At 38.9% G+C, this 56,711-nt stretch overlaps 2 protein-coding genes across 3 annotated transcripts; one reads left to right on the top strand and one right to left on the bottom strand.

The window, feature by feature from the left end:
* Positions 1-218: 218 nt before the first annotated feature.
* Positions 219-39,707, top strand: LOC127435811 (cytoskeleton-associated protein 5-like). 2 transcript variants are annotated; one of them, XM_051689531.1, is made up of 45 exons: positions 219-300; positions 2,311-2,397; positions 3,924-4,117; positions 8,252-8,458; positions 9,435-9,606; positions 9,842-9,974; positions 10,103-10,203; positions 10,300-10,413; positions 10,499-10,603; positions 11,259-11,348; positions 11,443-11,607; positions 11,712-11,840; positions 11,924-12,079; positions 12,267-12,365; positions 15,108-15,218; positions 15,327-15,419; positions 15,509-15,694; positions 15,926-16,020; positions 16,119-16,176; positions 16,425-16,550; positions 17,051-17,190; positions 17,356-17,530; positions 17,932-18,045; positions 18,217-18,345; positions 18,712-18,906; positions 19,292-19,424; positions 20,004-20,101; positions 21,093-21,218; positions 21,395-21,544; positions 21,652-21,855; positions 24,169-24,304; positions 24,435-24,628; positions 24,900-25,066; positions 25,375-25,398; positions 25,732-25,905; positions 26,362-26,482; positions 26,628-26,807; positions 27,634-27,821; positions 27,963-28,038; positions 28,470-28,658; positions 28,966-29,103; positions 29,747-29,830; positions 29,992-30,151; positions 30,411-30,553; positions 38,221-39,707. In XM_051689531.1, exons 2-45 carry the CDS (start codon positions 2,341-2,343, stop codon positions 38,434-38,436), a joined length of 6,045 nt encoding a protein of 2,014 aa, XP_051545491.1. In that variant the 5' UTR covers positions 219-300; positions 2,311-2,340; the 3' UTR covers positions 38,437-39,707. The 2 variants fall into 2 exon arrangements, with proteins under 2 accessions (XP_051545491.1, XP_051545492.1); XM_051689532.1 differs by lacking the exon at positions 25,375-25,398 and having other exon boundaries at positions 38,221-39,706.
* A 310-nt stretch (positions 39,708-40,017) lies between these two features.
* Positions 40,018-55,476, bottom strand: LOC127435812 (dynein regulatory complex subunit 7-like). Its single transcript, XM_051689533.1, has 18 exons — positions 55,332-55,476; positions 54,808-54,965; positions 53,541-53,715; positions 53,280-53,405; positions 52,919-53,113; positions 52,445-52,603; positions 51,216-51,434; positions 50,992-51,114; positions 49,956-50,028; positions 49,707-49,835; positions 49,408-49,536; positions 48,973-49,187; positions 48,548-48,763; positions 47,434-47,544; positions 47,237-47,347; positions 46,848-47,042; positions 46,395-46,534; positions 40,018-41,463 (listed from the first exon to the last, which is right to left on the bottom strand). Exons 2-18 carry the CDS (start codon positions 54,963-54,965, stop codon positions 41,379-41,381), a joined length of 2,559 nt encoding a protein of 852 aa, XP_051545493.1. The 5' UTR covers positions 55,332-55,476; the 3' UTR covers positions 40,018-41,378.
* Positions 55,477-56,711: the final 1,235 nt, after the last annotated feature.

Raw genomic sequence — 56,711 nt, 5'->3', positions numbered from 1 at the left:
ATAAGTTAATGTTGTGCCATTCCAGTAATGCCAAACATGTTTATTGATAAGCACTCAGTAAGATAAGTGGATTATGTACCATTCCATTAAAGACAAACATTCCGTAAAAAAAAAAAAAAAAACATCAGTAGAAAACTGAAATATATAAAGCCTATAATAAATGCATCAGTCATTTGAATGAGTGCTAGGCGTCTCCTCCCTCTGGCCCCGCCCTCGGAGGCGTTTCAAAGTCTGGAGAGTAATGACTAAATATCTGTCCCAGCTGATGAAGATCGCACTGGCTTCCCTCTCTAAAAGCAGGTAACTGATGAACCTTTTAAAGTTTGCGATCGTTAGAGATCGGCGATTATTGCGTGAAAACCGTTGTATCCGTTTTTTGATTCATTAGAGGTTGCTGCGTTTTATTTGAGGGCCTCCGTTTTAGTGACGGACTGAATAATATCAGGCTGCTTTTATATCTGTGACAACAATAGTGTGAGTCCGTTTCAGATTTTATCATCCCCTTCTAGTCAGATAAGATTATGATAATACAATGTGTGCTTGTGAACGATGTATTAGACGAAGGAGGCTTTTAAAATGGCGATATTTGTTTGAATCTTGTGATGGTTTAAGCTGTTGCAGGATTATTAGGCAGACAGTCAGGCCCGCTCGTGTACTAACAGCTAACCGGTATATTTAAAATTAATCATATTTACAGCCCGAAACTAAGCAAACCATATACGGATATAATTTAAGAAAACAATAACGAGTGCGTTTGTGATGTCGTGTTTGAAATGAGACCTTATTTGAACGTTTTATCCTGATAAAACCGACGGCCTCCGCAACGGAGCTGCAGGTCACTAACGGCTCTGCTGCACCCCGAAAATATTTCCACATGTGATGCATTGCTGACCACTTTGATCCCTTAAACGGTCTTTATTCACTATTAATTGTGTTTACATAACATAAGACGCATTAATATTGCATATATCTCTTTTTGTTAGCTTTATTGTGTTTGTTTCGGGCGGGCTGAATTGGCGGCACTTTCTTGCATGCATCATCTTTCGGCATGTTTTTTCTCTGCGTGTTGTTTTTCTCACTTAAAGGCCAGAGCCTTTGATGTTTTGAAGATTTACTTTGCTGTTTGGATAGATATGTAATCTGAAACCGAGCTCTTTAGGGAGATGCATTAGTGGATGTTGCTCTGCTTTGGCTTCAGATCTGGATAATGTGTGTGCCAATTGCTGTGAAGTGAATTTAGACGTATTGCATCCTCCTGTTTGGTTCCTAAGGATTTTGTTGTTGAAATGCATGTGGGTGATAAGTTCCCAGCACTTTGTTTACTATTTGACAAGCTTGTCTAGTTTGACATGCCTTGTCCATTGACAACTGATTTTTTAGCTAATACATTTGAGTAGTTAGTTGATGTTTTTATTTTTGCATGCATCAGAAGTAATTAAACTTCCAGTTAAAGGACTATTCCGGGTTCAAGTTAATCTCAATCGACAGCATTTGTGGCATAATGTTGATAACCACAATTTATTTCAGCTTCTACCTCCTTTTCTTTAAAATATAAATAAATACAAAATTTTGGTTACATCAAGGCACTTACAATGGATGTGAATGGGGCCAAGTTTTTGGAGAGTTTAAAGGCTGAAATGTGAAGCTTAAAATGTTATAAAAGCACTTGTATTAATTCTTCTGTTAAAACTTGTGTATGTTTTGAGCTGTAAAGTTTTGAATTGTAATTTTTACAATCATTTTAGGGTTTGTTGACATTACATCGACATGGCATTAAGTTGTAAAACTGGCTAAAACTTTGCACAGAAAATGTTAGTAAGCGATTTTATCACGCTAAAATCATGTTAACGTATAACGAATATTGTTTGTCTTGTGGCTGTACTTTTTAAAAAGTGAGTATTTTAACATTTTACAGATTGGCCCCATTCACTTCCATTCTAAGTGCCTCACTGTAACCCAGGGGTGGGGGAAGTCAATATAAATTTAGGTGGTAATCAGTATTATGCCACATGCTGTTGAGTGAGCATAACTTGTATTGAACCTGGAATATTCCTTGAAGCTTTGTTCCTCAAACCACTTCATATTTTACATCCAATCTTGAACGGCAATCCAGCACCTTAAATTTGGATTCACCTGAAGATCATGTCTCTTGCTTTGTAAACTTGTAATCTTTTGTTTTGAGTTTAAAAGTTGGGCTGTTCGCATATTCTTTTTGCAAGCTTTGATTCATGTGTGAAGTTAACCATTCAAGTGCCTTTTTTCTGCTTTGTATGGCATGCCAACAACCAAAGTTTCCCCTTTCATGTTCAGTTGAATAGGTAAGACAGTCCGAAAACAGCCATGGGGGATGACAGTGAATGGATGAAGTTACCCACCGACCAGAAATGTGAACACAAGGTGAGTGATCCAGGCTGCTTTTATGAATTTTGGCCCTTCTGAAATCTACTTGTGGTTGAAGAACCAAACAGTCTTTAGGTCAGCAGATTGCTCACCCTAATTATTGCCTTTAGTCTTCAAAAACACATTCAAAATGCTGTATTGTTAATTGCCTTTATTCTCTAAGGCCTTCTTTATGAAATGATGGAAACAGGAAATGAGGATCATTATTTCAAATCTACTTTGAAATTTACTGAACACCCAAACCATACTACATTATCCAGTTACAGTGGCAAGACAAAGTATGGGAACCCTTTGGAATTACCTGCATTTATGTATACATTTCTTAAAATCTGGTTTGATCTTCATCTAAGTTACAGTAATGAACAAACACAATCTGTTTTAACTAATAACACACATTGTATTTTTCTTGTACATTTTGGATACATCATTCAAACATTCATCGTGTAGGTTGGAAAAAGTATGTGAACTGTAAGCTAATAACATCAACAAAAGCTAATTAGAGTCAGGAGTTGGCAAACCTGGCATCCAGTTTATGAAATGAGATTGGAGGTGTGGGTTAGAGCTACTTTGTCTTTTAAAAACATTGAGTTTGCTATTCACAAGAAGCATCTGCTGACATGGACCATGCCTCGCAAAAAAAAAAAAAAAAAAAATCTCAGGATCTCAGAAGACCTATGATCAAGAATTATTGCTTTTCATAAAGCTGGAATGGGTTACAAAGTTATCTGGAAGAGCTTGGATATTCATCTGTCTGCAGTCAGACAAATTGTCTATAAATGGAGACGATTTAATACTGTGGCTACTCTCCCTAGAAGTGGTCGTTCAGCCAAGATGACTCAAAGGGCACACCGCAGAATGATCAATAAGGTAAAAAAGAACCCTTGAGCCGAGCGACAGCTAAAGACTTGGAGGCATTGGAACTAGTTATCATCTCTGTTCATGAGTCTACTATATGGAAAACATTAAATAGGCATGGTGTTCATGACAGGACATTATGAAGGAAGCCGCTGCTTTCCAACAAAAACAAAATCCTCCTTAACGTTGTGCAGGTCTAATCCGCAGCTATGCTTGAGTGAGGTTATTGCTGCCAAAGGAGGATCAACAGTTATTAAATCCAAGGGTTCACTTTTTACAAAGCACTGTGAATGTTGGGATGTGTTCAATTGACATGAAAGATTATAATTGTTTGTGTGTTAGCTGAAGCACGTTGTTTGTCTATACTTGTGACTTTGAAGATGAGATCACATTTTACGACCAATTAATGCAGAAAACCAGCTAATTCCAAAGGGTTCACATACTTTTTCTTGCCACTGTAGCTAAATGGTTGTTAATGTCCAGAGGTGAGAGAGAACAAAAAAAAAAAAAAAAAGAGGAAAAAAGTATGAAGGGTTCTTGTGCCCTGAAAAAACAGTGGCTTTTAAATATGGGTAGGTCTCTAAGGAAAGTGGGTCAGTTAGGCTACATGTCAGGATGTCATTTATTTTTATGTTTGCTTTAATCATCTATGTTCTGCTTTGCTTAAGATTTGGAAAGCCAGGTTAAATGGATATGAGGAAGCACTGAAGCTTTTCCAGAGGATACAGGACGAGAAGAGCCCAGAGTGGGGAAAATATCTTGGACTTATCAAGAGATTTGTAACTGATTCCAATGCCGTAGCCCAACTTAAAGGCTTGGAGGCAGCATTTGTATATGTTGAGAATGCACATGTGGCTGGCAAGTGAGTAACTTTTTTATTTATTAATTAGAGTATTAAATTAAAGCATGTCATTTCTGCCCCACTAGCGCCACCAAACAGAATAGCAAAATAAACATTGTTTTCAAAACAGCTTTCTGAATACGCCCCCCTTCTACCATTGATCAAACACATAGTCCCGCCACCAACTCACGCCATTGGTCGTGCAAACAGTTTTAAGATGAATGAAACCGAGAAGAGTAAACTCTTTACATGCGCTTGTTCCATGACACAGGCTTGCGCTGGACGCCTCTGAACAAATAGCGAATCAGATACGAGCAATGACTGTAATAAAGTGTTTCTTCAAGCACGTGTCTTTGTGACTAACAGTATTTCTTGTCATGTGTCACTCCGAGACATCTTGCAAAATTACCCACGCATGAAATACATTTGGACGTGGAGCAAACTGGATTCAGCCTCGTCGCGGGTGCTAGTTTCACACCCTGGGCTACTGTTTAATATATTTGGTGACTTTCCAGATCTATGGTTTTACCATTTCCTGATATTGTTGATCGTCGTCTGTCAATGAGCGGTGCAATCGGCATCGATATCCGATAACATCGTCCTATCGCCCAGCCCTAGAACACAGATGTTAGGCAGGATGTGTGCTTTCTTCCATGCAAAGAAAGTCAATGGGGCTGTTGAGCCCCAAAAATCATGAAGCACTACAGGTAGTTCTTACAACTCAACTGTGGTACTCCAATCTCCTTGCCATTTGTATACAGTACATTTAAATGTGATGCATAGCCAGGTTTGACGTTGGTGATGCCAAATGCCATTGGGGTTTTTTTTGGGAGGGGGGTTTATGGATTACTTTTCTGGTGCTTTTGTCATTTTTGAAGCTTTACCATACCTGTTCACTTTATTAAACTTGTTCCTAAATTAAAAGGATTTTCTTAAACAACTGAGGCTTGACTGCAACTTTTAATCACAGAAGAGCAGTCTGTTATTTGTAACCCGTTTATATGGCAGAAACTTTGAAGCTTTTTGTTCACCAGCATTTACAACTGAGTTTTGGAACAAGGCAGAAGTGTGATACCTGATGAAAGTCTGTTTTTGGATTGAGGTGGAGTCATCAGGCAAATTACGCGTTTTGTTTAACAGATAGGAATGCTGTAGCTAAAAGACTTCAAACCATATAGAAAAACATAACTTTTTATTTTATTTTTTTAGTTGAGAAATTCATACTGTAACTTATTGTAGGTGTAGCTCAGCAATTCCCAATTAATAAAGTTGAACAAGCATCTCAATAAAAGGTCTATTTCTATAAGTCTTTTTGCCTACATTTCTGATGCTCCCTTTACTGCGCTTCATTATTGAGTGGTGTCTCTGTGATTGTCTAAATATAGCATGATGTAATCTGGTTTGTCATTGTTAATGGTACAAATCCTTTGTAGAGTACTGATTGTTTTAATTTAGCTTGGATAATGCAGAATGACTTGAAAGCAAGTCTGTTTCCACGATGTTTCAATATTAGGAGTTAATGGAGTCTGATTTAAAATCTGAAACACGGTTGTACCACTTTGCTTTTAGGATATCATCTGTAACTGGCAACACATGATTATTGTCATTCTTGCAGTATGATTGAATTGAGCCATTTTATCCAACAGTGCAGATGTTCTTAAAGTTGGTGCACTAAACGGGAAGATATTGAAGAAAATTTGCATTCATGTTCTCCAACTGAATAGGCAATTCATATAGGAAGGATTGTCTGAAATAGGAATGGGTAAAAATATAGATTTTCCAGGGCCTGGGTAGCTCAGCAATTATTGATGCTGACTACCACCCCTGGAGTTGCGAGTTCGAATCCAGGGTGTGCTGAGTGACTCCAGCCAGATCTCCTAAGCAACCAAAGTAGCCCGGTTGCTAGGGAGGGTAGAGTCACATGGGGTAACCTCGTGGTCGCGATTAGTGGTTCTCGCTCTCAATGTGGATCGCGGAGGGTAGCATGAGTCTCCACTGTGTCATGCACAACGAGCCACGTGATAAGATGCGCAGATTGACTGTCTCAGAAGCAGAGGCAACTGAGCCTTATCCTCCGCCACCCAGATTGAGGTGAGTAACCGCGCCACCATGAGGACCTACTACGTAGTGGGAATTGGGCATTCCAAATTGGGAGAAAAGGGGATTTATAAAAAAAAAAAAAAAAAAAAAAAAAAAAAAGAGAAATGTAAAAGCTTAATTTGGTTTCTAACCAGAGGTAGTTTTGTTGGTGTTTCTCCCAAAGACAAACTCCACTGTGATCGGCGCTAGGGCTGAGCGATACATCGAATACCCACGATATCATTGCGATGATTTTGCTGAAGATATAAAATTCAACAATATTGTGTATATCGCGATGATTTTAATGAGCCTTTTATTTGCCCGTTAAGTTTCATAGTGCATCAGTAGACTAATTTCACGATTCTTCAGGGCTGTATAATTAATCAAAATAACATCAATGGGGATATGATCATTTGTGATTATTTAACTACCAAAGGCTGCGATTAAAGATAGATATACATGGTCTGTGTGCGCTTCAGAATGAACCGGTGACGCACTGATCCGTGTGCACGCGCGGGGGCTCATGTTTGTAGCGCCGTTCACCTGCATTGTGAAGTGCTGCATGTTCAAGCATTTGCGCAGTTCCAAACATTAGTAACCACTATAAAGTTCTTGTACAAATGCAGAACAGTAAGGAGAGTTTGACAGCGGTTCACAAGATGCGAAACTTATAACTGTCAAACAAACATTGCCCTTCCTGTTTCATAAGAGCTCCTGGTGAAGGTGAAATAAACACGACTGCACTTGCAATGTCAAAATTAAAACCCCAGTTTAGGGTGAATTAAATGGGACAGAAATATATAAATGTATTTAACAAATCTTAACCTGAATATAATAATGATTTAGTATTATAATAATAAACTTGACTGGGTTCCAAGTAATAATTTGGTATGATGCAATATTCATCTGGTTTCCAAAAAATAAGTGAAGTAGTTTTTGCACACCTTGTTCATTCACAAAGAAAATTGTTTTGGTAAAAATATATGAAGGTAAATAAGATTTTTATTAAGCTTCCATGTATGATTTTTTTGTTAAATATAAGTATAAACATGCAAATCAATGAAAATGATAAAATGTATACTCTCCCTTGTGTTAATTTAGTGAAAAACTGTGGGGAAACATGCCTTCATCGTTTTTAAATAGATTTTGTATTTAATACCTTTTGAAATATTAATTCTACTTGGCTACAATGGCTGTTAAGATGAAATGATTGTTCCTCTGATTGAAAAAACTAAACTCTTCTGCTATTTCAGAGCAAAAACATACATAGAGATATGTATCGAATATCGTCAATTGCTGAAAAAAATCGAGAGAAGTTCTGATGCCACATCGCCCAGCCCTAATCGGCGGCATGTTGTTTTGTCACCTGATACTATACGTCAAAGTTTATCCCTTTACTGACAGCACAGAGTCTCCTGAACTGAGATCAGTCAGTTTAAATGAATTTAAGTAATGTGTTTCATATAGCGCAGCCAAAATACAACGTCCACGCATGGGTCGCACAAGGTTAATCAAATCAAAAACAACAAAAAACATATTAATTTTAAGCACACATAGCATAGATGAGTTAATGCCATTCGAGTCCTCTATCGTTAATATGCACTCGTTTACAGACGATCTTTACAGAAATGTACTGGTTTTTAGCACGTGTTCAACAAATGAATGTAAATACTTTTAAATATTTACAAGTACAAATTATGCAATTAAACGTGTAACAAAATGTAATATGCAATATCATATTTGCTGATGGAACACGTTTTTTTAAAAAGCTAAAATGTGGTAAATGATGAAAAACTTTATAAAATATAATTGGTGAAATTTTTTTCATAATGTACCCATTTAGAAGGTCCCCTGTATAATAAACAGAATTAGCTGGGAGAGAATTTCATATGTAATCAAAATGGACATAACTGATATACCCATATGAATCGATATCGAATCAAATGGCGAGCTTGTGAATGGGAATCTAATCGGAAATCCGTATCAGTACCCAGCCCTAGTCTGAAACATCATTTTGTTGGCCCAGTATCTGTAGTCTCTTAATGGATTCTAATGGCAGAGAGACTTATCTTTCAGAACAACAGGCGAAGTGGTTTCTGGAGTGGTTGGGAAAGTCTTCAACCAGCCCAAAGCTCGAGCCAAGGAGCTGGGAACAGATATCTGCCTTATGTACATAGAGATCGAGAAAGCAGAGGCGGTCCAAGATGAGCTGATCAAAGGACTGGATAACAAAAACCCAAAGATTGTTGTTGCTTGCATTGAAGCGCTAAGGAAAGCACTTTGGTGAGTTGGTGATCTTTGTTTGTGTTCTGTATGTTTACATTCTTGTGTTAAGGAATTGCTGTAGTGCAATTGATGCTTAATGACAAAACATGCTTCATGGTCGTGTTATATTGATGTCTTTGCAAAACATGGTCTTGGTTAGGGATGTTAATGATTAAACAAATCGATTAATTGTCATTTAATAATTTGATCGATTAAGCATATCGATCGTCGATTAATTAATTTCAGGACAAGTGTATTCAGTAATCATGACAGCAGACATTGATAAGGCTGTTTAAACAGTCACCAGCCGCTAGAGGGAGCTTGGTGCTGCATGTCATGTCTTCGGTTCACGGAAGAAGAGCCGCACAGACACACAGATCAGAGATGAAACGGGCTCAATGTAAACAGCGTTGGAGCGTTTCTTTATAAATGAACATTTGTTTTCTGCACACTGTGATAATGTTAACGTACAACATGACGACAAGCACGGTTGATCTCCTTTCAGCCCAACTTACAATTACGTCAACGATCGCCATGAAAGCACATTCAGCTGACATCTCACCATCACTGGAGCAGTATGTTATGTACTGTTTACATGGCTTGTAGTTATTTCACTTAATTTCCATAAAAAAATAAATAAATAAATCCAAAGGTCCGAAATATTCCACGATCCACAATGTGAAAACTCAAACATGTATACAAGTTATATATCTTAAGTTATTTTTAACAGTAAATAAACTATTCACAAATTTGTACTAAACATAGCCTAAATTTATTAAAATAAACTGAACTAAGAATATTTTAAGAGGAAAATGCCGGTATTAATTTAAATGATATATAAACAGTCCTCCATGTGCGGTTTGCAATATTAATGTTAACGATGAAGTGATCGTTCATTTCCACGATGATCAATTATGAAAATGTCTGAAAATTGGTATATTTGCTACATAGAGCACTTTGAAGCAGTTTTTTTTTTTGTCTTTCTCATTTCCAGTGAATTTGGATCCAAGATCATAACCCTGAAACCTGTAGTGAAAGTGTTGCCAAAACTGTTTGAATCTAGAGAAAAGGCAGTTCGAGACGAGGCCAAATTACTAGCTGTGGAGATCTACAGGTGGATACGTGATGCACTGCGACCTCCCCTTCAGAACATCAACTCTGTACAGGTGAGACTCAACAGTATCCATATCAGAGTGAAAACACTCCTTTATCTCTCTAAAATGTGCAGGCATTATAGTAGGTGTGGTAGGGCCCATTTTATTAAAATATATGTAATACCACCCCCTTTGAGAGTTCTGGTTCTCTAGAACTTGAAAGATGCACACCACAGATCCCCAAAGATCCAATCTGAAGAATTTATAAAGGTAATGACTTTTTTTTTTTTTTTTTTTTTCTCGTTAGTTGAAAGAGTTGGAGGAAGAATGGGTGAAACTGCCAACCGCAGCTCCTAAGCAGACCAGGTTCCTGCGTTCCCAGCAGGACCTGAAGACCAAGTTCGAGCAGCAACAGGCTGCAGGAGGAGATAATGCAGACTGTAAGAATTAAAAAAAAATTTCTTCTTGCATTCCTGAATATTGACTTTCTATGTGTTTTTCATAGTCGCAATGCAAATATATGGTAGCTGGCAATACAATTTTATTTTCCTAACTTCTGTCCATATAGGTGACAATGAGGAGGAGACTGAAGTTCGGGTGGATCCTTATGAGCTCTTGGAAGCCGTTGAGATACTTTCAAAACTTCCAAAAGACTTCTATGAAAAAATCGTAAGTCAAAACAAAAAGTAGATCAACATTTTGAAATGTATTTGAAATCTGTTTTCCCTTAATTTCATTGCTGCATTCTTTTTTTGACTATAACAGGAAGCAAAGAAATGGCAGGAGAGGAAAGAAGCATTGGAGGCGGTAGAAGCCTTGACTAAGAATCCAAAACTAGAGAATGGAGACTATGGGGACCTGGTCCGAGCACTAAAAAAAGTAAGCCTATTAACAGTGGCACTCTTGAGTAATGGAATTTCCTTTGTGAAAAGGGCCATTCGAAACGTCTCTCTTATTGTTATAGGTTATTGGTAAAGATGCCAATGTGATGCTGGTGTCCATGGCTGCCAAATGCCTAGCTGCACTGGCAGCAGGACTGAGGAAGAAGTTTGGAACATATGCAGTTCATGTAAGTGCTCTCCATGTTAGGAATTTGCCACAGTGGTTGACTAGTCGTCTAAAAAACCGACTAGTCAATTAGTGGGGTAGACTACTAATGTTCATATTTTTAGTGGTGATTGTTTTAATGGGAGACGCAATTCTCAAATTAATTGAGAAATGCAACTTTTTGGAGAGCGTTTTTGTGTAATAATAGCTTGTTGTGCTTAACAATTAACAACAGTCAGCACAGTAAAACCCTCAGCAAGAAGTTTCATCTCCTTAATGCTTTTGGTTTAGTCCATTTATGTGCTGTATCAACAAATTTCAAACAATCTCTGTCGGACATGAAATCCTCTGCTGTGAGTAACGTTCCTGTTTTTGTGAGGTGCTGCTTTGGAGAGATTAAAGTCTTGCTGATTCTGTCTGACAGCTGCTTATATAGTTGCAGTAAAAAGGTTTACTAGATGTATACCTGCAGTATTATCTTACAGCTTTGCACTTTTGTATGCACAGTGATGATCACCCTGAAGCAGTCCAGTTCATTGAAGCATGTCATTCTGCGTTCAGGATACGCATATAAGCGGTTTAAAAAGGCATTTGATTGTAGTTGTGGACGGAGCCTAATTATACATTATTTGATGTTTGCTTCACTTGGTCTTAATTCTTTTATGAATCTTTTGAAGGTGGTGCCAACTATACTGGAGAAGTTTAAGGAGAAGAAACCTCAGGTGGTTCAGGCCTTGCAGGAGGCCATTGATGCAGTCTTCCTTACTGTGAGTTTTCAAAATACATTTGAATTATCTTTTAAAATTAATCTGTTGGCAATTTCACTGAAATGTGGCAATGTATTATCCAATTATACCACAGACAACTTTGCAGAACATCAGTGAGGATGTTCTGGCAGTTATGGACAACAAGAACCCCTCCATCAAGCAACAGGCTTCGCTTTTCCTTGCCAGAAGTTTCCGTCACTGTACCCCAAGCACTTTGCCAAAAAGCGTTCTGAAGCCCTTCTGTGCAGCGTTCCTCAAGGTATAGGTTCCTATCCAATCAGCACAGTCAAACACCAATAATGAAATTGTTTCAGAAAACATCTTGACGTTTTGAGATTAAGATGTTGTCCTTTTTTTGTATAGCAAGTGAACGATTCTGCTCCAGAAGTCAGAGATGCTGCTTTTGAGGCTTTGGGGACTGCCATGAAGGTGGTAGGGGAGAAAGCGGTTAACCCGTTCCTGGCTGATGTTGAAAAGCTCAAGTTGGACAAGGTAAAAACATGTTTTGCTCTGCATTGACACATGGTTGTTCTTGCAACAGTACATGACTGTTCCTTTGTTTCATGCATAAATAGATAAAAGAATGCGCCGATAAAGTGGAGCTTGTTGGAGGAAAGAAAGTTGGTGGTGGAGGAGGGGAGAAGAAAGAGAAACAAGCTGCAAAAGCACCTCCACCGGTTGAAGCTTCTGCCAAACCCTCCGGCCCTCCCAAGAAAGCTCCGCCAGCAAAGGTAAACATATTTTTGTTAAATCCTGCAGTGTGAGTGGTGAAATTGCATTGCAATCCATTTGGACAGACTCTAAACATTGTTTACCATAAAGGTCAGTTACCGTTATCTGTTGTGTATTTGAGAGAGACCAAGTAATAGAAGCTCCACCTTGACTGATTTGTTTCATGTTCTTCATGAACTTTACCAGGCTGCTGGACCTCCCAAGAAGGGCAAGCCTGCCTCTGCTCCCAGTGGAAAGTCCAAGAAAGCTCCAGATACTAAGGAAATAGTGGAGACCGAGTTATCTGTAAGTGTACAATTTTACCTCTTTGTACTGGCATACTTAATATATTTGGAAACTGTCTGTTTTTTATTTAGGTTTAAAAAGTATTTCACTGAGATATTAACAATTGTTTGACTTAATCAGTGTGACCATTCCAGTTCCCTGTCCTTTAACGGGTTGTTCACACACAACATGTTTTTACATCCCTCTTGCATTCTTTCCATTATTTTTCTATTTAAACGTGCTAGGCAGACATTTTTGACCGTTATGCCACAGCTTGCAATTTATTTATTTTTTTTCATTGTGTGTCTGTGTGTGTGTGTTTTAGATCCTGTGTCAAGTTATAAAGGCTGTCAACTTTTAAAAAGCATGTATTGAGACACCTATGTCCTGTTATTAGGGATGACTCCATACCATTTTGAGTACAAGTACCGCTAAATACTTTTAGGTACTCGCCGATACGGATACCCTTTTATAAGCACGTTATGGCTTGGTGTGATTAAATAAACAGCAAAAACTACTACTATTTAAAGGGATAGTTCATCCAAAAATGAAAAATCTCATTTCTCACCCTTAAGCCATCCCAGATGTATATGACTTCCTTTCTTCAACAGAACACATTTGAAGAAAAATATCTCAGCTCAGTAGGTCCTTAAAATTGATGTGGATGGTAACACGATTTTTGATGCTCCAAAAAGCATAGACAATCTGCATCAACATTCATACGACTCCAGTGGTTAAATGAATGTCTTATAAAGCGATACGATCGCTTTTGGTGTGGAAAAAAAAATCTTTATGTACCTCATAACTATAAATCATCGTGTCTGGTTGGCTGCAGTGTGCACGTTCACTAGAGGGCTGAGTTCGTGAGGTCTTTCCAGCGATGGCATGGCAGTGTTCCGTTAGTTGCAGCAGAAGCTCTCTACCTCTGTTGGCATTGCCTACATGTTCACCATGTCTCCTTAGCTCTCTATCTCAAGTGCGGCTTGTTGGTCCAGCCTCCTCCATCTGCTCAGGAGCACAGGGAGAGTACTCGGATTTAAATAAATATGACATGCAAAAACTTCACTTCTCAAATCAAAATCTTCTGACATCTTTTTTTTTTTTTTTTTTTATATATATATATATTTGCTTCAATTTGTTTACAGCATTCGGCCTGTACAGCGTTCCTCCTCATTTGAAAAACAGCGCTGCTCTTCCGGGTTTGTCGCGTATCCATGATTTCTCGTGTGAACATGCCAACGCCAATAGGTCAATATGCTCTCGTGAACGTGCATGCCTGCTGCCTAACGGAAGTGATTATTTATAGTTAAAAAGTACTTAAATATTTATCTGTTTCGCACCAAAAGCGATCGTATCGCTTTAAGACATTCATTTAACCACTGGAGTCATATGGATGATATTAAAGCTGATTGTCTTTGCTTTTTGAGGCATCAAAAATAGTGTTACCATCCACATCCATTATAAGGACCTAATGAGCCATGATATTTTTCTATTTTTCTTCAAATGTCATATACATCTGGGATGGAGTGAGGTTGAGTAAATTTATAAGAATTTTCATTTGTGGGTGAAATGTCCCTTTAATTAAATGTGTAGTCTGAATGTGCCTTTTGCAACAAAGTGAATTAGCATTTTTCTGCTACAAACAAGGCATGATGCCCATGATGTTTTTGGTGTATGAGCCAAGAAGATCTAAAAGGTATGAACACTTTGTGTCTTTTATGCCAATTTAATTTGTGAGCTGAATGTTTACAGAATGACATTTCATACATCAAATGGTATCAGTTTTTAATATCGAGCATTTTTGCAAGCACAAGTACATGACCGCGGTATCAGACCTGATTCTGAAACTAGTATCGAGACATCCCTATCTGCACTACGTCTAGCTTTTTATCGCAAGATCATGTTGGCACTGTCAATTGGGCTGAGAAACTAAATTTGAATTTGAAAGTCACCAGATTTTTAAATTGACTTTTTTTTTTTTTTTTTTTTTAAGTCCACGAGAGGGTGCAATGAATACATATCAGCCAAACAGCACTGTTATATTGCAAAGAACATTCCTGGCTGTTTAAAAAAATAAGTGTTCTATTTTAAACTAAAGTGTAAAAAAAAACAAAAACTTTTAGCCAGTTCATATTCTCATGTGGGGGGGGAAAAAAAAAAAAAAGCTTTGGACCGTTAAGTTAAGATTGTGTTGCACTAGTGCCATAGTACAACCCCAGACTCAAGCTTCATAATAACTGTGATACCACAGTGTTTTTCATTCATTAGTTGTATGTACATAGTAGGATTCCCAGATAGTAGTGGAATTTCACTTAACTTGGAGGTGAAGCTGCTCAGACCATGAGCCCAGGGGCTGTTCAAACATACAGTGCACAACAGAATGGAACAGAACGTGAGGATCTCGAGATGCACATTTCCAAATTGAACTACTTTCCTGTGCAATACGCAACATTATCTTTGACCATTCGCTGGGTTTTATAGTTTATTCAGTACCTCGTGCCCAAGCACTGTTTTTCAGATGGCGTATCAAGAACTTCAAACTTTTAAAAACGCATCTCAACACGTGTTCTGTCCAACTGTGTATTGCGCTGAATCTAGCCTTTTTAGCACAAGAAAGTGATAGCACACATCCAAAATTTGAATGCAGTTTTAGTATTCAAATGTGCATTTTTACCTTATATTTTAATTTGACAGCCTTGGAACATGTTTGGTGTGACTGGCCCCTAACGTTTTTTGTTTGTTTTGTTTTTATTATCATATCAGCTGGAAGTGTGCGAGGAGAAAGCGGCTGCCGTGCTCCCAGCCTCCTGTATGCAGCTGCTGGACAGCACCAACTGGAAGGAGAGACTCGCTAGCATGGAGGAGTTTCAGAGAGTGAGTCCTGGCTTGTATCTCTCTCTCTCTCTCTCTTTCTTTGTTTCAGTTCTTTGTAATGTGATTTCAACTTGGTAGATAACCTTGTGCTCAACTTAATCATCTCAGGCTGTGGAACAGATGGACAAATCTGAAATGCCGTGCCAGTCTCTTGTCAAGATGCTGGCTAAGAAACCAGGATGGAAAGAGACCAACTTTCAGGTAGTTATCTCTAAAACATTTAACCGTTCATAATTATAAGCATTTGCCATTCCTTCAGAGATTGGTAACCAATATCTCTCCCTTTCTAGGTCATGCAAATGAAGCTGCACATTGTGGGCCTAATCGCACAAAAAGGATCTTTCTCAAAGACATCAGCACTGGTGGTTCTGGATGGTCTCGTCGATAAGATTGGAGATGTGAAATGTGGAAGTAATGCTAAAGAAGGTCTGACTGCGATCGGGGAGGCCTGTTCTCTACCATGGACTGCAGAACAGGTTGGTGATTTGCAATGTTCCTTAAAGTTTCTCCAGGTTGGAAGGTGCCATTTTCATGACAATCTTAATCTAAATGTGAATCTGACATGTTCTTGGCAAACTACATGAGATTCAGTCTCATACTATGGTATTTACAATGATTCAAGAAACTTCAAAGAGTACCATGCTACTGCTGTGGTTCATTTCTAAATAAAGCATTGTAAAACATGGTAGTTATTTTTCATTTGTCAGGTAGTCTCAATGGCTTTCGCTCAGAAGAATCCTAAAAACCAAGCAGAGACCTTGAACTGGTTGGCCAATGCAATGAAGGAGTTTGGATTTGCAGGGTAAGTACTGCACACATGGACCTCCATTTTTCTTTTTCCACACACAATTTGTCTTGATCACTTCTAACTCTGAATTATTTTCCCCATACATAATTCAGAATAAATGTGAAGGCATTCATCAACAATGTCAAAACCGCTCTGGGTGCCACAAATCCAGTAAGTAATTCTGTTAGTCATGGACATCAAAACCAAACTTCCATTTTCCTTTTTGTCTGTTTATTTCCACAAACATTATTTGTGAAATGCAACATCTTTAATGGTTCACTTATATACGGCACTAATTACAGTGATTTAGTGAACATTCTTGCCTGAAATAAAGATGTCCTGACCTTTTTATTCAAACTGTAATTCAAATCAATGTCTGTAATTGAAATGTCGCGTAATTAGCTACATGTTAATTTCAGGCTGTGAGGACATCAGCGATTGCTCTGCTGGGAGTCATGTACCTGTATATGGGAGCTCCCCTGCGCATGTTCTTTGAAGATGAAAAACCTGCCCTGCTTTTGCAAATAGATGCTGAGTTTGAAAAGGTAAACATCCCCCTTTGAATTTTAGAAATACAATAGCAGTTGAGAAAGTGATCCTTTCAAATAGTGGGCGATCGATGGGCGATTGTGCTCTCATTAAAACCTGTTTTGTAGGTAATTAATGATCAGCTCAACCACACCTATTTGTTCATGCATTTTTTTTAATTTTTTTTTATATTGTCGCCTGCCCCTCCTTCTATAACTTATGTCAAGTAGTTTAAAGATCAGTGTGTATTTTGACTTTCACTGGTTGTAAAAAGTACTTTAATCAAGGTAAATATACTGATAGATTAAAAGTAGACACTGTGAATTGATATAAAAAAATAAACTTTTGGTTCAAGTCGACATGAAACTGTAATTTGCAAACCATTGACTTTAAAGCAGTGCTGATGCTAATTTAAAACTAATTCAGTGGCAACCAGTCTGTTTTAATAAATTCATATATACAAGTAAATGTGTTATCTTTTGATGTTTGACCTTATGCCTTTTCATCCTCCTTTTAGATGCAGGGCCAGTCTCCTCCTGCACCCATCCGTGGCACCAAGAAAACTGGAGGCATGGAAGAGAGAGAAGAGGCTGAGGAAGAGGAAGTGGATTGTGGAGCTGGAGACATCATGGACCTGCTACCCAGAACTGACATCAGGTCTGTTAGTGTACCAGTACAACGATGAATTATTTTTCATTTTAAATAATGGATCCATCAGACAACTTTTGAATACCAGTGAAAATGTTGCATAATTTCCATAGTATTTTGTCTACAATAAAGGGCCGAGTTCTAATATGTGACTCACTGTTTTCTCATTGACAGTGATAAAATCACATCAGACATGGTGTCAAAGATTGGAGATAAGAACTGGAAGATCAGAAAGGAAGGGCTTGATGAGGTGACCGCTGTCATTTCTGAGGCTAAATTCATCCAGGCTAACATCGGCGAGCTGCCCATGGCCCTGAAGGGCCGTCTCAATGACTCCAACAAAATACTGGTAACGCAGACTCTGTTTACAACACATGCAGAGTTTTCCTGCGTGGAAAATGTTTCGGAACAATAATATTTATCTCGCACTTTCCAATCTATACACTCTAAATATGCTTCTCATCTGAGACATTAAAGAAATAAGGTGTTCATTAAATTTAAATTTAGTTTTTATTTTACACAGCTCCTTAAAGTAAAAAAAAATCTGGATTGAATTCACCACCAAAGACCATTTTATTTATTTATTTATTTATTTATTTTACCCAGGAAAAACCCCTGATATGTTGTCATTAAAACGGTCTTACTAGTTTTGGCCACATTGTTTTTAGAAGTCCACACTGTCACCCAGATTTGTGTTTGTTGTAATGTCTTAAAGGAGTGTTGTAATCATAATATAAAATGTGTCCATAGGTTCAGCAGACACTTGGTATTCTGCAGCAGATAGCCACTGCCATGGGTCCAGCTCTCAAACAGCATGTCAAGAACCTGGGAATCCCCATTATTACTGTTCTTGGAGACAGCAAGGTATGAAACGCACAGTGTTGAACTTATTTTTCATTCATTTTAGGGTCTGATTATAGTCATGTTTGTTACACCTCAAGCTTCTGCTATTTGTCTGATCCAGCACTGGCTATTCATATAACCCCAAACTAGAGCAGTGAATTGTTTCTCATTTGTATAAAATTTGACTCTTAGTCCAATGTCCGTGCTGCTGCCATGACTACACTGAATGCCTGGGTGGAGCAGACAGGAATGAAGGAGTGGCTTGAAGGAGAGGACCTGTCAGAAGAGCTCAAGAAGGAGAACCCCTTCCTCAGACAGGAGGTACAGCAACACTGATGGGCATGCAGTAACTACATTTCACTTGCTGTTAAGATGGTTATGTTTTAAAGAGGGCACTACCACATCTGTTAATTGGCCAATGCCATAATCTCCAAAAATTGGCCAAAAATCAGCCCATTGATTGGCTTAGCCAGTATATTGGTCTACCATTAATGATGTTGCATTCTTAAAGGCAACTTTAAATCATAAATGGTCCTATTTACTTGATAAATGTTCAGCAGTGCTTGTTACTTTGAAGAGAAAGTTTGTTTTAATCTTTCAACAACATTGACTTTCTCTAGCTCAAATGACAATTGGTGGAGATAAAAATATTATTCAAGTTCCAGTTGGTGTGTCTGTCCCCTGTAGGTGCTTGGCTGGCTGGCTGAGAAGCTGCCCACTATGCACACGGTGCCCGCAGACCTGATGCAGTGTGTGCCTCCCCTGTATGCCTGTCTAGAGGACCGCAGTGGCGATGTGCGCAAGAAAGCTCAGGATGCCCTCCCCACCTTCATGATGCACCTGAGCTATGAGAAGATGAACAAAGCTACTGGCAAACTGAAGGCAAGTGGTTTGGCCTAGTGGCTAATGTCTGGAGAAAAAAACAAAAAAAAAAACAGACTTGCGTTGGGGGAGGAATCCAAGGAATATCTAGAGACCAGAATATCAGACTTAGGACCATAAACAACCTACCTAGAAAAGATCCCAACACCTACAAGTCAGTGAGCCAACAACCACTCAGAACACCCTAGCTAGATGCAGAAGCATATCATTGTCATTATCTGCCACAGAAACAACTTTCAGTATGAGGCTTCTTTCTCTTTTGATACTGTTGCTTTTCTTTAGCTTCCTTGTTCCAAAGAACAGATAATTGTTCAGAAGTTGATCCATGTTTTCCTTTCTAGAGAAAAGTGGCCGTCTAATATTACGCATCCTTGTTTTTCTACAGCCGGCCTCAAAGGACCAGGTGATTGGCATGCTGGAGAAGGCCAGGGCCGTGATGCCAGCCAAGCCTGCAGCTCCTGCCAAAGCTGCAGGTTCCAAACCCGCCTCCAGCGCCCCTGCCTCCAAACCAGCCTCAGGTTTACTCTCTTTCCTTTAAACAAAGCTAACATGACACCACTGCTGCATACTAGACCGGTACACACAGATACCTTCAAGGCTGGTTCATTGAACTCTGAATCCTGTTTGTGGAAATAAAATCAGATGTTCAGTGCCTGTTTTACCTAATCCGAGTCTAGTTTTGTCTTATCTGAAAAGTAAGGTGCTGTAAGTGGAGTAAAATGCATGTCTTTTCTACCTGACAGATATTATTGAAGTGGGTGTCCTGTGAAATCACACCAGTCTCTTTAACACCCATATGCTTTGTAAACAAAAAAGTAAGCCATCTTGGCCATTTAGAAAACTAGCCAATCAGAAACAGTCTCTGCCTGTCAAACATTGTGTGCATTCTGGATTGCTGGCATTGGGTTGACTGACATGGATTTGGAGAAACGGCGTGTGGTTGAATTGACCAAAATGCCAGAAGTTGGCTGAACTCTTTACAGCACCTTTTAAAAAAATGATTAGTGAAACTCCGATGGGAAGTGTCTGTAGACACACATTCTTGTAAGATTACTAAATTCGTAAAGGTGATCAGCTCGAACATATTCATTTTACAGCTCCAGCCAGGAACCAGACTCCCAGTGAAGATTTTGGTGAACCAGAACCCAAACCAGACACCAAGAAAACTAAACCAGCAGGGCCTATGGCTAAAAAGGTGACATTTCAAAGCATGTTTACGCGTTTTATTTTTTTATCTATTATACACCACAACTTAGGGTTTTTTTTTTTTTTTTACGGGAAGACAGTGGCAATGTTTTTTTGCCATTTTAAATAAGTTGAAACATTTATAGCAAAGGACTGTGGTCCTGTAATTGACACTTTTTTTCTGGCAAAGGTTGAATGCCTGAGGGGGAAAAAACAGGGTTCTGCATTTTTTTTGTGTGAAATGTATTTGTCTCTGTAGCACTCATTTTTGCATTGACTAGAGCAGTGGTTCCTAACCCTGTTCCTGGAGGCCCCCCAACACTGCACGTTTTGTATATCTACCTTTTCTGACACACCCAATTCAGGTCTTGGAGTCTCCACTAACGAGCTGATGAGTTGAATTGGGTGTGTTTGATTGGGAAGATATCCACAATGTGTATTGTTGGGGGGCCTCCAGAAACAGGGTTGGGAACCACTGGACTAGAGAGATGGCATGGAGCTCAAGGTGAAGGGAGATAAAGAAACAAAACAGGCTCTTGAGAGGGCTGCCTAGCAACCAGCAAGTACAATAGCCTTTTTCACATAAAGCACCAATGGGACTGGAGTGAGGTGGCACAGTTTGGTGTCAGCACTGCATGGGACTTAATTATTCACTTTTCTTTCTTTCTTTCTTTCTTTCTTTTTTTTTACTCCATTCCTTAACATTAGGTCTTGGTACCAAAACTCTGTAGCATGAAATCTATTGTAAACCCACTTTGGTACTGCTGCAAAAGCTGAAATGGCATTAAACACACTTCCATAGTAAAATTAATTTAAATTACATGTAGTCTGCAACCCAATTAAACTGATGTTTTTGCTAATATTAATTAGATTGTGTGATTGGACACTCTTAGAAGGGTACAAAGAAACATTTATCAAACGTGATTATTCATGAGAACTCTTCGACATGGCAGAAAAAAATGGTATTGTCTTGGTATATTTTTTTTTTCTCTCTGATGCAGGGTGTCGTTGGAAAGAAACTTCCAGTCAAGGCTGGAGCAAAGGATGAGGAAGACAGGTCTGGGCCCATCTTCATCCTCGTACCCAACGGCAAAGAGCAAAGGATCAAGGAAGAAAAGGCATTGAAGGTGAGATGTAATGCAACTTCCAACAGTGTTTTCTAACCTTTTGAACTCTGATCCCCATTAGCTGTTACAAATGACACTGTTACTATTTCTGTTTGGCAGTACTTTTGGCCAGTTAGTTAATGTCAGCGCTTTTCAGCAGCATTCAATTTTTTGACCAATTCTGAACTCCCCTCCAGATTCTGAAGTGGAACTTCATGACTCCTCGTGACGAGTATGTGGAACAGCTGAAGACTCAAATGTCAACATGTCTGGCCAAGTGGCTCCAAGATGAACTCTTCCACTTTGACTTTCAGCGGCATGTTAAAGCTATCGGAGTCATGATTGAGGTTAGAGTCTCATCAGACTCATATGCCGTAGCAATGTTAATCAAAATATGACTGTTTCCAAAAATGTTGATTTATGAATGTATAATCAATACCTATACCTTTCTCAGCGCTTGGAGGTTGAGTCTGAGGCTGTGATTGGCTCTCTGGATCTGGTGTTGAAGTGGTTCACCCTGCGGTTCTTTGACACCAACACCAGTGTTTTGATGAAAGTCCTGGAGTTCTTGAAGCTGCTCTTCACCATGCTGAGCAGGAAGAACTACCAGCTCAACGACTATGAGGCCTCTTCTTTCATCCCCTACCTGATCCTTAAGGTGCGTCTTTAGTTAGTCTATCCAAGTAGAAGTGTTACACCTGATTCTCACATTCTCCGTGAGATGGGTGTGTGCAGAGCGGGGTGTGAGCAGCATGGTGTCACTGGGTTTTCACATTGTTTGCATCCCTGCAAGACAGTGCTGCGGCTCTGTGCAGAAAATATTTCTCAGGCTTCCTACACCAAATATTTTCTTTAATAAAGCCATAACATAGAATTTTTTGGAGAGTGGTTAATTGATAAATATAACAAATTTTGTCTTTTATTAAATCATGTGTACTTGAGTAGGACCACATTTGTATCACAATGGTAAATAATTTACTTAAATGCCCATCTCACACAGTATTGAGTGCTTCAATCATCTGCAATCAGTCAGAGAACAGAAATTGTTGCATGTCCCTGCATCAAGAGTTTGCATCAAGCCTGACAGCCCATAAATTATGAAATAAGAAAAAATCTGTTAGGTAGACTATAGGGATGTAAACAGTTAACCTGTTAACCGATTGATCAGCATTAACAATTAGTTTGACTAATACTATGTTAAAAATGAAAGAAACAACAGAGTTAATTTGATGGGATAATCACGTAGGGCATGTTATGTACACACGAGTCAGTGAAGACGAAATGTTCCAATGCAAATAGGAGTTTAATAGTAGCACAAGTGCAATGCGGTACCATTGAGGGGAAAAAAAAAAAAAAAACATCTGCAAGTCTCGACATCTAAGAGCATATGTTTACAGCTCTAGTTGCAGGGGAGATGGGAGTGCGATGCGCAGCGGGACGTCCGTGCTTTTGAAGCGGGTTTCAGTCACCGCGCTTGCCGTCAACCAGCTGCGTACCATTCTGACCCTTGCCCATGTAAATATGTTGCTTTTTCTAAAGAACTATTAAGATTGCCTAGCAGCATAATTTGTGAGCAGGCTAAGACTGTTTTTATTCCATTTATACTGTTGAAGTTATCACCTCGTAGGTTATTTTGGCATGCAAATGATCCATTTATAAAAATTTGTATGTTACGAAATATAAGAAGGAAATATAAGGTTGTTCATTCAAATGTTGATGTAATAACTATTGCTAAATATGCACATCTGTCATGTGAGCCTGTTTTGTTTCAGGCAGTATAGAGCTTTGTCATGTCTATTTGGTCACTTTGGTTTGATTCATGGCTTATCGGCTAACCGGTTAACCCGTTAAAACTCTCGGTTAGTCTGTTAAAAGAATTTGCCAAAATGTGTATCCCTAGTAGACAATTATTACGACATGACACACATAACAGTACATTGAAACATTAACTTGTTGCACAAAACTGCTGAATCTACTGCATCCCACACCTTTTCCTTTGCTAATAAATCCTTGTACATCTCTCAGCAGTTAATATTCAACCTCCGCAATCAGTCGGGTATTTTATTTATTTATTTATTTTGGCCTTGCAAATCCAAATTAGGTAAATTGTTGCTTCAACAACAATGGTGGGCAGTCACTTGCACTTGTTTGTTATCCGCATATTTGGTTGTGATTGGTTAATGTTGTAACGCCTATACTATATCCGTAAATAAACGGGTCCTTCAGTTGGTTATTTTGTCTTTTGTGTTCAGACCTATAAATTGTAGTGGTTTGTAGGTTCGGTTTAAATATTTTTCATGTGCTTTGGCGTCTTTTCTATAATATCCTGATTATTGTACACCCAATGCTGCTGAATTCAGCGTGAGCCTTGTGGCAAAAATAGGCCCGACACTATCTGCTCACTGCCTCGCGGCTCCTGCTCGCAATGTGAAAGCTGTAATCTGTTAATATGGGCGCCAAAACTAAAACGCGCTGCTCACGGAATGTGTGAATATGGCCCAATTAATGAAACCATTTAAAGGGGACGTCATGAGGAATAAGATTCTTTATCTTTTGACATGCAGTATAAAAGTTTATTGTACTATAAAAACCAAAATTTAAGTTTCAGAACTCAGACTTTCTCTCTAGTCCAAAAAGAGCATTTATTGACACACTGTACTTCCTCGACTTCCTACGTCACTTGGGGGCCTTCATTAATACATGTCCACCTCCGCAGCAAGAGATCAAGGCCTCCTTTTACATCACCTCTTTGGTCTGGTGCGCAGTCAGAGTGAATGATGAGAGCTGCAAAAATCTTTACTAACTAAAATATAAGTGACCTCAAGGAAAATGAAGTAAAAGGGGGGAAAAACATGACCCCTTTGAAGAGTTTGTGAGACAAAGGTCGTCCTTTCAGTTTCTATTTAATTTGTATAAACAGAGTTGAAGTACAGCCTAACGTGGTCCTTTTCTGTTTGCTCTGCCTGGGCAGGTTGGAGAGTCAAAAGATGTGGTGCGCAAGGATGTTCGTGCTATTCTGACGATACTATGTAAAGTTTATGCTGCCAGTAAAGTCTTTCCTTTGCTTATGGATGGGACCAAATCGAAGAACTCCAAGCAGAGATCTGGTAAATTAAAATAAAATTTGCTATATTTTGCAATAATCACAATTTTTTTTTTATTACAACAGCCTCCTAACAGGTTTGAGGCAATTTGGTAAAGTTGAGTTGCATTATCTGTTGCTTATTCATTCTTCAGAATGTCTTGAGGAGCTTGGGTGCCTGATCGAGAACTTTGGTATGAATGTGTGTCAGCCGACTCCAGCCAAGGCTCTTAAAGAAATCGCTGTTCACATTGGAGACCGTGACACTACGGTCCGCAACGCTGCACTCAATACCGTTGTGGCTGCCTACAACACTTGTGGAGAACAAGTCTTCAAACTGATCGGCAATGTAAGGCATTAAGATGCCCTCAAACACTGGAGCCTTTCGCTTTTTATATTACCGTGAACCTTATTCTTGCTTGTGTATACGTGGAATTTATAAATATAATATTCTCAGATTAATTTAGTTTAGACATTTTAAAATTTTGTAATTTCCTGCTTTGAGTCATTCTTGTCTTTTGATAGGCTAATAGTTTAAAGCATTTTACCAAGCTAAATATTTTTTGATTCTTATATCCTAAAGTTTAAACTTTTATAATGAATGCTTTGTTTTTGCAAAGCTGTCAGAAAAGGAGATGAGCATGCTCGAGGAGCGAATCAAACGCTCTGCTAAGAAGACGCCTGCGCCCGCAGCCAAACAGGAGCGAACGCAGAAGGAACCTCCCACCAATCCCAACGCTACCTTCCTCCGCAAGCCTGCTCAGGAGGAGGTGCCCAATAAACTCAAGTATGTACCACTAAAATGTCCATCTTTTGATGTAAAGTCACACCCCATCTACTTATTACACTTAATACACTCTTAATGATCCTTTGAAATCCAAGGGTAAATTGTAAAGTTGATAGGTGTTGCATGAACTGAATGTCTGGCCCATGTCTTAATATGTCTTTCTATAATCGCTGTAAAGCTCATGATCTCATTCTCGCTCATTCTTTCCTCTTGTGACATTGCATTCTCTTGTCATTGCATGTTGTTTCTTAATCCTGAGCATTTCTCTTTACGATTCCTTTCTTTTCTTCGCTGCCCTCCTTGGACAGAATAATGTATCGCACTTACAGGATGTAAGTACTGCCATACCACTGTAGGCACTGCTCACATGGCACCTGACATCCTGAAGATCTAGAGACTATTGTCAAAAAAAGACTTTGGAATTAAATGTTAGGGAGATGACAGGCTTAATAGTATGGAAAATTTTATTTTTGGTCTCTTGTGTTGACACGGGGTCAGGGAAAAAAAAAACTGGAACAAAACTGAAATGGTGAAATTAAATTGGAAAAACAGAATTCAAGTGTAAGGATTCGCAAATGTGAGATTATAGTTTTTTTTTTGTTTTGTTTTTTTTTTAAACAATGTTCTCAAAGCAGCCGGTGACATTGATCTCCATTTTCTAACAGTCAAGCTCGGGCACAGAATGCTCACTTAGAGCAGTCTGCTCCATCCATCCCAAAAGAGTTTCAGCTGGATCTTGACGTGTTTGAGAACAACCACACATGTGCCAGCGACATACCCGACTTGGTGCAGCACAAACTGGATGAAGTTCTGGAGCCAGTCATGATACCTGAGCGCAAGTAAGAACTTATCACATACGCAAGTGTATCCATTTATTTCTCATTCAGATCAGCATACATTTTGTAATATGAACCAGAAATGTACCTATGTTACATCTGCCAAACCTTAAATAGCAGCAGTTTGTCAAATTGTCAAGTCCAGTTTCCAAGCTTTTAAATGACACCTATTTTTCAAACGATTAGCTTTTAATTTGGTAGCAGTTCCAGGGTAAAAGATTATAAATGAAATTTTTCTTAATTTTTAATTCAGTATTGGCCATAATGAGCTGTGAATTATCTGTATCAGCCCAGAAATTCTGTATCTGTCCATCCCTTGTACACTCTCTTGCAATCCAGAAGTCTAGGCTGAATACAATTTTATTAGATGCTTACATATTTTGACTTCTGAAAGGCTAGACGGCAACAATGTTGTGAGATGCAACATTTTAAATGTATTCATTTGGGTGTGTTTTTCAGGATGCGTGCGGTTTCCCCTCATTTTGATGACATTCACAATAGCACTGCCTCTACCATCAACTTCGTCATTTCACAGGTGGCCAGTGGAGACATGAACACCAGTATCCAGGCCTTAGCACAGGTGGGTGCCTTGGCACAAAGGGTTTTTCTTACATAACCTAACCAGACTTGATTGTTCTCTATGGGTGGCTGGGCTTTCCATTCCAAACCTTTACATCACTTTGCACATACCAAAAGACTGAATTTCCCATGATGTCCTCCTGCAGATTGATGAGGTTTTGAGGCAGGCCGACAAGGCAGAAGCCATGTCTGGACACATCGACCAGTTCCTCATTGCCACTTTCATGCAGCTGCGGCTCATTTACAACACGCACATGGCTGATGATCGCCTGGACAAGAAGGACATCTTCAAACTCTACAGCTGCATCATAGGCAACATGCTCTCGGTGAGTGCTGCTCGGAGGCTACGTCCACATTTAATTTTGGATAAATTTGAAAACGTTGTTTTTGAAAAATGCTCTCCGTTCACTGTTGATTTCAAGCAGTTGAAGTGTGCTTGTCAGCACTAAACTTATGGAAATCCCCTTAAAGTGCATGCAAAAAATCGTCGTTCCATGTACGGTCTGAAACGCAATTGTCCTCGTGTTCTGTCACCGGACAGGAATTCCAAGTAAACTTCTCGTTGCCTTTTATGGAATGCAATGTGAAAGTTGTACAAAGTAACATTTAACAGTGCTATTAAAGTGACAGCAGGCACAGCAACGCAGCTACAACATGGGCTGCCAATGCCATCTTTTGAGTTAAACGGATCACATGAATGCATCCAGGCCTACAATTTTTTTATTTATTTATTTGGAGCCATTTACACATTTAAGAATAATGGAATAATAATTTACCTTTATTGTGCCAAGGATGGGTCATACAAATACAAATGTGCCCCAATTTTTTAAAATCCTTTTTCAGTAATCATGAATGGCTGGAGAAGTTTCAGCAGTCAAAAAGTGTGGGAACCCTGAAGTTTCTTCATAATAACAGTTTTAGAAGTTCTCAGAGTTTGGGAAGGTAATTTTTTACTACTACATAGACAATTGCTGGATGTTTTGGCCCAATCGATTTCTGAATCAAACACATCTGGTATTGTAGCTCTGGAAAAAAAGGCTTTTGTAATGCTCTGACAGAAAATAGTTTACAAATTAAAATGCGTTGAGTGTCTGCAGTTAAAACAAAGGTCATCAGTGTTCAGTATACACAGTCATTGTCATCCCTTTCTAGCTGTTCTCAATGGAGAATCTGGCACGGGAGGCTTCCATGGGCGTCCTGAAAGACCTGATGCATGGTCTGATCACGCTGATGTTGGACTCTAGAGTGGAGGACATTGAGGATGGACAGCAGCTCATTCGTTCCGTCAACTTGCTTGTGGTTCGTGTGCTGGAGAAGTCTGACCAGACCAACATCCTGAGGTTAGTAAGGCATCTCTGATGGGATAAATCTCTCCAGATACCTTCAAGGGTACCATAATGTAGACATTTGGCCCACTGTGGTTCTGTAGACTTGTGTAATTGATGCCCACAGCTAAAAGATCATTCTGGTTTCTTTTCAAGTGCTTTGCTGGTGCTACTGCAGGACAGTCTTACCAGCACTGCTGGCTCGCCCATGTTCTCTGAACTTGTCATGAAGGTACGGTTGGCTCACTTTGTTTGAACGTCAATGTACTGTATGTGTGCACGCTCATATCAGTAGCTAAGAGTTGCATCTTTTAGCTGACCTTGAGGGTTATGAGCTCAAGTTTCATTCAGTTAAAAAAGACAATTGAAATGCCATTCACAATGGAATAAGGTTTGGTAGTCATTTCAGAGTCGAACAGAATTTTCAACCGGAAATGTAGAGTGGGACTTATTTTATCCAATGAGATTTGATTAGATTGTGAATAGTGGTTGTGTCAGCACAAGTCATTTCAGGTGTGGAGAAATTTTAATGAGTAAAAAAAAAAAAAACACCTAAGACAAAAGAGCACTGAATTTTGCAAAAGCAGGCCAGAGCCATTTATTAAAGTAAGGACGGCTTTGATTTCATGTTATTTTTAAACTATACTCATCTATCCCGTATAGTGTCTATGGAGAATGATCCGTTTCCTGCCTCAGACCATCAACAGTATTAATTTGGACCGCATCCTGCTGGACGTGCACAACTTCATGAAGGTTTTCCCTAAAGATAAGCTCAAACAGCTCAAGAGTGACGTTCCCCATCGGACTCTGAAGACACTGCTACATACGCTTTGCAGGCTTACTGGTGCCAAGGTACACTTGAGACCTTATAGGGCTGATTACCTAAAAGTGAAAACTGTCATTTACTCCCTTTGTAAACAAGTACTATTTTTTTTTTGTTTTTTTGTTTTTTTTTGTGGAACACAAAAGGAGATATTAGGCAGTATGTTGGTCTCGGTTACCACTTTAATCTCTTTTCCATACGTTGGAAGTGAATGGTGACTGAGTCTGTCATTCTGCCTAACGCTGCCTCTTTGTGTTCCATGGAAGTTAGTTATGCACAGTTCTAAATGCCAGTGTCTTTTTGAAAGTGATTTTTGTTAGTGTTTGTGTCTCACAGATATTAGATCACATGTCCATGATTGAGAACCGCAACGAGTCCGAACTGGAGGCCCACCTCAGGCGGGTGGTTAAACATTCAGTAAACCTCTCTGGACTCAAGTCTGACAAGATCACAGAGAAGGGTGCCCTCCGATCGGTACGTACGAGTAACTACTTGAAGTTGAAGTCAACTTTGAATTCACCAAGATGTGGGTGTATGATGACAGGCAAACATGCCAATAACTGTGCCCACTTTCAATTTTAAAGCAAATAATACATGATCCTACATTATATGATAACATGTTTAGCAAAGTTACGTTTGTAAAGGAAGCTGTGTAAAGCAGTTAATCCTCTTCATGATAGCACACCTGTAGAATAGATGCTAGCATTGCAGATCATTGTTTGTCCTCTGCAATTTGCAAAGCATAGGTAGCATTGCCGCCTTCTCCCCGGTCATCTTCTAAGCCAGTGGTTCCCAACCATGTTCCTGGAGGCCCCCCAACACTTCACATTTTGGATATCTCCCTAATCAAACACGCCTGATTCAGCTCCTCAGCTAGTTAGTGGAGACTCCAAGACCTGAACTGGGTGTGTCAGAAAAGGGAGATGTGCAGTGTTTGAGGACCTCAAGGAAAAGGGTTGGAACCACTGTTCTAAGCTCTAAGCGTTGGAATGCCCGTATGGTTGGAGATGATATCAAGTGCTAACATTATGGTTATTTTTTGGGGGGGTTTGCCTGTGCATCGGTTTTCATTTTATAGCACGGTTTAATTTTTCAATATGTATTTAAATTTTGATAGGATGACAAAGTGATCAAGGCCAAAGTGAGTGACATCCTGTCTGAGATCTTTAAAAAGATCGGCTCCAAGGAGAACACTAAAGAGGTAACATTACAGCAGAGAATACAGAGAATTTTGTGAAATTTACAAGGTCTATATTTGTCAAATTATTTGGTCTAATATATTTTGTCCTTGTGCACCTGTAGTTGGGTTTTATTTGCCAAATATATTTTAAATTAGTCAACTGAAATACATTCTTTCTCTAGGGCTTGACAGAGCTGTACGAGTACAAGCAGAAGTATTCTGATGCAGATCTTGAGCCCTTCTTGAGGAACACCTCCCAGTTCTTCCAGAGCTACGTGGAGCGAGGACTTCGTATGATCGAGTCCGAGCGTGAAGGAAAAGGCAGAATCCAGACCTCCACAGGTGAATCACCTAACTCATTGTGATTGACCACAAATCATACCTTGCCCTGCAAGAATCAGTATGATTGAGTGTGAATCAGTTTAGTTTAAACCTTGGTTCTTTTATGGTATATAAAGAAACCTTTAGGAATGTTTTACAGCCTGACCAAATTTCAAAATCTTTTTATACAGTCTTAAGGCTTGTTTTAAGGTGGAGTCTTGAAAATGTATGCCTTTGTTTTATGCTTGGGCACTGAAGTTTATTGATTTTTATCTTTCAGTAATCCCTCAGCACAGCACAGATTCCTATTTGCCAAGCTCCAGCTCTGTGTCCATCAGCAGTAATGGAGAAGATCTGAATGCTGCAGCCTACTACGAGAGACTCAAGATCTTACGGCAGCGGCGCGGCCTTGAGAACTCTGTGGTTAGTTTTACTAAAACATCTACCAAGTTTTCTAAAGTCAGCTCCCAACTAGTTTACTACAGACATTGATTGATCTTGCATCCTGTTCATCTTGCTACATGTTTGGTTTCTATGCTATTCCTGACATGGTATTAAAGTGTTTGTTGTTTAGCTGTGGTACCTGGAGACACTTTCATTTCTATTTTGAATTAACAAATTAGATATTTTTGTAAGTTCTTTTGCTAAATACCTCTACATATTTCAAAAATTCAAATGTTCTTAAGTCACGTGACACCATGCGAGGTTCGAACGTGTGAACAGCGAGCTCTGTTTGAATACTTTTCATGTCATAAACCGGTGAGATTCGATACACCCTGATCCTTAACTGTTTTAGGAAGACAAAATGTCAAAGAATTCAAAATCCTCGGGCTCTGGAGACATTAAAAGACACTTACGTGCTCAAGCTGACGCCCCCCCAGAGGCCGCGGACCAGGGAGTCAGTTTGGCTGGAGAAGTGAAGGAGATTCGGCATGAATTACTGAACGTGTTGGCAATGATGACGAAGGTCATTGACTTTTTTTTTGTTTTTTTTTTTTTTTTTATTATATTTATCACACATTATGTTTGCACATATACAGTGAAAAATTCTTTTTTTTTTTTTTTTTTTTTTTTTTTCACATATCCCAGCTAAGCTGGGGTCAGAGTGCAGGGTCAGCCATGATACGGCGCCCCTGGAGCAGTTAGGGTCAAGGGCCTTGCTCAAGGGCCCAACAGTGGCATCTTGGCAGTGCTGGGGCTTGAACCCCCGAACTTCTGATCAGTAACCCAGAGCCTTAACCGCTGAGCCACCCAATCCCTTAGAGGATCTTGCTGTAATACGTCGAACGATCACTGCCATGGAGACTAAGTTCACTGATATGGTTACAAGAGTGGGGGATGTCGAGAAACGGATAGATTATCTGGAGTCATCGGAGAGGGAATTGGCTGCTAATCCACTAGCGCCCAAATTGGATTTGGAGCGTCTCTGGGAAGAATTGGAGAATCGTAACCGGTGAAATAAGTCCGAATTATTGGAATTCCTGAAGACGAAGAAGGTCGAGATATGGTGAAATTTCTGGATGGGCTCTTTCCGAGTCTGCTCAACATAACAGGCCATAAGCTGGAAATTGAGTGAGCTCACAGGGTTCCGGCGCGGAGATCTGCGTAGGGAGACAGGCCCCGATCAATTCTGGCCAAATTTCTGAGATCATCAGATAAAGATCTTGGTACGTGAGGCAAGGAGTAAAGGAAGGCTTTCTTGGAAGAACCACAGCATTTTCTTGTTCCCAGACTTTGCGAATTTGATGAGAGAAACGGGATCGATTCAAGGAATCCAAAAAAAACTCTTACATCAATGGAAGTTCGCATTTGCTCTGTTCCCAACCAAATTGAGAATAGATGCTAAGGATGGCCGCAAAACATTTACATGCCCACAGCAAGCATTGTCCTTCATAAGTCATTTGGTGACTCTCGCGTTGCAGCCAAGTGAGCCTGACTCCCTGAACATTCACTTGTCCGAGGAAACTGAGCACCTTTTTTTTGTTTCACTTTGAACTGGTTCCGCCTAGCGGCTGGAGTTTGTTTTGTGTAGCATTACTCCTTCGGGACAGTGTTGTGGATGAATCTGCATGTTCCTTGTGCTTATGCCTCCTATTGGTTGGAGTTTGTTTTGTGGAGTTTCTTGCAGGACACTGGAGTGATTGGGTCATTTGTTGAATGTGCCGGCTTACTGAACATTTGTTTGACTGTCTGAGGAAACTGAACGGCCTTATTTTTGAGTGCGTGTGTGTGTGTGTGTGTGTGGGTGTTCTGTGCGTGTGTGTGTGGGTGTTGTGTGCTGGTTTAGCTAGAGGCTGGAGTTTGTTTTGTGGAGGAACACACCTTCAGGGCAGTTATGTGAATTAATCTACAAGTTATTTGTGTTTTATCCCAACTAATGTCTAGATTTTGTTTTATAGATTCTGTTGTGTAATTCTGTTTTACAAAATTTGTATAGACACACCGGACTTGAGCAATCCGGCAGCATAGTTGTCGCGGGAGCTCTCGTAGGCGTACATGGACTGTTTGAGTTTGGAGGGATGGACGCCAGTTGGCGCTGTCGTGTGTGGGGTTAATGTGCACTTTTTTTTTTTTTCTCTGTTTGTTTGGTACAGGGGGAAGTTTGGGGTTTGATGATTGCACTAATGTGGAATGTGGTCTTTATTTTATTTTTGACACAATCTATTTTTCTAATGTCAAATGTTAGTATGAGTGGATTGTCTCTTCACGTGGAATGTGAATGGGTTGGGGCACCCCATAAAAAGAAGGAAAGTTATTTCTCTCCTTAAACGTAAGAAATTTGTTAGTGTTTCTTCAAGAAACGCATCTTTCCCTGCAGGAAGCTGAAAAATTTGGGAAGATATGGGGTAGGCATGTTTTCTTTAGTGCTGGCTCAAGTAAGAGCAGGGGAGTCATTACACTGTTAAGTAAGCATCTACAATTCAGATGTCTCAAACAGATTAAAGATAAATTAGGAAGAGTCATTATTATTTTAGCAGAAATGCAGGGGCAATGTTTAAGTTTGGCTAATATTTACGTACCTAATGTTGCAAGCTGCTGGCACCCATCATGATATAATACTGGGAGGAGACTTTAATCTTTTGATGGACTCAGTCCTTAATCACAGTGAAGCAAAAGTGTGTAAGCCCCCTAGAGCAACATTGATGCTTCAAAAGATGTGTAAAAATCTTGGTCTTACAGATATTTGGAGACTTTTGAACCCATCCGGTAGGAGCAAGACATTTTTTTTTCATCAGTCCATAAAATTTATTCTAGAATAGATTTATTTATTTTTTATTTTTTTTCTTTCAGATCACTCCATGGTGAGTTTAGAGGTGCTACCACATATGGAGAAAAAGAAATCATATAGTTGGTGCTTTAATGTAACCCTTTTGTGAAATCCTGAATTCCAACAAATGTTAAAAGCTGAAATCAGTGTTTATATGGAGACCAACTGGTCCTCAGTATCCTCTGTGGGCGTGGCTTGGGAGGCACTTAAGGTGGTTCTTAGGGGTCGGATCATACAGTATGCCTCATTCATCAAAAAATCCAAAGCACGAGAACTCGTGGAGTTGGAAAGGAATATTAAAAGTGCCGAGGCAGAGCTGAAGTGCCGAATGTCATCTGATGGCCTCAGAGAACTGACCCGATTGAAATATAGATATAATACTATTTTGTCGTGGAAGCTGGTGTTTTGGCTATTCAGGGCAAGACAGTCATACTTTGAGTCAGGGGAGAAAGCAGGGGAAGCTTTTGGCTAGATATATAAAGCAGAGAGAGTCTTTTTCTACCATTTCCCCCAGTGAAATCTGCTGGTGGTGAAATTTTTACCACGGCCACTAATATTAATAATGCTTTTATTGTGAGTAAAGATGCCGACTACCACCGCTGGAGTCAAGAGTTCGAATCCAGGGTGTGCTGAGTGACTCCAGCCAGGTCTCCTAAGCAGCTAAATTGGGCCGATTGCTAGGGAGGGTAGAGTCACATGGGGTAACCACCTCGTGGTCGCTATAATGTGGTTTGCTCTTGTGAGGTGTGTGGCGAGTTGTGCGTGGATGCCGCAGAGAATAGCGTGAAGCCTCCACGCACTGTCTCCGTGGAAACGCGCTCGAGCCATGTGATGACATGCGTGGATTGACTGTCTCAGACACAGAGGCAACTGAGGTTCGTCCTCCGCTACCCGGATTGAGACGAGTCACTATGTAACCACGAGGACTTGGAGCACATTGGGAATTGGGCATTCCAAATTGGGGAGAAAAATAAATAAATAAATGTAATGCTTTTAAAGAATTCTATTTTGATCTCTATAGCTCCACGTCTTCGTCTACTGATGAAGATATTAGAAACTTTGTGGAACCATTAGAACTCCCTAAACTGACAACTGAGCAAAAAAATTCTCTTGATTCTGAGATAACCTTGGAGGAGCTTGGCAAGGTAATTAAGGCCTTGTCTACAGGCAAGGCTCCAGGGCCAGACAGCTTTGCCGCTGAATATTTTAGATCTTATGCTACAGAACTAACTCCACTTTTGCTAGAAGTTTATATGGAATCATTAAAGAATGGAAAGCTTCCGCCAACAATGACACAAGCCCGGGTCAGTCTGATTCTTAAAAAGGACAAAGATCCAAGTGAGTGTAAGAGTTACCGTCCAATTTCCCTGATCCAGCTAGACGTAAAAATATTGTCAAATTCTGGCTAACCGATTAAGTTATGACATCTCTTTATAGAGAGATCAGGTGGAATTTATTTGGGGCTGCAGCTCTTCTGATAACATTAGGCATTTCATCAATATCATGTGGTCAGTGGCGAATGATCAGACTCACTGCCATCTCACTTGACGCCGAAAAGGCATTTGATATGGTAGAATGGGATTATCTTTTTAAGATTTTGGAAATATACAGGTTCGGGAATACTTTTATTGGATGGATTGTTACTTTATAGACACCCGGTAGCGGCGGTAAATTTAAAAAAAAAAAAAATTTCAGATTATTTTACTCTGGATATGGGCACCCGGCAGGGTTGCCCTCTTTCCCCATTATTGTTCTGTCTTGCCCTGGAACCATTTGCAGCCGCGATAAGAAGGGAAGATGATTTTCCAGGGGTGGTGGTGGGAGGTATGGCGAATAAGCTTTTGCTTTATGCTGATGATATTTTATTATTCGTCTCAGACCCTGTTAGGTCTATGCCTTGCCTCCACAGAATTATTAATTCCTTCTCTAAATTCTCAGGATGCAGAGTCAATTGGTCTAAATCCGAAACTTTGGCTCTGACTGCATACTGTCTGGTAATGGCTTTTCAGCCGGGCGCCTTCCAGTGGCCCAAACAAGGCATTAAGTATTTGGCCATTTTTTTCCCAGCAAATTTGTCTGATTTAGTTAGATGATTTCTTAATTAAAAGGTTTTCGAACAATTTGAGCAGGTGGGCTTCATAACATTTATCTATGATTAGCAAGGTTAATGTTATTAAAATGTTATTAAATGATTAGGAAGGTTAATGTTATTACAATCTCTCCCTGTAGATGACACCCCCCCCCCCCCCCCCTTTATTTCAAGCAATTTGATAGCATAGCAAAGTCCTTCATTTGGAATGGTAAATGTCCCAGATTACATTTCAATAAGTTACATAGGCCGATTGACAAAGGTGGGCTAGGCCTACCCAAGATTTTGTTTTATTATTATGTGTTCGGTCTCAGACATTTGACTCATTGGTCGCTTCCACCTGAGAGAGCCCATCCCTGGTTTTGTATGGAACAGGATGTTCTTGCCCCTATTTCGCCATTGCAAAGCCTTTCTATCAAACTAATTGGAGAAGATACACCCCGTTATCTCGCATTTGCACTTGTTATGGACAAAAGTGTAGAGTGTTTAATTCGGACATTTATTTAAATGTTTCCTCGAGCATATGGCTGAACCCCAAATTATGTATTAATAAGTCCCCTTTCTGCTGGTCAGAGTGGATTGTGAGGGAGGTTAATAAGCTCGGTGACCTATATGAGAGTGGACTGTTAAGATCCTTTGAAAATTTGGTTCAACATTTTGGGATGTTCTATAGGTATTTACAGCTGCGCCACCTGCTCTGTACTGTTTTGGGAGTAGTTTACACCCCCCTTAAGCAGCAGAAACTCTGGGAGAGGTGATTACTGCTTTTGGAAAAGGTCATGAGGCATCAGTGTATTACTCCCTGCTAATTCAGAGTCTGGGGGACAGAGCTTTAAATTCTATCGAGATTATGGGAGAGAGATTTAAACTTGGTATTGGAGGAGGGAGTGTGGGCTAGGATTCTAAAAAACATCAAGTCTGCATCTAGAGATGCAAGGGTGTGCCTGATGCAATTCAAGATTTTACATAGATTCTATTGGACCCCCTCTAGATTGTATAGGCTTGGTCTGAAATACACACCCACCTGCTGGAGATGCCAATCAGAAGATGGAGACACAACCCACGTTTTTTTGTGGTGTTTAGATCCAAGAATTTTGGTTGAAGGTTCAAAGTTTTATATGTGATGTATTGGGCACTCAAATTTCATTTTGCCCCAGACTCAGTATTTTGGGTGATGGGGCAGTCATCAATATGGGGGATAAACACATTGGGTTCTGACCAGTGTGATGATTGGTAGGCAGGTTATTTTAAGGGGATGTAAGTCGGATGGAGCGCCCTCATTTCCGGAGTGGTGTATGGAGATGGTGAGGGTGGCAGCTTTCGAGGAGGTGTCAAGTAGAAGGCTGGGGTTTTGGGATTGGTTTGATAGAAAATGGGGCAATTATTTAAACTTTTGGGGGGGCTCTCAGGGAGGGGCTGTGGAGAGAGAAGGTTAGTTTTAATTATGTATGATTTTATTATTTATTTATTTATAATATGAGGGGTAGTGGGAGTTAAATATTGATTCAATGTGTATATTTGTTTTTCTTTTGTTATACATCTTTGAATCAATAAAAAATTATTGGAAAAAAGGAAAATAATCAAATGTTCAAAGATTTGAAATTAGAAATTATTTTTGAAAATACAAAGTGTAAATACTACATTTAAAATTATGCATCAAGCATTGCCATTTTCTTTCAAAGTGTTCAATTTAAGCTTGTTTTTGTTTGCATAAATTATACACATTTTAAAGGGGTCATGACATTCTTTAAAATTTGTATTCTCTTCCCTGAGGTCCACTGATTATGTAGTTGTTTTTGTTTTTTGCACCAAAACAGTCATAATTTTGTAATAAATGATCATTTTCCACCCTGACTCTTGCCCTTTGACTTAAACGCTTGTTTTTGGCCTCAGTGCCTCCTTTAAACTTCAGCTGAAACGGCCACTGTTATGATTGACTAACATCGTGCAGGCCCTCAAATACAGCCAGATTTTAAACTCAGAGAATGAACAAGCTCCACAACATTATAAACTACATTTCAGGGTTTACACAACACACATCTAACACATTGCATCCGAATATATTAAACTTCACTTACTGTAAGAAAAGCAGCACCATAAACTGTCAAACAGTCATGACATTTGAAATTCATGAATGAAACTGTTTACTTACGGTTTTGCCATTGGATCCAAGTTTTTTTTAACTGCCCCATCCTCCAATAGCTGTGCCTTCGCAAAGCTTGAATCGTGTTATGACTGTTTTGCAAGCAATTTACACTGATATGAGCCGAAAAAACGCACATACATAGTCCAAAGCAAGGTGAACTTGAGGCACACGCATACAGTATCATCCTGCACTAAAGCGCACATCCTCAGAAATGCATCAAAATGGTCAAAGACATCCATCTAGTGCATGTTTACATACACCAACATTTAAAAATAGTGCAGATGGGCACAAGAAGGCATCCAAGACGTGTTTGTGCTCAAAACAGCAAGAGGCAGAGCAGCTGATGAAACAGAATGGGGTCTCCTTTTCAAAGTTGTAACTTGACACCGTGTCTTTAAAAGCGGTGCGAGATACATTACAACGGTCAAAGACATCTGTCAAGTGCATGGTTATATACATTTGGTGTTCAGGAAAAGTTAATAGGCCACACTTTGCATGTTTTTTACATTTCTTTAAGTTTTAATGTTGAAAATTTGATTGTGAAGTGGGTAAAAACAAGCTATATATATTTTATTCTCGTCCTGCAGCCTGAAGAAGACCGACCTCCTCTCAGTTCCCTGAGACCATCGGTGGCTTCCTCCACAGACATGCTCCACAGTAAACTCTCCCAGCTGAAGGAGTCTCGTGAGCACTTCCAGCAGGAGCAGTCTCAGTCCGACAGACCCACCCGCTCCTCTTCCCCTGCCTCCAACCTCGATGACCTCAAAAAAAGACTGGAGAGGATAAAGAGCAACCGCCAGTAGATCTATGCTCCACTTTCATTTTATGCTCTCACTAGATGGTCAGCTAACTCCCACATCTCAAGGCTTTCTCAACCCAACATCACAATCCCATCATTTATCAGGGTAAACACGTGCATAGATTACGGTTATGCGAATAGGACAAACATTTACTCCAACGGATGTCTACATTGTATGATATTAAGTAAACTAATTTTTCTGTATGTTAGTATTGTGCACAGTTGTTTTTGTACATACAGTGGCTAACCACACCAAGCTTTCATGTGTCATTTAGGGTTTTGCGTGTACAGGTTCCTTGTGCAGAATTCTCTAATATGTATAAGTGTGGCTGATGTTTGTTTGTTTTTTTTTAAATAGACGTTTTAAAAAAATCTAAATTAAAATGTCACTTTCACTTGGTCTTTCAACTTCTGTCTGTTCAACATTGTCATTTTTTGCTGTTTTCTTTCTGCCTTTTCTTTCCATCTTTCATCTTTGAAGCTTTCATAACTCTGAAGGATTGATTCCTTTTAAGGAGCATGGCATGAAGTATTGGATCATTATTTTATGTAAATAAAGTTTGCATTACTTAACGCCGTTAATTCCATTTTCCTTTTAATAATATTCCCTACAATTTGCACTCTGTAGTGGAATGTTGGTAATTAATGCATTTTGTATTCTCCAACTGGGATTAGTGTTGAAGTGTTGCTATTAAGTGTATAATCTATAGTGAAAATGGCAATAAACTTTTCTTTTTATATATATATATAATTTAATAAACGATGTTGTTTGGGGTGTTTTACCTTTTTAAGGGACTTGAAAGTTTCATTATTGCATTAAACACTTGCATATTGTTCTGTATGACAATCATATGTCCACAAGGTGGCAGCAAGAACATTTTTTCGCTATTTTAAAAGCCTGATTATGTTATAAATTTCACTTCACACTTCAATCTCCAGAATTTCATGTGTCCAAAAATAGGTAACTGACTGGTAAAGTGTTTATAGTTCAAGGTGCACCTGATCCTGTAAAATTGTTTTTTTCATTCCTTGGCTATTATACAACCAAACTGGTGCTTATTTTCCTAGTTTTTTTAACAGTATAACATACTGTTAATTGTCAACCAGCCTGGCAAAGTACAGTGCATTCAGGAAGTATTCAGACCCCTTCATTTTTATTTTTTTCCACATTTTGTGTTGCAGCCTTATGCTAAAATGCTTTAAATTATTTTTTCACATTGATCTCCATACCCCACAATGACAAAGCAAAAACCAGATTTTTGATAACTGCAAATGAAATAAACTGAAGTATCACATTAAGTATTCAGACCCTTAACTCAGTACTTGGTTAAAGCACCTTTTGGCAGCGATTACAGCCTCTAGTCTTTTTGGGTATGATACGTTAAGCTTTGCACACCTGGATTTGGGGATTTTCTGCCTTCTCTGCAGATCCTCTCAAGCTCTGTCAGGTTGGATTGGACTGTTGGTAGACAGCCATTTTCAGGTCTTTCCAGAGATGTTTGATTGGGTTCAAGTCCTGGCTCTGGCTGGGCCACTCAAGGACATTCACAGAGTTGTCCCTAAGCCACTCTTGCGTTGTCTTGGCTGTGTGCTTAAGGTCATTGTTCTGTTGGAAGGTGAACCTTCGGCCCAGGTCCAGAGCACTCAGGACATTAAGGATATCTCTGTATTTTGCTGGGTTCAGCTTTCCATCAATCCTGACCAAGTCCCCCAGTCCCTGCCACTGAAAAACACCCCCACAGCATGATGTTACCACCACTATGCTTCACCCTTGGGATGTTATTGCGCAGGTGATGAGCAGTGCCTGATTTCTTCCAGACATAACACTTGTAATTGAGGCCAAACAGTTCAATCTTGGTTTCATCAGACCAGAGAATCTTGTTTCTCACAGTTTGAGTCTTTTAGGTGCATTTTATGTGTCTTGCACTGAGGAGAGGCTTCCGTCTGGCCACTCTGCCATAAAGCCCAGATCGGTGGAGTGTTGCAGTGATTATTGTCCGTCTGTAAGTTTCTCCCATCTCCACACATGATCTCTGGAGCTTAACCAGAGTGACCAAAGGTTTCTTGGTCACCTCTCTTACCAAGGCCCTTCTCCCCCGATTGCTCTGTTTGACCGGACAGCCAGCTCTAAGAGTTCTGGTTGTTACAAACTTCTTCAATTTAAGAATTATGGAGGCCACTGTGCTCTTGGGAACCTTCAATGCAGCTGAAATTTTTTTGTGCCTGAAAATCTGTGCCTCGACACAATCCTGTCTCTGAGCTCTGCAGGCAGTTCCTTTGACCTCATGGCTTGGTTTTTGCTCTGATATGCTTTTTCAGCTGTGAGACCTTATATAGACAGGTGTGTGCCTTTCCAAATCATGTCCAATCAATTGAATCTGCCACAGGTGGACTCAAATCAAAGTGTAGAAACATCTCAAAGATAATCCAGAGAAATGGATGCACCAGAGCTAAATTTCAAGTGTCATAGCAAAGGGTCTGAATACTTATGTCAATGTGATATTTCAGTTTTCTCTTTTTGATAAATTTTCAAAGTTATCAAAAATCTGTTTTTTGCATTGTCATTATGGGGTATGGAGTGTAGATTGATGTGAATTTTTTTTTTTTTTTTTTAAAGCATTTTAGCATAAGGCTACAACATATAATGTGAAAAAATGAAGGTGTCTGAATACTTTCTGAATGCACTAACTCGTCTTTGCTGATGCTTTCGTAATTATTGCTTAGTCACCTAAATTTTGAGCTTTTTTGGGATGTTTGTAGTATCCTGCCATCCTCTACATATATCAACAAGTAGACAGTATCCCAACGGATGCAACTGTATTTGAAATGGAAAGTTTTATTGAAATCAGAAGTGATTAGTCTGAGATATACAATCCTGAAAGGACTGTCCCAGGTCATCCCGTTGAAAGACTGAGTGGTAGAACGCTGTCAATGTCTTGTGTTAGATCACAACAAATGACCAGTCAACCTTGGATCTCTTTTTAGTTTCTCATCCAATGCCAGGTACTTCTGTGGTGCCCTCTCCTTGTGGCTAAAAAACAAGAGTTACTGTTTTAAGTAAAACAACATATACTTATGCTTGTTCACTGTTAACTCAATAACTGCAATGGTTCTTGACAATAAAACTCTTTATTGCTCCATAACATTCAACACGGCAGATCCTCTTTCCATCGGATGCCAGACTCTATCAGCTCCCAGAAAAAAGCGCTAACCCAAAAAAGGTGCTCTTCGCACATGCGCAGTAAACAAAACATAACTTAACAAAATCTCCCTTTTTTTCTTTTAAGAAGAAAACTGTTCAAGTTTAGAACATAAGCATTTAACAGGTTAACAGAATAACAGGTTAACTTTAGAGTTTTAGTTTAAATGACTAGACATTCACAAAACATAAGCTAATCATTGTCAAATCCATTCAGCCCTTAAGACAGCAAACACCTGTGCTGAGAGCTTTCAGAAGGCCAAGTCCAGATGCCCCCTTTTTTGTCAAGCAGTTAGCTAGCTGCTCTTTGGTGGTTGACCACAAGATCTGCTGAATGGTTCCAGAGTGTATAAGCTCCTTCATACTGCTGATTTCTAGGCGCAGTCTCTTTTTGGTGACAGATTTTGTAGATTTGAGAGCATCGAGAAGGGAATGATTGTCTGTTACACACATAATAGGCACATTGATGCATGAGCAGTCACCAATGGTAATCTCAGAGTATAGTGTAGCGAGGAAAACTGCACTGTCAACTCCATCTCCAAGTGCCAAAGTCTCTCCTGCTAAGGTACTCCGTACAACTCTCCTGATTCATTTTGACTGCCAAGATATAGGTGAAAATTTTCCATTTTCTCCCATAAGCATGATGGTACACACACCCTGTGTGCCACCATCCGGAAGATTTCCCACTGAGGAATCACAGTACACCACCAATTTAACAGAACTGTTTTTTCCTAAGTACTGGAACCTCAAGATGACCTCTTCTGATTTCAGTTTTCTAATAAGTTTATTTGCACAATGCAGGGTCTGAACAGTAGCATGCTTTGTGTTAGATGCCAAGATGGATATGTCATATGTCAGGTCTGCTTTGCCTGGCAACCCACAATATTTGTCCAATCTTTGATTTTAGCATGTCCATCTCAACGTCTGTCAATGAAGCTTCACGCTGTGTTGCTCTGGTGGAGTCCACTGGGATAGGTTGCAGATTTTTTATGTACGTTCCTTGTTGTACTTGTATTTCATCCTCCTTAGAATGTACTTCTATTCCAACGTAGCTGAAACTGTCATGTTCTTCCCCTCCAACTTGAAAGGCAGCTTTCAATTGAGGAATGATGTTTATAGTGAATGCATCTGTACCACCCCAAATAAAGTCATCCACATGTGATGCAAGAATTCCCATCACCTTGCAGGAATCATCCAGCCAGTAAAATACTGCTGGATCTATCTTTGACACTGTAGCTCCCAATTGTTGCATGGTGTCTTTCACCCTATTATACCAGAATAAAGAAGCATCTGTTAGGCCATAAACACATTTTTTCAATTTCCATAATGTTCCTTTGTTCTGCACTTCTTGTGGTGGGCGAATGTAAATATCTCTGGTTAACTCTTCACCTTGTAAAAAGGCTGCTTTAATGTCCATGGAGTTTAGCTGCCATTTATTTTGACATATGGCTGCCATGATCATTTTGAGGCACATGTAGGTGAATCTTTGGGAAGGTCTTGAGTGTTTATTTCTTCAAAGCCTCTCGCAACTAGTCTAGCCTTACGTACAACTCCAGCAGCTGTTTCTTTAAGTGTGCACACCCACCTCGTGGAGATGCACTTCTGGCCTTCATCTTTCACTTCTTCATAGACGTTATTTCTCTTCCAGGTGCTGAGTTCTGTATTTTTTGCCGGCATAAAGAGATCATCATGTACTATCAATATATCATCTTTATTGGAGTCAGTGCTCAACTTAGCATGTTCGGATGGAATCACCTGAACATTGTCCATTTGTCCTAGATTGACTGATGTAGTTGTGCCAGCAATTTCCTCAGGCTCACTGTACTGCAAATTTTTTGTGTTTACTGGTTGCCTTTCCTGCTCGGCTGAGGATTTTCCCAGTATGGATTTGTCCACTTTGATTATTTGTGTATTTAACTATTTGGTCTGTTTTCAGTCTTAGACCTTCACAGCTCATGGATGAGCGGGTTTGTGGCGTGTGGGATTGATCAAGATTATCCCCTTCAGGTAGCACTGATGCAGAAGGTTCACTGTCATCTTCAGCATTAAGACATTCATCATTAGCTGGTGTTATTTCCTCATTTTCACTTGCAGTGTCACTGAGATCTGCTGCTGGCGTTACTGTGGGATATTCAGTTGTTTTCATTTGTTCCCTTTCTGTCTCCTCCAGTTTTGTTTGTGGGTCATCCACCTTTCTTAGTCTAGACTGATGCACTCGAACATAGGTTCCACCATGCCTGACAAATACAACCACATTATCTTGGCCTATGACTACACCTGGACCTTTCCACTCATTACAATCTACTCACTTATAATACACTTTGTCCCCCGTTTCATATCTGTCATGAATGGGCCGCAATTGCTTACGAAGGGCTCTTCTAATTCTCTCCGAGCATTCGGCTTCTGTGAATGCTTTTCTCATTGCATGTAGTGTGGTGATTTGTTTAGCTATCCAAGTACTCATACTTGTTTCCAGATCTGGAGGCTTATTAGTGAGGACTGAGGGCAGATTTGGGTTCTGCCCAAACACTAACTGGTAGGGACTATAACCATGCACATTGTGCATAGAGTTCTTTGCCATCAGTGCCCAATCTAGAGCTGTCTTCCAGTCACAGTTGTTGTCCTTCTTCAGCTTCAGCAAAATTTCAGTTAGGGTCAGATTGTGCCTTTCTACAAGGCCATTACTCCATGGACTGTATGCTGCAGTTGTTTTAACTTCAATATTAAACTTTTCAGCCATGTCCCTCATTTCATCATTATTAAATTCACCTCCATCATCACTAAACAGTCTGCATGGAGGACCATGAACACTTTTCCAGCAGTGAATAAAGTGCTTCACTATCTCTTTTGGGTTCTTTGTGGTGACAATACTCCCTGCACTGAAGCGTGTGAAATGGTCAATAGCATGCAAATACCATACTCCCGGCTCAAGCTCATGTAAGTCCACAGCCACAGTCTCATTATAGGCTGATGCCATAGGCAAACCCACTACAGGCTTATGTTTTGGCTTGCTGTATCTGATACATGTTTCACAGTTTTTAACAATGTTCTTGAGAATTGTGTTGCTTTCATCATCGTGATTACCTGAGCAGGCCAGTAATTTTTGCAGTCTATCAGCTGAAGCATGTCCAAATTGTCTGTGTAGTTTCAATAGGACTGTCTCCTTTTCTTTTGTTGTCATGTTTTCTGTCACAGCAAGAATTTCATTTTCATTTTCTTGTTCTCACTCGTCTCGTTTTCATCTAGATGACTGTCATCTCTCAAGTTCACACAATAATGTCCTGAAGATGTTAGTTCAAGTTTAACAGGTTGTTTAAACATCGTTGCTTTGTCATGTGCAATGTCCAGAACTGCACTTGCTCTTTTCAATGACGTCTTGCTTAAAAGCATTGGTATTTCTGCAGGAACAACTTCTGTCTCTATTTTGCATCTGGTATGTCCTATCCTTGCTGGAATGGTTACTTTCCTTGTGGAATAAACAACTTTGCCATCACCAAATCTGAAAGGTCTTGCACTTTGTTTGTCATCTATTTCCAGTAATTCACTCTGTGGTAGCCCACTTGTGTAATCCTCAAGCCATTTTTCTCCACACACAGTTCTTGTACAGGCTGTGTCAATCACAGCTGACCCTAAAGCCTCCACCATTAAAATTTCTGTGTTAGACAAAGATTAATTTGAAAACAAAGTGATGTTACATTCTTCAACGTCATCTTTTAGTTCTTCATCTTTTGTCATTCTTACATGTTCCTTTTTATTTGGACAGTCCTTTACCCAGTGATACGTGCTTTGGCAAATTGCACATTTCGTTCTTCTTCCATATTTATCAAGGGGGTTTGTGCCTTGAGCTATGGTTTGAGTGTTTGACTTATGTCCCCGTTTGCCTGAGTATCTCGTGTAATAGGCAGTGTCACTATCTGTGTTCTGCAGTGCACTGCCGCCCTCTCGTGGTGAAGTAACGTTATCTCCAAAAATTATTTTCAATGCTGATTTCATATCAGTGAAAGAAACGCTAGAGCAAGCTGTAAGAGCTAACTGTTTATCTTTAACAGTAAGTCCGGCAGTATCGAGTAGCTTAAAGGCTAGTACGGCATCAGGGAGCTCCATTTTGAACTTACGTAGCCTGTTGTATCGGCGTTCGAACTCGACGATGTATTCCACCATAGAAACACCGTTCTCTCTAGTGATCCGGTCAAACTCCGTGTACGCCTCGTACTGTCGATCTTTTTCTTCTTTTAAACAGAGTCCAATTTCGCTATAAGTGTTTGCATTCCAGTGTCAGCATTCAAATCTTCAGCGGAAATTTCCAGAGCACTGTCCCTTGCTCTGCCCGTTAGTGACAAAGTAACCGCCAAAGCTTTTTTTTTCTTTTCCAGGTCAGTAACACGTCTCCAAATTTCAATCTCATTTTTCCAGCTTTCGTAAGCCGTCTTCTCGTCAAACGGTGGGGTTTTTTTGTAATTCCCAGCAGCAACCATCCTCTGCTACCAATGTTAACTCAATAACTGCAATGGTTCTTGACAATAAAACTCTTTATTGCTCCATAACATTAAACACAGCACATCCTCTTTCCATCGGATGCCAGACTCTATCAGCTCCCAGAAAAACGCGCTAACCCAAAAAAAGGTGCTCTTCGCACATGCGCAGTAAACAAAACATAACTTAACATTCACAACCCAAGGTTAAGTTGCACCCATACACTCAATTCCTGAGCTAAATGGCATTTGATCAGTTTTAATCATATGAGATGATTTCAGATGCATTACCGACTGAGTCTCAGTTTGAGAATGTGGATCCTGAACATGGTGTCAGAACAGTATGTGAGATATTCATCTTCTTCCTCCTTGGACATGGTGAGTTGGTTCTTCTGGTACCACAGCTGTTTCTTCTGTAACTCCTCGGTCTCCTAAGAAACAAGTTTGAGATTAATTTAACAAGCTACACAAACACGAAAGGCATCCATACCGTTTAGGGGTGGATTTAACTAAAATAGTTGATTTCACAATAATAGACTGCTGCTGAAACTCAGATTTAGTTGATTTTCAGCTAGCACTTGCCAGTTTTGTGTAAGTGAAAGGGATTGTGGTGGTCCGTGATAGATTACATGATTGCTAAGATGCATTCTTTTATGTTTTGTGTACAAATTATGAATTCATTGATGCAATATTTGAAGGTCATGCCTCAAAGGCACTAAATCACTCTAGATGCAACAAACATACCTTTTCAAATCTGCTCTGAAGAAGGTTGGCTTTGTTAATGAGCTGCTGTTTAAACTCAGCCAGACAATCTGTCTTCAGCTGCAGTGCAGTCTGGCGTGTGAGGGTTTCTAGGTGTCCCAACCGGGCCAGGAAGGGAGCCAATGGGTCCATCTCATTCTCTTTCTGACGCTGCTGCTTTTCTTTAGCGATACGCTCCTGAAAGGATAGTTCACATAAAAATAAACATTTTGTCATCATTTACTCACCCTCAAGCTGTTTCAAACCTGTATTATGTGTTTTTCTTCCATGGAACACAAAAGGAGACTTTAGGCTGAATGTTGGCCTCAGTCACCATTCACTTATATTGCATGAAAGAAAAGAAATGTGAATACCATCTATTTTGAATTTACCATCTCTTCCATGTGGCGATGGGCCATCTCATTCCTTGTGGTGTTGTAAATAGAGATCTGGAGCACAATATTACTCTCCTCAAGTTCTCTTGCAGAAAGGATGGACCTAACCTAAAACATAAATACACAAGCAGATGTCAGTACAATTGGCTAGATTTATACTTTTACCATGCTTTGGGCTTTTCCTGCGGTAATACCTCTTTCTCTAAATCTTTGATTCTAAGTAAAACATTTTCCTCCTCTCTCATCAGATCCATGAGCATTTCATACAATTGCAAGGTCTTGGTGGGTTTTGCAGAAGGATCCACCTGCAGATACAAATGAAAAATAAGTTGTAAACATAAAGACAAGAAAACATAAACCTACTTATATACAGTATTTGCATATAAATGAATATTTTGAAATAAACGTAAAATATGTTGTTTCTTTACTGATAAACAACAACTTTAAATCAATAGTTTTATGTTTTTCCATAGTTTTCAATTCAATTATGTCATTCGCAATCCTTCATGGGATTGTTGCTCATTCACCCATTAAAGGGATAGTTCACCCAAAAATAAAAATTCTCTCATCATTTACTCACTTTCATGTCATTCCAGATGTTTATGACTTTTTTCTTCTGCAGAACACAAATTAAATTTTTAAGAAGTATATTTCAGCTCTGTAGGTCCACACAATGCAAGTGAATGGTGACCAGAACATTCCACTACAAACCACTCCAAACATCACATAAAGGGCACATAAAAGTAATCCATAAGACTCCAGTGTTTTAATCCATGTCTTCAGCAGTGATATGATAGGTGTGGGTGAGAACAGATCAATATTTAGGTCCTTTTTTGGTATAACAATGTGAAAGTGAAAGTGAAGATTTATAGTAAAAATAGGACCTAAATATATGTAATTTTTGGAGGTCTGGCCACCATTCACTTGCATTGTATGGACATACAGAGCTGAAATAATGCTCTGAAAATCTTCATTTCTGGGATGGCATGAGGGTGAGTAAATGATGAGAGAATTTTCATATTTTGGTGAACTATCCCTTTAAAGACATTAAGTACAGAGTCTTGTGCCTTTGTCTTTTTGTCCGATTTTCAAATTCTGTTTTTGCTTCAAATCAAAGTTTATAATGTTGTCGCCTCAGAGCTGGTTGGTTTGGTTCATGGTTTAGAACTCTTCGATGAAGGATTTTATTAAATCCCTATAGAAAAAATTAATGTGAAAAATACTTCTGGAACTAAGACGGCTGAAAAAATGGCACTCTTAATACTTTAATCATGATCATTGGAATTGACTAAACAAATTACTTCAGACCTGAAAGCCAGACACCATCTCTGGATTAAAAGTTTGTGCTTTTTGTGAGTCCACTGCTTCTTTGGGTTTGATGAAATTGAGCCAAGCTGGAACTATCCTATCATCCTCCAGATGATAGGTCACCTGGATCCGGCCCTCCGAAATCATAAAGGTCCTTTCAGCCACATCCTTACTAGCTGGCTTAGAACGATCTCTGTGGAAGTGCTCCAGCACCCTCTGTCAAAGAACCCAAAGTTTAATTGACCTACTCTATGCATATTACAGTTGATTTTGGGATGTTTATTGTGTGCAAGGCCACTACATACAGCAAATATAGCTTTAACAAACTGTTGGTTAATATTATGCCTCAAAGATAATATTGGGTTCAACTGCTTAAAAGGTTTAGTGGGTTAAAGGATTAAGGTTGAGTCTGTTTGTTGAGTTACCTGTAGAGGACGTTGATCAAGAGTCTCACCAGACCGCAATACTTTGGCCTCTCCATAAACAATATGCCGATGAAAGAGGAAGTCTGTCCGATCTTCAAATATTTCTGTGACTTCGAAAGGCATCTCGATTCTTCTGGCCAAACCGTCAGTACGAGTATGACTGTAAAATTCCATTTGACGCTCTGTCTCAGGAACCAAAATGACATACCTGTGGTCTAAACAAAGTGTAACTTTCAAAATGACAGACTTAATTCGAATACATTGCTTTTGTGAGCCTAGTAACTAAAATTCATCTAAATGACAATATTAAAGTTAAAGAAATAGTTAACCCAAAAAATAAAAAACATTAAATGTGATGTTAAGGAGTGAGTCACTGATATAAGTGGCAATACATCAGGAAAACTACTATTGAAAAATGTGAAAATGCAAAATCACATTTGAGAGCGTCACTTCTTCCGGGTCTGAAATGTTCAGTTGTTACATTGCTGGCTGTCTGCAGTTCTCTCTCCTCGAGATGATCGTCTCGATGTTTGAACCATTCCTTAACAATTTTGGGTTGTGTGCCTTAAGAAATTCAAAAGAGAACATGTCCTGGTCAAAGTAAACACACATTGAGATATTTGATTAAAGGCTAAATTTAGATCTAAACTGATGCCCCAACATGTCAATGTAAGATTTTGAACTGAAAACAAAACCAAAACAATATGAAACCTATTAAGCGATGATGTTCTTACACTCAAGGTCATTGTAAGTGGTGAGTTTGGTCACCAGACCGTCTTTCAGAAGGTAAGGGGCAAATTTTTCCAGCTTGGCTTTCCTGTACTGGATAACCTTCATACCCCCTGGGTAACGCATTTCCATATCTATGAAGTTGCAAAAAAACAAACAAAAAAAAAACATGTAGAGTTCTTTACATAACAATCCAATAAGAGTTCACTTTGGTTTAATGGATGAAAGTGTATGTTTAAAAATGAGGACTTCACCTTGAGGTGAAATGTCTATTTTAGTCACCCAAGATGGAGGCATGTCAAACACTTTCGGCTCATCCATTTCCTCCTTGAAAGGGAAAAACAGTAGATGGTTACCTTTAAACTAACAGAGTTATAAATCATGAATATGGATAAGAAGTATCAGAATTTTGTGTTGAACTGGCAAACACTGAAAACAGTCCACCCAAATCAATCGGTCAATAATCCAAAACTCCTAAAACTAAACAGCGAACAAGGCCGTTGTAAACCAAACCTGGCAACACATATTTTTTGTTTTGTTTGGGGGAAGTGTGTGTAAATAAATGGCTTGATTCAGTACAGTATCAATGTTATGTAAGAATGGTTTCACAAGGGGTTAACACATAAAATGTGTTCTGCTTGAGACCCAACCTTTTATCCACAACTAGCATCGTAACCTAACAAGGTACGACACAGCAATTTCTCTGTTCACTTTTTGTTCATGTTTCTGGAGTGAATTGTTGCACAAAGCAACGTAATCACAGCCAATCAGAACATTTTTTATATTTAATACACAGCTTTTAATGGGATTTTAGACTTTTAAGATTGCACTTTCAACAGAGCTACTACAAGAATAGAAATCTAGTGATTGTGTCTTGTTCCTTCTCATGGTAGGGGCTGGTTAGGATAAAACTCAGATTACCAAAGAAGATATAGAAATGACTGCTGCAGACTTTATCATGTCGCACCTATTTAGGAAACATTAGGGGCTGTTTAAACTGTTAAATGTTCTTGCGATAAAAAAAAATGTAGACTAGTGCAACAAATGGAACAGAACAGAAGTTTCATGAGACTTTTTTTTTTTTTTCAAAGTTCAAGTTCTTTTAAACTTCGTCATCTAAAAAAACATGCCACTCCTGCATGAGACAAAAAAAAAACCAAGATGCAGTCCAAACGCCAAAAATGTCTGTCTAGCGCATGTTTGATTAGAAAAACAATTGAAAAACAATGAATATGGATGCAAAAACACATTTGGTGTTTATTTGGTAAGAAAGGAATTGTATTGCTGTACATCTTCCTCATCTTCTGGCTCTTGGAGTGTCTTCGGGTCTGGAATGATTGACAGGGATTGGCTAGCAGGGCCACATAACATATACTCCCACTTTGATAGATCACTCATGTCAAAGGTCATCTCCTAAAGACACAAACAGACTCTGTGAATTTTCCAGTGTTTGTCATCTTCATTAACAATATTAATATCACAAAATCGAACTTTCACATCCAAGAGATGCTGACCATACAACCGAAACGGCAATCTTGCATGTTGACCCAGTAGTTTTGGTGGTTCCAGATGCTCTCAATACCCAGGAAGTTCTCATTGGTGGTGGAGTAGCTCTTGCCTGTCAGAGGGTCAATGAAGAAGTTCTCAGGTACCTCCCGGCTCCCTGAGAGCACCAGAACCCAACTGTGAACCCTCAGTCCCAGTAGAGGGTCTGGTGGTGGACGTTCTTGCTCCTGTTAAAGAGAATACACTAGCTGGGTTTCCATCCACATATTTTTATGCAGATTTTTGGATATCACATAAAAACAGCTAGCTGGAAACACCAAGAGGTGGATACATGTGTATTATTCAATGAGTAGAAATGCACATAAACTATGATGGAAATACATTTACATACAACTCCTACTGAATTTATTAGGAATACAAGATGTGCATCAAAAAAAGTCATGAGACTGAATAATTAATGCATAACTGGACTAACCAGCGGACCAATCATTGCATCATAAATGTTGCTATGGTCATCCTGAAAGCCAAAGCCTGCGTAGTGTTTGCAGAGCAAATAGATCAGATACAAACTTGAACTGTGCCAAAGAGCAGGTTTATTGACACTTTTGAAAAATATTATAGATCCGCATGGCAAAGACATAAGGAAGGAGGAACACACACACACATAGTGCTCCCAGAACTGTGATGCGCTGTCACTCCCAGACGTGAGACAAAGTTCTTTACATTATTTTGTCTGCATATTCTTTATTTATCAATAAAAGAGTCACAGTGGCAACAATTTCTCCGGAAGTGACGATTTTGTTCTTTTGAACACATGGGATGGAAACGCGGCTTTATTCGCACATTGTTTTTGCGATATTATTGTTTTTTGCATAAATTAAATTAAATTAGCAACTTGGATAGTGAAACATAGCTAGTGAAAACGCATGCATTTACATTCAGTTCTGAATCACTATATGGCTACTAGAGCTACCGTATGTGAACCTTATGATTATAGCACAGGAGAGAATGGCTTCAACAGAAGACGATTTGACTTCTGGAGTGGCCCAAAAAAAAAAAAAAAAAAACCCGATTAAGATGCTTTGGCATGACCTCAAGAGAGCTGAAATAGCTTTATAAAGAGAATTGATGCCAAATTCTCTTGACTGTTCTCTTGAATTACAGGGAACATTTGATGGACTGAGACATCTTAGTTTAGTGTCTATTCCTTACACAAATGTCCCTTTTCTCATCCTACCTGCTGAAGTCTCTCTGCTTCCTGTTGTTTCTTTAGTGCGGCTGCTTTAGCATCTTCTTGGCGTCTCTCCTCTTGATGCTTTTCAAAACCACTCTGCAGGTCGCGTGGAGGTTTTACAGAGTATTTCTTTACTTCCTGCTTCTGTTTCTCTTTATTACCCTGAGCAGATCATACAAAAAACATAACAAAAGTCTCCCTTGCTGAAAATACCTACATGAATGTCCATGCTGACTCAGTGCATTAGTAGTAATGGTCTTATCAACAGGTTTATCTTGCAAGAAAAGTAAACTGAACATGAATAATGCATTCAGTCTTGACATTTCAAAAGGAACTCATTTCAATATGACCACTCAATTTCCAATAAAGTGTTTGCAAATAAAAAAGGTCCAAGAAACTGACAAGTGGAAGACATCAGGGGAACTTTTTCGAACATACACGTCATAAAAGAATATGTATCCAAGTATGTACACTTACTTGGATTTGAGGCTGCAGTAAGGGACACTCTTGGCGTGACTGATCAAGAAGACACATTTCTTTTGTAGCGTACCCACTTATGCAATAAGCATTGTATCCTGCACCCAACAACAGGCTACACAGCACACAAGAGAAATCAAAACATGTGCCTCTCTGAGTCTTCAGAACCCAGATGGGCGATGACAGCTGCTTGGGCTAGATGTACAGACAGGAATGAAATATAAACATGTTTTTGAGTTCAAGACACAAAGCACAACCCCAAAAGTCAAGTTAGATCAAGTTTAAAACAATTATTAGTAAAGAGCAAAAAGTGGGACAATAATGGCATCACTTATAATAAATAGGGAATGGTATTCCTCACTATTTCAAATGGAGGGTCCAGAGGCTCCAAGGACAGGTAATCTGACACAAAACTGGCGCATCCCTCCCAGCTGTACAGCTCAGGATAATGCAACAAGGTGCAACGCAGGGTGGTGCTTACAAATTTCTGTTGATATAATGGAAAAACAAGAGGTACTGGCAGGAATTAAACTGTACAAATGTGCCAGGTACAGAAACTGAATATTCAAGATGTTTGTAATAATGTTGCCATGTCTGGCAGGGGTATTTGCTGTCTATATACCTGAACACCATACTCATTGACGGGAGACAGCAGAAGTGGTTTGCGGTCAGGGTACAGAAGTGCATACTGCTGCCGAAAGTTTTCAGTGATTGCAAGCATGAGTTTGTCCTGTGTTGAGTTCTCCTTGAATGAGGATGGACATTTGGAAAGGTCCAATTGAGGTCTTGGCTTTGCTCTGAAGTAATAAAAAAAAAAGACCAATGAGTAGTAAGATCAGGATGTTTTAGTCTTTCTGAGTGACATCTTAATGTCATTTCATTATTTTAGATTGCGTGTGTCCAAATATATGCAAATACTGCGTTGAAAGACATCCCCTCAATTCTCATTACTGTAATACAAACAACTCCCAATGCAAAAGAATTAGGATTATTTTTGAATTATAACATATTTATATATTATGATATTATTTGTTGCACTGCCTTTCATTTATGCTTAATTAAAAATATATATTATTATGTCCAAACAGGATGATTGTCATTGCTGTATTACAGTAGTGAGAATCTAATAAAAATCATCAATGCAAATGAGATTGAATTGGGAAGGAAATGTGCTTAATTGTCATGAAAAAATTTTTTTAAATACAAAATATAAAAAATATGTATATAAAATATTTTATATTTGATCAAAACAATAAAAATATTTAAATATTTAAATGCAAAAAATATAAAGTAAAGCCTATTCAAATTGAGCTGAAATATGACTTAAGTTCTTAAAGGAAAATCATGTTAACACGCATATTGTTTATGTCCGGTGGCTATACGTTTTTTAAAACAGTGAGTATTTTAATGTTTACGGATTGGCCCCATTCACTTTCAATGTAAGTGCCTCACTGGAAGGGGGGGCGGGGGAGTATTAATATTATGCCACAAATGCTGTCGATTGAGCTTAACTTATATTAAATCAGGAATATTCCTTTAACAGGCTTCATGAAATTTACCAATCTAGGGCTCATATTCAGTATAATATACAGATTTTTTTTTTTTACATCAAAGTACATTCAGTCCCCATTCAATGTTGACACCTTGTCTCCATGCACAAATGTACTTTATATTACTGTTACGATGAAGAGTTTGAAATGATTAACTATTACCCCACAAGGTGCATGATCTGATTTAACATCATGTAACTTGTTTTTAGCTAATGATTATCATTGTAAACATCATGTGTTCATGTGAAAGGTACTCCTGTGGAGAAATGCTTATGCTTTAACATGAGGGCTCATGAACACACGAGTTTACCACATGTTGATGATCTATAGTAACCTTACATGTGTGTATCTGTGGGGGTTATTTGTATGTTGGACAGGCTGCTTTCCAGTGCCCGAAGCCCCCCCAGATCTTCGTCATGAACTCTGTCTTCATCATCCTCTTCATTATCTGTAACAATACTTTCCTCATCACACTCGATCTCTGGTAACACCTCCATCTAAACAGTAAAGTCATGCACATCAAAGACATTAGAAACAAAGAGGTTACAAGAGAACTTCAATATGAAACTTGTTCTACAAAGGATCTCAATAAAACAGGGCATGGGTTTCTTCTGCAAGTTACTTATTAACCATGCTTTATATTTATGTTAGTTAAAATAATAAATAAAGAGGTTTTGCTTAATAACGTGACTCTCGATCCTGAGTAATTGTGACAACTAGTTCAATGGGAACTGCCACAAAAAGCAACTAGCCAGCCAGCTGACATAATCATTTAAAACAACACGCATTTGTACTTTTATAGCGTTTTTATGTAATAATCAATGAGGCAAGAGATTCGCAATTTGCTAGAAGCGTTGACTTACAGTTTAATGAGGTGAATCGCCGTTACTCTAAACTAATTTTCTAAAGCGGTTTAATACCGTTAACAGTGAAACTTGTTTACGTAGGGCAACTTGGTTACCATAGCGATATGTGGGCGCGCTGACGTCACAACGAGGGCGGGGTGGCCAGATGTTTTAAACGTTTTGTCATTTTTTCATTTTTTTAAGTAATAACCATGCTGTTGAACGTGTTTTGTTGTTGTTGTTTTGTTTTTTGCAGTAAAAATAATTTCTTGATTCTTTACCTAGATTTGTTTTTGTTTCGTTTTTTTTGTGTGTTTTTTTGTTTTTTAGGGTTTTTTAGAAATATCTCAAACTGCAATATCTTAATCTCGGCGGATACTTTTTTTTTCTTTTTTTTTTTCAGTAAAAACATTTTCTTGATTCTTTACCTAGATTTGAAGTTGTTTTTAGTTTTTTAGACATATACTGCAATCCCTTAATCTCGGGCAGATTAAATTCTGGCACATTTACATCGTCACAACTGCAAGATCAATACATTTCTAAGGTATTTCTGATTCTGATTTGTGTTATTTATTTTCATTTTATTTTATAATATACTTTTATTTATTTTAATTATATTATAAATTATATATCTAATTTTTTTCTGATACTTTGGATTTTTTTCCCCTTATTTTCCTGCTTACAGTTCTTTGTTTATGTAAGTAAAAAAAAATAGATGTTCTCGCCAAATGAGACCTTTGGATTAAATATGAGGAAAATTATCAATAAAAATATCAACAATCTTTTTTTTTGTTTTTTTTTTTTGTCTGTGGAATAGGCCTGATAATCCTGTTGGTCTGATAACATCACATTAGAGGGTGTTATAACAGAGATAATTATGTTTCTAAACAAAGATTTTTATGTTAATTATTTACAACAGGCAATCAAATTAGACTTGCAGTCAGTTTGGATGTTTTTCTTTCAAGACCCGTGTTGGGTGTAATCCAATTTCAAAGTAATTAGTTACTGTATTCTAATAACTTTTTAGTCAAAAACGTAGTGTAATGCATCACATTTAAAATCCTTGTAATCAGATTACAGTTACTGACTGTCAATTAATTTAATTACTTTTAAGTACATTATAGGGTTTTGCTTATTTCTAAAATATTATTTACGTAGAATACATGAATTATGGCCCGGTAATGAGTCATTGTGAAGGAGAAATGTGAGGTGCTGAGTGTCTGACTTGAGTGTAACAATAAACAAGAAATATAGACTTTATTTTGAATTTAAGTGGAAAAGTGTTGTGGAAAGTAACAAAGTAATTAGTAATGTAATTACTTTTTCAACAAAGTAATTATTAATCTAATTAAAATTTTTTGAGAATTACTTAGTAATTTGTCATGGATTACTATTTTT

The sequence above is a fragment of the Myxocyprinus asiaticus genome, chromosome 46 (assembly GCF_019703515.2).
Source record: "Myxocyprinus asiaticus isolate MX2 ecotype Aquarium Trade chromosome 46, UBuf_Myxa_2, whole genome shotgun sequence".
In the NCBI taxonomy this organism is placed as follows: domain Eukaryota; kingdom Metazoa; phylum Chordata; class Actinopteri; order Cypriniformes; family Catostomidae; genus Myxocyprinus; species Myxocyprinus asiaticus.
The sequence above is the reverse complement of the archived record's forward strand: the minus strand, read 5'-3'. Positions and strand labels throughout refer to the sequence as shown.

Excerpts from the sequence above, each read along its gene's own strand:
- LOC127435812 (XM_051689533.1), bottom strand. The coding sequence starts at position 54,965 with ATGGAGGTGTTACCAGAGATCGAGTGTGATGAGGAAAGTATTGTTACA. Across the intron at positions 53,114-53,279 it reads TGGACCCTCCATTTGAAATA|CCCAAGCAGCTGTCATCGCC; the intron begins GTGAGGAATACC and ends CTGTACATCTAG. Across the intron at positions 51,435-52,444 it reads AAGCAGAGAGACTTCAGCAG|GAGCAAGAACGTCCACCACC; the intron begins GTAGGATGAGAA and ends TCTCTTTAACAG.
- LOC127435811 (XM_051689531.1), top strand. The coding sequence starts at position 2,341 with ATGGGGGATGACAGTGAATGGATGAAGTTACCCACCGACCAGAAATGT. Across the intron at positions 17,191-17,355 it reads CTACCCAGAACTGACATCAG|TGATAAAATCACATCAGACA; the intron begins GTCTGTTAGTGT and ends TCTCATTGACAG. Across the intron at positions 18,046-18,216 it reads CTGTTCTTGGAGACAGCAAG|TCCAATGTCCGTGCTGCTGC; the intron begins GTATGAAACGCA and ends TTTGACTCTTAG.